At 39.5% G+C, this 55,687-nt stretch overlaps 4 protein-coding genes across 4 annotated transcripts; 1 reads left to right on the top strand and 3 right to left on the bottom strand.

Annotated features, from left to right (window-relative positions):
- Positions 1-19,461: 19,461 nt before the first annotated feature.
- On the bottom strand, positions 19,462-20,609 carry LOC122205339 (olfactory receptor 1N2-like). The gene is given in 2 exon segments (XM_042913652.1): positions 19,462-19,757; positions 19,759-20,609. Coding segments are annotated over 2 exon segments (939 nt in total). The 3' UTR covers positions 19,462-19,669.
- Positions 20,610-21,431: 822 nt separating this feature from the next.
- Positions 21,432-44,242, bottom strand: LOC122205338 (olfactory receptor 1J4-like). Its single transcript, XM_042913651.1, is given in 3 exon segments — positions 21,432-22,059; positions 43,146-43,778; positions 43,781-44,242. Coding segments are annotated over 2 exon segments (939 nt in total). The 5' UTR covers positions 44,115-44,242; the 3' UTR covers positions 21,432-22,059; positions 43,146-43,173.
- On the top strand, positions 35,544-36,480 carry LOC122205340 (olfactory receptor 1N1-like). The gene is given in 4 exon segments (XM_042913653.1): positions 35,544-35,844; positions 35,847-36,013; positions 36,015-36,365; positions 36,367-36,480. Coding segments are annotated over 4 exon segments (933 nt in total).
- A 5,407-nt stretch (positions 44,243-49,649) lies between the features above and the next one.
- Positions 49,650-50,594, bottom strand: LOC122205343 (olfactory receptor 1J2). Its single transcript, XM_042913655.1, has one exon. It carries the CDS (start codon positions 50,589-50,591, stop codon positions 49,650-49,652), a length of 942 nt encoding a protein of 313 aa, XP_042769589.1. The 5' UTR covers positions 50,592-50,594.
- Between the last annotated feature and the right edge of the window lie 5,093 nt (positions 50,595-55,687).

The raw sequence follows: 55,687 nt of genomic DNA, 5'->3' as shown, positions 1-55,687 counted from the left end.
TGCAGAAGAATGAAATTGGACCACTTATTTACACCATACACAAAAGTTAATTCAAAATGGATGAAAGACCTAAATATGAGAGAGGAAACCATCAAAATCCTATGGGAGAAAACAGGTAGCAGCCTCTTTGATCTCGGCCACAGCAACTTCTTCCTTGACATGTCTCCAGAGGCAAGGGAAAAAAAAAGCAAAAATGAACTATCCTCATCAGGATAAAAAGCTTCTGCACAGTGAAGGAAAACAACAAAGCTAAAAGGCAACCAACAGAATGGGAGAAGACATTTGCAAATGACATATCCGATAAAGGGTCAACATCCAAAATCTATAAAGAACTAAGAGACTCTTAAATACAGAGAACAAATTGAGGGCAGGTGGGTGAAGGGATGGGTCAAACGGGTGATGGATATTAAGGAGGGCACTTTTGGGAAGGTGCACTGGCTATCATATGTAAGAGATGAATCACTGGGTACTATTTCTGAAGCCAAGACTACACTGTATTTAAGTAACTTGAATTTAAATTTAAAAATAATAAGAATAAAAATAAATAATAAAAATAAAAATATCATTGCTTCACTGGAAAAAAAAAAGAACTTACCAAACTCAACACTCAAAAACCAAATAATCCACTTAAGAAATGGGCAGAAGACATGAATAGACCCTTTTCCAAAGAAGACATTCAGATGGCTAACAGACACGTGAAAAGATGCTCTACATCACTCATCATCGGGGAAATACAAATCAAAACCACAACGAGATACCACCTTGCACCTGTCAGAATGGCTAAAATTAACAACTCAGGAAAGGACAGATGTTGATGAGGATGTGGAGAAAGGGGAATCCTTTTGCACTGCTGGTGGGAATGCAAACTGGTGTGGCCACTCTAGAAAACAATATGGAGTTTCCTCAAAAAATTTAAAATAAAACTACACTACAACCCAGCAATTACACTGCCAGGAATGTATCCAAAGAATACAAAACTGCTGATTCAAAGGGGCACATGCACCCCAATGTTTGTAGCAGTGCTATCAATAATAGCCAAAATATGGAAAGAGCCCAAAATGTCCCTCGACTGATCAATGGATCCAGAAGATGTGGTATGTGTATATACAATGGAATACTACTAGACGATCAAAAAGAATGAAATCTTGCCATTTGCAACAACATGGATGGAGCTATAGGGTATTATGCTTAGTAAAATAAGTTAGAGAAAGACAGATATCATATAATTTCACTCATATGTGGAATTTGAGAAACACAACAGATGAACATAGGGAAAGAGAAGGGAAAATAACGTAAAAACGGGGAGGGGGGGCCAAACCATAAGAGACTCAATACAGAGAGCAAACTGAGGGTTGCTGGAGGGGAGGTGGGTGATGGGCATTAAATGGGTAATGGGCGGAGAGGAAGATGGCGGCGTAAGAGGACGCTGGGCTCACCGCGCGTCCTGCTGATCACTTACATTCCACCTACACCTGCCTAAATAACCCAGAAAACCGCCAGAAGACTAGCAGGATGGATTCTCCAGAGCCAAGTGCAGACGAGAGGCCCACGGAAGAGGGTAGGAAGGGCAGAGAGGTGGTGCGCGCTACACGGACTGGCGGGAGGGAGCCAGGGTGGAGGGGCAGCCTGCCGGCCAAGCAGAGCCCCTGAGTCTGGCTTGCAAAAGCGGAGGGGACAGTCGGAGTGTGTTCCGACAGCAAGCGCGACTTAGCATCTGGGAGGTCATAAGTTAACAGCTCTGCTCAGAAAGCGGGAGGGCCGGAGGACAAAGGGAGGGAGAGTTGCTGAGTCCGGAGACAACAGAGCTATTTGGCAGGGAACAAAGGTGCTCGCCAGCGCCATCTCCCTCGCCCATCCCCCAGCCAAAATCCCAAAGGGAACCAGTTCCTGCCAGGGAACTTGCTTGCTCCGCACAAATACCCAACGCTGTGCTTCTGCGGAGCCACACCTCCGGCAGCGGGTCTGACTCCCTACCGCTGCCACAGGTTCCCTCCTGAGGTGGATCACCTAAGGAGAAGTGAGCTAAGCCTGCCCCTCCTGCCCCTGTGCACCTTGCCTACCCACCCCAGCTAATATGCCAGATCCACAGCACCACAAGCCTGGCAGTGTACAAGTAGCCCAGACGGGCCACGCCACCCCACAGTGAATCCCACCCCTAGGAGAGGGGAAGAGAAGGCACACACCAGTCTGACTGTGGCCCCAGTGGTGGGCTGGGGGCAGACATCAGGGCTGACTGCTGCCCTGCCCACCAACTCCAGTTATACACCACAGCACAGGGGAAGTGCCCTGCAGGTCCGCACCACTCCAGGGACTATCCAAAATGACCAAACGGAAGAATTCCCCTCAGAAGAATCTCCAGGAAATAACAACAGCCAATGAACTGATCAAAAAGGATTTAAATAATATAACAGAAAGTGAATTTAGAATAATAGTCATAAAATTAATCGCTGGGCTTGAAAACAGTATAGAGGACAGCAGAGAATCTCTTGCTACAGAGATCAAGGGACTCAGGAACAGTCAGGAGGAGCTGAAAAACACTTTCAACGAAATGCAAAACAAAATGGAAATGACCACGGCTCGGATTGAAGAGGCAGAGGAGAGAATAGGTGAACTAGAAGATAAAGTTATGGAAAAAGAGGAAGCTGAGAAAAAGAGAGATAAAAAAATCCAGGAGTATGAGGGGAAAATTAGAGAACTAAGTGATACACTAAAAAGAAATAACATACGCATAATTGGTACCCCAGAGGAGGAAGAGAGAGGGAAAGGTGCTGAAGGGGTACTTGAAGAAATAATAGCTAAGAACTTCCCTGAACTGGGGAAGGAAAAAGGCATTGAAATCCAAGAGGCACAGAGAACTCCCTTCAGACGTAACTTGAATCGATCTTCTGCACAACATATCATAGTGAAACTGGCAAAATACAAGGATAAAGAGAAAATTCTGAAAGCAGCAAGGGGTAAACGTGCCCTCACATATAAAGGGAGACCTATAAGACTCGTGACTGATCTCTCTTTTGAAACTTGGCAGGCCAGAAAGGATTGGCACGAGATCTTTAATGTGCTGAGCAGGAAAAATATGCAGCTGAGAATCCTTTATCCAGCAAGTCTGTCATTTAGAATAGAAGGAGAGATAAAGGTCTTCCCAAACAAACAAAAACTGAAGGAATTTATCACCACTAAACCAGCCCTACAAGAGATCCTAAGGGGGATCCTGTGAGACAAAGTACCAGAGACATCGCTACAAGCATAAAACATACAGACATCACAATGACTCTAAACCCGTATCTTTCTATAATAACACCGAATGTAAATGGATTAAATGCGCCAACCAAAAGACATAGGGTATCAGAATGGATAAAAAAACAAGACCCATCTATTTGCTGTCTACAAGAGACTCATTTTAGATCTGAGGACACCTTTAGATTGAGAGTGAGGGGATGGAGAACTATTTATCATGCTACTGGAAGCCAAAAGAAAGCTGGAGTAGCCATACTTATATCAGACAAACTAGACTTTAAATTAAAGGCTGTAACAAGAGATGAAGAAGGGAATTATATAATAATTACAGGATCTATCCATCAGGAAGAGCTAACAATTATAAATGTCTATGCGCCGAATACCGGAGCCCCCAAATATATAAAACAATTACTCATAAACATAAGCAACCTTATTGATAAGAATGTGGTCATTACAGGGGACTTTAACACTCCGCTTACAGAAATGGATAGATCATCTAGACACATGGTCAATAAACAAACAAGGGCCCTGAATGACACATTGGATCAGATGGACTTGACAGATATATTTAGAACTCTGCATCCCAAAGCAACAGAATATACTTTCTTCTCGAGTGCACATGGAACATTCTCCAAGATAGATCATATACTGGGTCACAAAAGAGCCCTTCATAAGTATACAAGAATTGAAATTATACCATGCATACTTTCAGACCACAATGCTATGAAGCTTGAAATCAACCACAGGAAAAAGTCTGGAAAACCTCCAAAAGCATGGAGGTTAAAGAACACCCTACTAAAGAATGAATGGGTCAACCAGGCAATTAGAGAAGAAATTAAAAAATATATGGAAACAAACGAAAATGAAAATACAACAATCCAAACGCTTTGGGATGCAGCGAAGGCAGTCCTGAGAGGAAAATACATCGCAATCCAGGCCTATCTCAAGAAACAAGAAAAATCCCAAATACAAAATCTAACAGCACACCTAAAGGAAATAGAAGCAGAACAGCAAAGGCAGTCTAAACCCAGCAGAAGAAGAGAAATAATAAAGATCAGAGCAGAAATAAACAATATAGAATCTAAAAAAAACTGTAGAGCAGATCAATGAAACCAAGAGTTGGTTTTTTGAAAAAATTAACAAAAGTGACAAACCTCTAGCCAGGCTTCTCAAAAAGAAAAGGGAGATGACCCAAATAGATAAAATCATGAATGAAAATGGAATTATTACAACCAATCCCTCAGAGATACAAACAATTATCAGGGAATACTATGAAAAATTATATGCCAACAAATTGGACAACCTGGAAGAAATGGACAAATTCCTAAACACCCACACTCTTCCAAAACTCAATCAGGAGGAAATAGAAAGCTTGAACAGACCCATAACCAGCGAAGAAATTGAATCGGTTATCAAAAATCTCCCAACAAATAAGAGTCCAGGACCAGATGGCTTCCCAGGAGAGTTCTACCAGACGTTTAAAGCAGAGATAATACCTATCCTTCTCAAGCTATTCCAAGAAATAGAGAGGGAAGGAAAACTTCCAGACTCATTCAATGAAGCCAGTATTACTTTGGTTCCTAAACCAGACAGAGACCCAGTAAAAAAAAGAGAACTACAGGCCAATATCCCTGATGAATATGGATGCAAAAATTCTCAATAAGATACTAGCAAATCGAATTCAACAGCATATAAAAAGAATTATTCACCATGATCAAGTGGGATTCATTCCTGGGATGCAGAGCTGGTTCAACATTCGCAAATCAATCAACGTGATACATCACATTAATAAAAGATAAGAACCATATGATCCTGTCAATCGATGCAGAAAAGGCCTTTGACAATATCCAGCACCTTTCTTAATAAAAACCCTTGAGAAAGTCGGGATAGAAGGAACATACTTAAACATCATCGAAGCCATTTATGAAAAGCCCACAGCTAACATCATCCTCAATGGGGAAAAACTGAGAGCTTTTTCCCTGAGATCAGGAACATGACAGGGATGCCCACTCTCACCGCTATTGTTTAACATTGTGTTGGAAGTTCTAGCATCTGCAATCAGACAACAAAAGGAAATCAAAGCCATCAAAATTGGCAAAGATGAAGTCAAGCTTTCACTTTTTGCAGATGACATGATATTATACATGGAAAATCCGATAGACTCCACCAAAAGTCTGCTAGAACTGATACATGAATTCAGCAAAGTTGCAGGATACAAAATCAATGTACAGAAATCAGTTGCATTCTTATACACTAACAATGAAGCAACAGAAAGACAAATAAAGAAACTGATCCCATTCACAATTGCACCAAGAAGCATAAAATACCTAGGAATAAATCTAACCAAAGATGTAAAAGATCTGTATGCTCAAAACTATAGAAAGCTTATGAAGGAAATTGAAGAAGATATAAAGAAATGGAAAGACATTCCCTGCTCATGGATTGGAAGAATAAATATTGTCAAAATGTCAATACTACCCAAAGCTATCTACACATTCAATGCAATCCCAATCAAAATTGCACCAGCATTCTTCTCGAAGCTAGAACAAGCAATCCTAAAATTCATATGGAACCACAAAAGGCCCCGAATAGCCAAAGTAATTTTGAAGAAGAAGACCAAAGCAGGAGGCATCACAATCCCAGACTTTAGCCTCTACTACAAAGCTGTCATCATCAAGAGAGCATGGTATTGACAAAAAAACAGACACATAGACCAATGGAATAGAATAGAAACCCCAGAACTAGACCCACAAACGTATGGCCAATTCATCTTTGACAAAGCAGGAAAGAACATCCAATGGAAAAAAGACACTCTCTTTAACAAATGGTGCTGGGAGAACTGGACAGCAACATGCAGAAGGTTGAAACTAGACCACTTTCTCACACCATTCACAAAAATAAACTCAAAATGGATAAAGGACCTGAATGTGAGACAGGAAACCATCAAAACCCTAGAGGAGAAAGTAGGAAAAGAACCTCTCTGACCTCAGCCGTAGCAATCTCTTACTCGACACATCCCCAAAGGCAAGGGAATTAAAAGCAAAAATGAACTACTGGGACCTTATGAAGATAAAAAGCTTCTGCACAGCAAAGGAAACAATCAACAAAACTAAAAGGCAACCAATGGAATGGGAAAAGATATTTGCAAATGACATATCGGACAAAGGGCTAGTATCCAAAATCTATAAGAACCCCCCAAACTCCACACCTGAAAAACAAATAACCCAGTGAAGAAATGGGCAGAAAACATGAATAGACACTTCTCTAAAGAAGACATCCAGATGGCCAACAGGCACATGAAAAGATGCTCAACGTCGCTCCTTATCAGGGAAATACAAATCAAAACCACACTCAGATATCACCTCACGCCAGTCAGAGTGGCTAAAATGAACAAATCAGGAGACTATAGATGCTGGAGAGGATGTGGAGAAACGGGAACCCTCTTGCACTGTTGGTGGGAATGCAAATTGGTACAGCCACTCTGGAAAGCAGTGTGGAGGTTCCTCAGAAAATTAAAAATAGACCTACCCCATGACCCAGGAATAGCACTGCTAGGAATTTACCCAAGGGATACAGGAGTACTGATGCATAGGGGCACTTGTACCCCAATGTTTATAGCAGCACTCTCAACAATAGCCAAATTATGGAAAGAGTCTAAATGTCCATCAACTGATGAATGGATGAAGAAATTGTGGTTACATACACAATGGAGTACTACATGGCAATGAGAAAGAATGAAATATGGCCTTTTGTAGCAACGTGGATGGAACTGGAGAGTGTGATGCTAAGTGAAATAAGCCATACAGAGAAAGACAGATACCATATGTTTTCACTCATATGTGGATCCTGAGAAACTTAACAGAAACCCATGGAGGAGGGGAAGGAATAAAAAAAAGAGGTTAGAGTGGGAGAGAGCCAAAGCATGAGAGACTCTTAAAAACTGAGAACAAACTGAGGGTTGATGGGGGTGGGAGGGAGGGGAGGGTGGGTGATGGATATTGAGGAGGGCACCTTTTGGGATGAGCACTGGGTGTTGTATGGAAACCAATTTGACAATAAATTTCATATATTGAAAAAAAATTAAAAAAATTTAAAAAATGTGTGATGGGCATTAAGGAGAGCACTTTTCCAGATGAACACTGAATGTCATATGTAAGAGATGAATCACTGAGTTCTACTCCTGAAGCCAAGACAACACTGTACGTTAACTAACTTCAATTTAATTTATAAAAAAAACAAACACAAAAAAACCTCTTTACCAGTCTGCCTTTGATAAGGCACCCAGGACTAACTTATTTATTCATTCCACATTCAACAAGTACTTACTGTGTGTCAATCCCTGCTCTCAAGTACCAGAAAAACAATGGTAAGGAATCCAGCAGGGTTCCTGCCCTCTTGTAGTTAGTATTCTAGTCAGAGGAGTCATGTAACAAACACTTAAGTAAACAAGAAAATAGGTGTTGGGGCGCCTGGGTGGCTCAGTCGGTTTAAGCGTCCGTCTTCAGCTCAGGTCATGATCTCGCGGTTTGTGAGTGCGAGCCCCGCGTCAGGCTCTGTGCTGACAGCTCAGAACCTGGAGTCTGCTTAGGATTCTGTGTCTCCCACTCTCTCTGTCCCTCCCCTGCTCATGCTCTGTCTCTCTCTGTCTCTCCATAATAAATAAATGTTAAAAATTTAAAAAAAAAGAAAATAGGTGTTAAAGTGAAAACAAAATGTAGCAATGACTAGCAGATCCCTTTAAATTTCATGTCAACAAAAGGCTCAAGGAGGAATGGATAAGAAAGGCCCGGCCAAGTGAAGAATTGGGGGAAGTGTATTTCCGATAAGAAACAATAAGTGCAAACGTGGGAAGAGCACATGTATTTGGGGAAGCAGGAAGAAGACAAGTGGGGTCAAGTGTAGTGAGCAAAGGCAAGTGGCAGGAGAGGTGGGTGAGGAGGTGGGCACGATCAGGAATGACCAGAGAGTGCAGATTCTCAGAACCATCAGAGAGCCATGGGCATGGGGGGTGTTTAAGCAGCAGAAGCCATAATCTGACCTACAATATGGAAAGAGTATTCCACTGCTGTGCAGAAGATTGTAGGGGCCAGAATGCCAATGGGGAGGCCTGTAAGGAAACACATGAGGGACCCAGAAAAGTAGCTGGGGAAATAGAGTGAAGTGGATGGATTTGGGCTCCACTTTAGAAAGTTTAGGGGACTTTTCTCAAGGAACCACAAGTGATGGATCTGATGTGTAGCAAAAGGCTTTTCACTTCTCTGGCTGCACCTGTACCCTAGAGGTACAAATAGTAAAAGTATCTAAAATGAACAGAAAAGAATGAAGCTGATTTCTTTTACCCTCAGGGGCTATTTAAAAACTGTACAGCCAGAAGAATCAGAGAAATGATCTCTAAAATATTTCTTTTTTTAAAATTTTTATTATTTTTTTAATATATGAAATTTATTGTCAAATTGGTTTCCATACAACACCCAGTGCTCATCCCAAAAGGTGCCCTCCTCAATACCCATCACCCACCCTCCCCTCCCTCCCACCCCCCATCAACCCTCAGTTTGTTCTCAGTTTTTAACAGTCTCTTATGCTTTGGCTCTCTCCCACTCTAACCTCTTTTTTTTTTTTTTTCCTCTAAAATATTTCTTAAATTAGGCAGAATCCCTGTAATGTCCTGGAAACATCAGAAAACTAGGAGGGAGGTGCCAGAGATGTGGCTAACTCTGTTATTCCCAGAAGGGGAGAGAATGAAAAAGGCAAAGGCTTTCAGGGCCCGTTCACAAAATCATAGGTATAAAAGCTATTTATGATATGTTTACTGTGTGCCAATGACTTCTATCATTTAATCTATACCACCCATGTACTAAGTATGTTTACCTTACATTTTCAGATCAGAGAGGCTAACTGACCAGCCTAAGATCATATGGCTACTAAGAGGACAAGTCAGTATTCAAACCAAGATCTCTTTCTGCCAAACCTGGAAGTCAGTCCATTATACAACTCTGCTTCCTAAGATAGGAAGATCTTTACTTTCTCATGGGCACTACAGCTATTGTCAACTTTGGGAGTACTTTGGGTTTTCCCACTACTTTGGGAGTGTAACCATGTGGAGTAGACTCATCCTTTAGAATGCCTCTACAGTGGGTCTAGGGAGCCACGTTTGCAATATTTCATCTATTCAAATACCTACTGGTTGCCTACCTTATGCCAGAAATGCCTGTGGGCACTGGATATTTAAGGTTAATCAGAATAGGCACAGTCCCTGGCCTTGCAGGCTAATTGGAGAGACTGACAATAAATAATTAAACAAGTGAATATGTAGTTAGAAACTCTGATTAGTACTGAAAAGGAGAAGTGTGGTAATATCACTGAGAAAGTATAATTGGAGGACCTAATTTAGATAAGAGGTCAGGGAGAATTTCTTTAAGAAAGTTAAGTATAATTGGGGACCTGAACTAGTAATGAGCTCTATCAGGGGCAGAAGAAAGAACAGGAGGATAGTAAACCTCCTAGCACATGTGAAAGTCCAAAGGTGGTAAAGGGCCTGAGTGTGGGAGAACCCATGTGGCAGGAGAAGAGTGAGCAAGAAGAGTTACATAATACATGTCCCAGGCTCTCTGGCCACAGATGATGGAACCATGGAGTCCCCTGAATCAAGCGGAGTCAATTGAGTTGTCTTTTCAAAAACTTGGAGTTAGTGGTATAGAGTTTAGCCAGTTAGTTTGGGATCTGAAGACATAAATACATACAGAAATTGAAGTTCCTGTAGAATTAGGAAAAGAAGCAGCATCCTGGCCACCACACCGTGTGCAAACAAACCTTTGTTACAGTGGACCAGAAATGGAGATGGATCTGCAGAGGGAACATTGGAACAAACTTGGAGAAAAGAGCAGTCAGGAGGCATAGCATTTCAGAAAGACATAGAGTAGCTGCCTCCCGATTTTCTCGTGCAATTCATTCTCTAGAGTCTTTTTCCCCATAACAGGGGGCAGAATGACTCAGCGCTTAAGAGTATGGATCTGGGTTTAAAAACTACCTGGGTCATCTCTTAGTTATGGGTAAATTACAAAACGTCTCAGTGATCACAACAGCATGAAGAATTAATGAGAATTGGCTTATCTGCGACACACTGTGCTAAAATGACTTTACTTACCTCACTGCGTTTTCACTATCTTACAAGATGAATTCTCTGTTTTTCAGATAAGGAAACTGAGGTGAAGGAATTTGTCCCAAATGAAGCAGCTGGTAAGTAGTAAAACCCAGACTTGAACTCTGGTCTGTCTGATTCATCACTTACCCAAGCGATCTCAACCAATCTCACACGTTATTGAACAGCGGGGTTCTGTGGCCAAAACACTTTCTCCTTGGACAATGCAAGGTCGCATCACAGCCCCATCTGGAGACTCAGCCTGTACCCCTTATGGAGTGGAAAGGAAATCTAGTGTGGTGGGTAACTGCAGGGTAGATTTGTGGAGTCTCAATTAATGGAACTGAGAGGGCCTGAGGGGGCCCATGGTGGGAATATTTATCAGATTCGGAGGCTCCAGCATTCTCATTAGTGGGAACAGAGGACTAATTATCTCTGAATCCCGAAGGGGAGAAGGTGCATCGCTGCTTTCAAGTGGGATTCCTGTTCTACCTGCACACCCTTAGAGGGTGTTCCCCCATCCATCTACTTGAGAGGCACTGCTCTGGGCTTGCTACTGTCACCCCAGTCACTGCAATCTGTAACACAGAAGGAAGCTTGGGTAAAAGGTGCAGGCATCTGGTTTTTCATCCCAACTTGAGATCGTCTTGGCCCAAGTATCATGGCCAGTATTCTGACCCTTCTGTGTCTTATTCTCCTCCTAAAGTGCAACTAAGGTGTCTTTTGTAGAGCAGAAATTGATAAATTGAGAAATTGATAATGTAGACCAATTTTTCAGTTTGCAATGATTTATTTCATTTACCATTTGTGAGCTACATCAACATTTAGTGTGTTTTTGGTTTATTCTGATTTTGTTGAGAATTCCACTATGTGATTATACTGCCATTTTTAATCAATTATAATGTAGATGGGCAATTAGGTTTTTTCTAGTTTGAGACTATTATGAATAGAGCTGCCATGGATATCTTGTAAATATCTTATAAATAAGCATATACATGCAGTTTGCTGGAGTATGTACATAGGAATGGAAATGCTGTGTCATGGGGCATACATTTATAGGTAATACCTAATGGCACTCCAGGGGTTTATACTAATATAAACCTCCATTTGTAGCACAAGGTTTTAGTTGCTCTAGTAAGACCCAGATTGCTAGTCTTCTGAGTGTTAGCAGTGCTGATGGGTGTGTAATAGTACCTTATTGTGGTTTTAATTTGTATTTGATATTAACTTAATTTGAGCATCTTTTAACACTTTTTTAATGTTTATATTTGAGAGAGAGATACAGAGACAGAGAGTAAAGGGGGAGGGCAGAGAGAGGGAGACAAGAATCTGAAACAGTTCCAGGCTCTGAGCTGCCAGCACAGAGCCGGACGCAGGACTCAAACTCACAAACTGAGAAACCGTGACCTGAGCCAAAGCTGGACACTCAACCGACTGAGCCACCCAGGGGCCCCAAACACCTTTTAATATGGGCATTTTTCATTTGGGTATCTTCTTGTGTGAAGTAGCTAGTTAAATCTTGTGCTTATTTTTATACTGCATTTTTTTTCTTTTTTCTTATCGTATTGAAGAAGCTTTCATATATTCTGAATTTGACTTATCTGGTGAAGATAGATGGATATATGGATTGATAGATCGACTGATCGATCGATTGATCAATCGATAATCTCTGCGTTGCCTTTACATTATCTAAATGGTATAAATAATATATTTTGATGAATAACAAATCATAAATTTAATGTAGTTCAGTTAATCTATTTGTTCCTGTATGATGAGTACTTTTTGTGTTTTGTTGTAATCTGGCCAAATATATAGAGATACTCTCCATGTTATTTCCAAACAGCTTTTGTTTGTTTGTTTTATTTTTTTTTTTTTTACCTTTTATAGTTAGATCTATCATCCTTCCGGAAGTAATTTTTTTTTATTACCATGAGTTATACTTCATCTTTCTTCTGTAGAGATGTTCAGTTGCTTTGGCACCATTTGTTGGATGGGCCATCCTTTCTTCACTGCATATCACTGTCACTCACTGTAGGATCACCTTTGCCCCATACATGTGTATACATGGATAGCCATGCATACAGATCCCTGTATGAAGCTTTCCATTCTCTCAGGTAAGTACTTGCAAGTGGAATTGTTGGGTCAAGTGTATGTTTAAACTTTATGAGAAGCTGCCCAACCGTTTCCCCACATGGCTCTGCACTCTGCACTACTACCAACAATGTATGAGAAAATTCTACTTTCTAACATCCTCAGTACCACGAGGTGTGGTCAGTTCTTTGAATTTTAGCCATTTTAGTGAGTTCATCGTAGTATCTTCTTGTGCCTTTCATTTCCTGTTATCTAAAGACTAACGATGTTGAGTTTCTTTACACAAGCTGATTTGCTATGTATCTCCTTTGGTGAAATATCTTTTCAAGTCTTTTGTGTGTGCTTTTTTAAAATAATTGGGTTGCTTGTCCTCTGTATGTATTCTGGATTCAAGTCGTTATTAGAAATATGTTCTGCAAATATTTTCTGCCAGTCTGAGGCTTGTGGGTTTTTAATTATATTTTATAAAGAGTCTCTTTTAAAGAGCAAATACATTTTATTTTTAAGAAATCTAAATTATAAATTTTTCTAGACTTCTGTGTCCCACCTAAGAAACTTTTGCCTACCCCATGTTTACCAGGATTTTGTTCAGTGTTTTCTTCTCAAGGTTTTATAGTTATAGTTCTTACACATTTGACCCATTTCAGGCTCCGTTTTGTATACGGTACAACATAAGAGTCTTTGTTCATTTAATATATATTGAAATACATATAAAGATAGGTAGGTAGGTAGATAGATAGATATTGAATGATGCTGGCACAATTTGTGGAAACAATATCTTTTCTACATTGAGTTATGTTGGCACATTCATAAAATATTAATTGATCATATACATATTGGTCTATTTCAGGATTATTTACTCTGTTCATTGATCTATATTCCTATTTTCATGCAATTATTATTTTCATTGCTATGGATTTATAAAAAGTGTTGAAATTACACAGAGTAAGTCTGCCAGGTTTCTCATTTTTAAATTGTTTTGGCTATTCTAATTTCTTTTTATTTCTATATAAAATTAAGCATTAGCTTCTAAAAGTAGTCTGCTTTAGTAGTCAATGTGCTTTCACCACATTGAATCTATAGATCATTTTGGGAGGAAACCTGGCACCATAACAATACTGAGTTATTCAGTCCATGTGCATGGTACATCTCTATGTATTTGAGTCTGCTTTAATTTTACTCATGAATGTTTTAGAGTTTTTAATGTACTAGTATACATGTATTTTGTTAAGATCATATCTATATATTTCTTAATTTTTGTACAGTTATAAACTGTGTTATTGTATCCCTAGCATTCAGTCCTTATTTCCCCTTTCTCCTAGCCCTTAGAAACCACCAACCTACCTTCTCTCTCTGGATTTTCCTATTCTGGACATTTCATATAAATGGACTGATATAATATGAAGCCCTTTTTGATTGGCTTGAATTTTGCTTAATATTTTCAAGATCTGTTCATTTTGCGGCATGAATTAGTACTTCATTCCTTTTTATTGCTGAATAATATTCCATTATATGGATCTACCACTTTTGTTTATCCACTCATCCGTTGATGGACATTTGAGTTTCCACTTTTTGGCTGTTGTGAATAATGCTGCTATGAACATGAATGTACAAGTTTTTGTGTGGACATGTGTTCGGTTCTTTTGTATATATACTTCAGAGTGGGATTGCTGGATCATACAGCAAAATTATGCTTAATTTCAGAGAAACTGAAAACTAGTTCCCAAGGTGCCTGTGCCATTTCACCTTCCTACTGGCAAAGTTATCCCACCAGTTTATCCCACTAGTTTATCCCACCAGTTTATTCACATTCTCATCAACACTTGCTATTGTCTGTTGTTGTTGTTGCTGTTGTTTTATTTTAGTCATCTTAGTGGATGTAGAGTGAAATCTCTCTGTGGTTTTGAATTGTATTTCTCTAATGACTAACGATGTTGAGCATCTTTTCATATACTTTTATGACATACTTAAATCAGCACACTCAGAGCATGGTCATTAGCTTGGCCATTGAAACATTTACCCTTTTTCTGAGAATTCCTTTTCCATAATTCTTGTGAGTGCTCCTGGCATTCTATGATCTTCAGCATTAATCTATATTCCCTGAAAGATCCAGACCATACTAAATATTTTAGTACTGTTGTTCCTCTGCCTTGACAATATGGGAACTTAAATTACTGTAAATCAGGCATATCAATTTAGGAAAAGAAAAAAGTTATCATTCAATGGTTTTATTAGTAACTGTTTGAGAAATGATCAGTTGGCACTCTCCATCCATTCTGACTTTGTTCTGCTGTACCTTCCTACACTTGAAAAGCTGGAAAGAAGAAAGGAATACTTTCCCCAGACTCCTTTGCGGGTCAGGTCCTGGATATGAATTAGGTTCTATTGAATAGATGTACTTCTGTGAAATGTGGAATAGTGAAATGAGATGGAGGGCATTTGGGGTTTTTGTTTTTGTTTATTTTTGCCTTTTCTACTGTCAGATGTATTAATGGAGCATTTTTTTCCGTAGTAGAATTTCAGCGTCCAATCAGCAGGTACATAGATGCTGACAGGCAGTTGCATTGAGAATGGCAGTTGGATTCCACTTTTCTGGGTCCAGTCATCAGTTTAGGGGGAATAAACATGTATTTTTTATGTTAATCCCTGATATCTGGGTTGTAGCTGCACGGATATGCTCCTGAATTCATAGTTCCAATGGCGACCTTCTGATTCCCCACCTTCCTGATGACATAAGAGGTAGAAGTACTCCATGTTGGTCTCATTACTCTTGTCCTCACATTTATTCCTAGCGACTCACTCTAGAGCCTGTGATTCTATGACACTGTAAATGACTTTGTAAGGACCCAATTCCTTGAATTAACTTAATTTTTGCTTAAAATACCAATGGTGGTTTCTTTTGCCTACCCGGAACGTTGATGAATAAAATAGATAAAGAAATGTAGACTTAACCCTAGGATAATTGTGATGTCAGGCCCCTGATGCTTATGTGGATAGACAGAAAACCCTTTCAGTCTCAAATGAAAAATGACATCATAGCTGATTTTTAAGACAGATGAACCTTTTCTTCTATTTTTTAAAATACTTAATTTTCTTTAAAAAAGCCTCTGTCTCTCTCCCTTGTAGCAGAATACAGATGGTTGATGATTCAACTTAATGAATTTTCAACTGTATAATAGTGCAAAAGTGATATGCATTCAGTACAAACAGTACTTTGAATTTTGATCTTTTCCTGAGCTAACAATATGTGGCACATATCATGATGCTCTCTTGGGATGCCGGCAGCAACAGCAACAGCTTCCAGTCAGCCATGTGATCAGGGGGGTAAAAAACCAATACACTTGCAACCATTCTGTCCCATACACCCATCTCCATTGTCACTTTCCGTATGGTATTCAATAAAGTGCATGAGCTATCCAACAGTTATAAAGTAGACTTTGTGTTAGATGATTTTGTGCACCTGTAGGCTAATGTAAGCATCCTGAGCACATGTAAGGTAGGCTGGGCTATGCTGTGATGTTCAGTAGGTGAGGTGTATGAAATGCATTCTCACTTCAGGATATTGTCAACTTATGGTGGGTTCATCAGGACATATTCCATTGTGAGTCAAGGAAGATCTGTATATAATAACCTCATCTAGCATCTCTTTGCGGAAAACAGAATTTTCTAGAAATTCTCTCTTAAACAAGAGAAATATTAATTTTATTTCCACAGCAAACTCCAGACAACCAGAGTATACATATTGGCCAAAAAGAATTGATATAAAATTTTAAAGATATTTCTATTTATGTTTATCAAAGTAAGATTTTACTATGGAAAATACAAGTGGAAAGTGGATATGGAAGAGAGACAAGAACAATCATACATAACTCCATCACCTTGGGACAGTACCTTTTAATATTTTGGTATATTCAAGTTTTTTTTAGACAAGTATTATGAATAATGAATTCATAATGAGTTCAGTATAGTGATGTGTTATCAAATATTGGAAAGCTCACACACTACTCCATCATATCAACATAGCATAATTAGCCACAATGACTAAAATTTGAGAGCTTTCTGTTTCTCTTATGAGTAATATCTTTATATCAAAGTTATTACTGACAAATGGATAAAGAAGATGTGGTTTATATATACAATGGAGTACTACTTGGCAATGGGAAAGAATGAAATCTGGCCATTTGCAGCAACGTGGATGGAACTGGAAGGTATTATGTTAAGTGAAATAAGTCAGTCAGAGAAAGACAGATACCATATGTTTTCACTCATATGTGGGTCTTCAGAAACTTAACAGAAGACCACAGGGGAGGGGAAGGGGAAAAAAAAGTTACAGAGAGGGAGGGAGGCAAACCATAAGAGACTCTTGAATACTGAGAGCAAAGTTATAAATAATATTGTTTTACTATTTCCTTGATCAAACTCCTGGAAGTGAAAGAGTAGGTCATAAGGTACAAAATTTTTTTTAATGTTTTATTTATTTTTGAGACAGAGAGAGACAGAGCATGAGCAGGGGAGGGGCAGAGAGAGAGGGAGGCACAGAATCCAAAGCAGGCTCCAGGCTCTGAGCTGTTAGCACAGAGCCCGACACGGGGCTTGAACTCACAGACTGTGAGATCATGACCTGAGCTGAAGTCAGATGCTTAACTTACTGAGCCACCCAGGTGCCCTGGTACAAATATTTATTATGCTCTAAATATATATTATCAACTTATTTCCTGGAAGTCTATACCAATTTGTATTCCAATTACCAGTAGCATTTCAGAATATCTCCCTCACCTGCTTTTATACAGCATCAATTATTGTCATTAAAACAACACAATTATAATATCTAACAGTATTTTACAATATAAATTTGGGATGACGTTATTTCTAAAATTTTTACATTGTGATTCTGTACTATGTAAAGGACTATTTCCATTCTCAGAATTTTATTAGTTGTAATTAGCTATCTATATCCCACAGGATATATAGTGGGATTCTTAGATATGATATAAAGTCTCTAAATTTTTGTATACAAAAGAAATACTTTACCTAATTAAAATATATTAAAGTTTGAATATAGGTTTTAAAATGACAAATAAAGCAAATATACCTTCTGAAAAAAAAGTAAAGCACCAGTGACTTTTTAATTTATGGAGTCTTTATTTACAATATTTATGCTGTCCTTTACCAAGTCACTACCCCTGCCTAAACAATATTCTGGTTATTTTCTGAGTCTTATAAGGGGCAAATATAGTTGAGAACATGAGACTAGGAGAAACAGATAAGGTATAACCATATCTATTCACCTATATACCTGCACCTAAAATTTCTGGACTCAGAAATATCTCCAGAAATATCCTATCCATTTGAGTCCATTTGGTTTAAGAAGATCACCTTCAAAAGTGTAAATGGTCCTGTGGAAGAGTGAACCTTACTCGCCAATTGAGTGCATGTCTTTTAAGAGATATAATGATATTTGGTTTAACTCTCCAGGAATGGGAGTTTGATTGCTAGGATAGCCTATTAATACAGGGCAGAGAACAGACTGAATAGATAGTAAACAGTATGGTGTATTTGGGTGCCTGGAGGGCAGAGGTGGTGATATTACAGGTAAGAAATTGGCTCAGAAAAAAAGGGATATTACCGACAAACACAAAGGTTGATTAAAAAAAATTTTTGTTTAATGTTTATTCACTCTTGAGAGAGACAGAGACAGAATGTGAGTGTGTCAGGGGCAGAGAGAGAGAGAGGGAGATACAGAATCAGAAGCAGGCCCCAGGCTCCAAGCTGTCAGCACAGAGCCTGACGCGGGGCTGGAACTCAACAGCTGTGATATCATGACCTGAGCCGAAGTCGGACACTCAACCGACTGAGCCACCCAGGTGCCCCAAAGGTTGATTTTTTAAACCTCTGCTTTCCTACTAGAAATTGCAGTAGTAGATTGCTGTGGTCAGGGCACGTAACCTACTTCAAGGCCAGGATGGTCTGGTCTGGTTTCCCTGGTTGTCATGTTATTTCCACCTCTTCTATCTAAGAAGAAGGGATGGAGAGAAGGGAGGATGGCCAAAGGGAAACGCACACAGGTGCAATCTTCTTGTATAATCGTCTTCCTTTCAAAGCACGATCTGTTGTAGAAGACATCAAAAAGTCACACCCTCCTTTTTAAAAAACTTGATCAAGGATGAACTGGACTTTGAGTCTTTGGAGAGCCCTGTTTTTAGGTGCTTCTTTATCTCTCTGGGGTGACTTTCTAATCATTGTAATATTTTTTTTGCCAACTCTCAAATTTCATTCCTAGTTCTAAAAATACCCTCATTTGAAACGTGGATATAAAAAAAAAATAGTAACCTGTAACCCCACTGCAAAAATATAACCTCTGTTAAGCTTGTGACTTCTCAGGACACCCATTTCCACCAGACTACCTTTCCTCAAATTATTGCTCTAAAATTTCCAGCACACATGATTTATAGTTTTGTGTTTGCATTTTGGATATTTTATTAAAGAACCCAGAAAATAAACTGGATACTTTAGTACAAAGTTGGCACACAGTAGAAATACATAAATATTGACTCTGTTTCATCAGCCATTACAATAACAGAAAGGAGTGTTCTTGAGTTAAAGAAATGAAATATTAAGGAAATACCATAAAATATATATTAATTTAATTCTTCATCTCCTATGACAATCATTCAATATTTATCATGATCTCCACAATGTGGTATAGTAGAAAGAGGACGAGTATTAGAATCAAACTTACCTGGTTTGGGGAAGTTATTTACATTGAGTCATACTTTTCACAACCCTGCCTCAAAGAACTGATGTGAAGAACAATGAAGAAACTTGTAAATACTCAATACATGTTTGTATTCTCATACCTTCACCCTGTGCCATAGTACCCAAGAGTAGGGGTACTTGAATCCAGAGCGTATGTCATATACTTTAGTTCACTCTGGCTAATACTCTGGTTTTAGAGATGAGAAGGGAGAATGGTGTCTTGCCTTCCCTTAGCACTGAGATCCAGAGAGAGCCTGAGACAGAACATCTCATTCTAAAGCCAAATAAATGAGTGAGAATCTCCTTTTTGTTGTGCCCCTAACCCGGAGTTACCTGATAACCTTCCCTTAAAAATCAGTCTGAGAGTGGTGAAATCACCAAAATGATGGAGGGCAGGGTTGCTCAGGATACCAGGACCAGGCATCAACGTCATGGTGAGAGGAATGTTTTTCAATTGCCAAATAGTTTACACAAGGCTTCCTTCATGTCTCTGTTCCTCAAGCTATAGATGAATGGATTTAGCATGGGGATAATCACCATAGAGAATGGCATTCCTGCTTTGACTCTCTGCAGAGTGAGTTGATGGAGGAAATAAATAAATACCCATAAGAGATCCATAGAAGAGCAGAACCACTGTGAGGTGAGAACCACAGGTAGAGAAGGCTTTCTAGCACCCTCCAGGAGATGAGATGCCAAACATAGCCCAGGAAATGCAGACATAGGAGAGGACAATCAGCATGAGGGGAACCGTGAGGAACATCAGGCCCATGGTGATGATCATCAGTTCACTAATGCGGGTATCTGAGCAGGCAAGCTTCAGTAGAGCACTGGGATCACAGTAGAAGTGAGGGATGGCTTTGTGGGCACAGAAGACCACATGGGTCAGCAGCAGTGTGTTCACCAGGGCAGGGCAGTTGGTTAGCACCCAGCACATGGGCAGTTGGTTAGCACCCAGCATTAGTGCACAAAGTTGGGGACTCATAGCTGTGCTGTAATGGAGTAGCTGACAGATGATCACATAGTGGTCATATGCCATCACAGCCAGAAGGCAGTTGTCAAGGCCACCAAACACAAGGAGGAGATACAGCTGTGCAAGGCAACCAGAATGGGAGATGGTCCAACTCTGGGTATGAACGTTGGCCAGCATTTTGGGTATTGAAGCAGAGGTGAAACAGACATCAGTTAATAAGTTTGCCAGGAAGAAGTACATGGGAGTATGAAGGTGTGGGTCAGAGCTGATGACCAGGATGATGAGCAGGTTCCCTGTCATGGTGAACAGGTACACGCCCAGGAAAACGCCAAATAGGAGAGATTGCTCCTCTGGCTGCTCAGAGAGTCCTAGAAGGCAGAAGTCTGAAATAGTTTGGTTCACTCTGCTTGGTTTTCCCATCCCTGTAGTTCTTGTTATCTGTTCAGATATTCCCTGTGTTAGTATTTAATTATTAGATCAACCACAGATGTATCTGTGTAGCCAGAACTATATTGGGGAAAAAAGGGATAATAAATGGACCTTGACAATGAGAATCTTGGATCTCATTGGACATGTAAGAAAATACCCACAGGACATAGAAACAGGCAAGATAATATCCATACAAATGCAGATTGTGCTTTTGGTTTAAATGGGGTCCAGGGAAGAGATCAATTTGACTAGAGAAGTCAGTGTAGGCTATTGGAGGAGGTAAGAATTGAGCATATCCTTGAAGGCATGATTGGAAAAGTCACTAATGTTTGGTGATTGATAATTTCCTTTGATGCCTCTCCCCCAACATACACACACACACACACACACACACACACACACACACTCACCAATTAGACAAAATAGCCTCCTCTCTACTAGCCTCCCCAATCCCTAGAACTTGACTGCACCATTTAGCTCCCTTCCCTATGCCCTTCCCTAACTGGGGCCACAGGGTATGTGGGCTAAGGGCAGTGAGTATCTGTGATGTCCCATCTACCGCCTCTCCTCCTCTCCACAAACAGGAAGGGGGCCACACCCACCCCATGATCACTGTCTCTTCTTTGTCACTGTCCTCTTCCTCTTCTGCTTCTTTGTACCTGTATTCACTCTAGGAACTGATATTTCAGTTCTCCTGGCCTCTCATCATGATCAGCTCCTATTTGTAGAGACTGGTTAAATACCAGACATCTTCATGGCATTCTTTTATTCTTCAAAAGGCCATGACATAGGTGCTACTATCTTTGTAAATGATGACACTGAGCTTCAGAGATATTTGATGTATTCAAGATCAGATAGCTAGTAAATGACATTCAAATGCAGGTGTGCCTGACTCCAGAGCCTGTGCCTTTACCCCTACAATTGTACCATATTTCTCCAATATTTACTTTTCATCAGAGGAAGGAAGATGGAAGGAATCAGGCTCTGGTTCTCTGGGCTTGAAAGTAGCCACTCTGTTCTGCTCCCCTGGGATTTAGAGAGAGCTGGTGTGAGAGCTCATTCCATATTGGCCTTGTAAAAACTACGGCCTTAGACGTTTCTGTGAATAGTTAATCCTCTATTTGTTCTTTGGTTCGTAGAGTGACTTCTGATCTTAAGTGGAGAGTCAGCTCATCTACCCAGGAAACTTCTGCCTAGTTGTTGTGTTGGGAAGTGTGTGTGTGTGTGTGTGTGTGTGTCCTGCCCCTTGTAGATTCTCAACTGTGAGAGCATGGATCAGTGTCCGGCATCTTCAGATTTTCCATTTCTTTCTCCTGGATGGATAATTCACAATGAGGAAGTTTCTGGGATCTTTAAGACTCAGTCAGCAGAGTTTGTGTCTATTGAGTCCAGAGTTCATTAGGAACATGGAGTGTATGATTCCTTTACAGCTTCCCCAAGCCTGAGAAGACAAGAGACTTTCTTAGGGTTTTAAAGGCTTCTTGAAAACATCTCCCAAAGTGCTCATTAGAGCCAACGTCAGTGTCATTGTGCAGGCTTTCCTCCAGCCAACTCTGGCTGGATGCTGGGAGAACTGAGGGCAAATATTTCCCAGAGTTAAGCTCAGATGTCGGTCTCAGGAGTGTGATCCTGAGGCCTCTTGCTGGGATACAGTGCACTTCAGCCTGACCAGCAGGTCCCTAGGAAATTGTACCTATGCACTGGACAGTTGAATTTCTGTCCCATACTCTAAGCAAAATTGCATCGAGGGAAGTGTCAGAAATATAAATTATAATGATTTCTGTTGGTGATTTTCCTAAACAAAGTAATCCTAATGTAGAGCAACCTCCTCAAGTCCTAAACTCTCAACTAAATGAGGCAGCCTATATAGAGCACACCAACCATAATGTCTGATACATAGAAGCTGCTAAAAATGTTTTATCTCCTGTATTTTTATTAATACTATTGAATTGATACTGTTATTAATATTATTGAACACTTTCATTACACAATCTCAAGTAATACAGGAAGCTTAGATACAGGAACTATTATTATTCCCATTTTACAGATGACGAAACAGAGGTCCAGGGAAGATAACGACTTGACCAAGGTCATACAACTACTAAATGAAGGTGGTAGAATTCCAACCTAAGTCTGCATGACCCTAGAATCCATGTTCTTAACCACACTTTGTCCTAGTATCATTACTGGTTTTAATCGTCAACAATTCCACAGATAGAAAATAATCTCATTTTTCTAACTCACATGTCTCTGGTTACTAGTGAGATTGACTATTGGTTTCATCTGCTTTTTAACCATGGTTAATTATTCCCCAAATTATCCTATTAATATGTTTCTCCTTTATCTACTGGGATATTTGTGGGGTTTTAAAATGGATGTTAGAGGCAATAAAACAAATGAAAATATTTTATGGGTGTTGTTTTCTGTCCTTGCCATTCCAAGACGTCTACAACTTTTTAAAAATGTTTTTTATAGTCAAAATTGACAGATATGTGGCTTTGTGATTTTTTCCATTACTTTTATACTGAAAAGTCTTTCCATCTTACATAACAGGAAAATGTCATTTAGTTATTTCTTCTAAATTTTAAACAGTACATTTAAAATTTTTTCTCCTTTTTTCTTGCAATATTTTATTTAAATTCAAGTTACTTAACATACAGTGTAGCATTCCTTTCAGGAGTAGAATTTAGTGATTCATCCCTTAAATATAATACCCAGTGTTAATCATAACAAGTGCCCTCCTTAATGCCCATCAACCCAAATTTTAATTTACTTGCAATTTATGTTGTGGTATAGTGAAATAAAAAGATCTACTTTTAATTACTCACAATAGCTAGTTTTATCAGGACTATTTTTTAATAACTCATGCATTTTCCAGTGCACAGGTCTGTGCACCTGTGCCTGGCCTTTCCAAATCATGTGGGCTGCTCACAGCACTGGCAGCAGGGTTCTGAAAGTGGGCCTCTTGACAGCAAACATTTTAAGAGATCAAGGTGAAAACTGCATGATTTTCATAAAACCTAGCTTTGGAAATCCTAGAATCTCATTTTCACTACCTTCTATAGATCAAAGAAGTCACGAAGGCCAAGCCAGTGACTAAGGGAAAGAAATTAAGATCCATCTGTCCATAAAAAGAATAGCAAATAACTTTTGGCTTTCTGTAATTTACCACCACCTGAAATTATTTAAATTCTTCTCACATTCAAAATCAATTCACTCCTTCCCTCAAAGCTCAGAATTTCATTGCATTGGAACATCAGGTCAGTGTCCAAGATCTTGTGTCGAAACGAGGTCCTGGTGAAAATGTGTTTCCTTAGATTCACTTCCCTGTTCATTGTCCTTCTCAATCTGGAGACCTGGGACGTGAGAGACAAGTTATCTCTCTCCTCCCTCCTCACGCGTACCCACCATGATGCTGATATGGGCATGGGATAACTACAGTAGACACTCCAAATCCTCAGGGGCAAGGATAGGACAGAGAGAGGAGCAGGAGGCAGAGAGTGATGTTGTTGCTTATACTCTACTGATGGATATACCACACTTCATCTGTTCTACTGTTGATAGCCATTTAGATGATGATACAAATATTCTTATACAGCCTCTTAGAGAACATACATACACATTTTGGTTGAATATATATTTAGTAGTAGAATTTGGGGGTTCTAGGTTTTGCATGGTTTCAACTTTAGTTTTTCAGAATGATTTTCATGTATACATGACAAATATCTCCTCTGGGTGTTGACTTTTCACTTTCTTATTGGTGTCTTTTGAGAAATAGAAGTTACTAATTTTAATATAGTCCAATTTATTTTTTTCTTTATGATTATGTTGTTTGTGTCCTAAGAGATATTTGCATACTTCTTCATTATGAAGATATTCTCCCGTGTTTCCATCTAAAGTCTCCATTATTTTTTATTTCTATATGAATCTCTTTGGACTTGATTTTTATATACAGCATGAGGTCAGAGTCAAATTATATTTTCTCCCATTTGGGTATCCGATTATCTCAGATGATTTATTGAAAAGGTCATCATCCTGGAAAGTTTATTCTGCTATGTTGAAGAGTCACATTCATAATTCAGGTGAACATTTATCTATGAATCTGTTTATAGACTCTTCTGTTTCATCAGTTTTTCTGTCCTTGGTAAATACCACAGTTTCAATTATTATAGTTTTATAATATCTTGATATATGGTTGTATAAGTCTTCTAAATTTGTTTCCTTGGCTATCCTTGGTACTTGTGTTTTTATGTGAACTTTAGAATTAGCTTTACACACACAGACACACACACAACCTGCTGGAACTATGAATGTAATATCACTGATAGGCTAATTTGGGAAGAGTGTATACCATAGTATGCTGAATTTTTCAATCTATGAATATAGTATATCTCTTCATTTTTGCCTACTTTATTTCAATAACGTTTTAATAATATTTTGTAAATTTTAGTAAGGAGGTCTTGCACATTACCTTAAATGTATTCCTAGGTATCTGTGCTTTTATAGTCTAAAGTAAATAACATGTTTAGAATGTTTGTTTCTGTTTGTTCATGGCTAGGGTGAAGAAATGCAGTTGGTTTTGTATGTTAACTTTTGTATTGAGTGACCTTGCTATATCATTTTATTAGTCATTTTATTAGTCATAGATTTGGAGTGAATTTTTAGGTGTATAATCAGATTGTCTGATAATTATCTGATAATAATACCAGTATTTCCAATTCCTATTTTTCAATATTTTACTTAAATTCTAGTTAGTTAACATATTGTGTAACATTGGCTTCAGGAGCACAATTTATCACTTATATATAACACCCAGTGGTCACCACAAGTGCCCTCCTTAGTACCCATCACCCATTTAGCCCATCCCCCTGCCCACCTACCCTCCATCAACCCTCAGTTTGTTCTCTATAGTTAAGAGTCTCTTATGGTTTGCCTCCCTATCTCTTGTTTTTCCCCTTTGCCCTATGTTTATCTGTTTTGGTTCTTAAATTCCATGTAGGAGTGAGATCACGTAGTATTTGTCTTTCTCTGGCTGACTTGTTTCACTTAGCATAATACATTCTAGCTCCTTCCATATCATTGTAAATGGCAAGATTTCATTACTTAATAGCTGAGTAATACACACACATGCACACACACACACACACACACATACATACATACATACATACCACATCTTCTCCATCCATTTATCAATCAATGGGCATTTGGGCTGTTTCCACAATTTGGCTATTGTTGATAATGCTGCTATAAACATTATCCCTTCAGATCAGTACTTTGTGTCCTTTGGATAAATACCTAGTAGTGCAATTACTGAATCATAGGGTAGTTCTGTTTTTAACTCTCTGAGGAACCTCCTTACTATCTTCCACAGTGCCTGCACCAGTTTGCATTCCCACCAACAATGTAAGAGGATTCCCCTTTCTCTGCATCCTTGGCATCACATCTTGTTTCCTGCGTTGTTAATTTTAGCCATTCTGACTGTTATAAGGTGGTATCTCATTGTAGTTTTGATATGTATTTCCCTGATGATGAGTGATATTGAGCATCTTTTCATGTGTCTATTAGCCATCTGTATGTCTTCTTTGGAGCAAATGTCTATTCATGTCTTCTGCCCATTTTTAATTGGGTTATTTGTTTTTTGGGTGTTGATTTTTATAAGTTCTTTATATATTTTGGATACTAACCCTTTATCAGATATGTCATTTGCAAATATCATCTTCCATTCCAAAGGTTGCCTTTTAGTTTTGTTGATAATTTCCTCCTCTGTGCAGAAGCTTTTTATTTTGGTGTAGTTTCAATAGGTTTTTTTTGCTTTTGTTTCCCCTGCCTCTGGAAATAAGAAGTTGCTATGACTGGTGTCAAAGAGGTAACTGCCTGTGTTCTCCTCTAGGACATTGATGGTTTCCTGTCTCACATTTAGTTCTGTCATCCATTTTGAATTTATTTTTTTATATGGTGTAAGAAAGTGGTCCAGTTTCATTCTTTTGCGTGTTGCTCTCCAGTTTTCACAGTACCATTTGTTGAAGAGACTGTCTTCCATCAATAGTCTTTCCTTCTTTCTTAAAGATTAGTTAACCATAGAGCTGTGGGCCCATTTCTGGGTTTTCTATTCTGTTCCATGGATCTATGTGTCTGTTTTTGTGCCACTACCATACTGTCTTGATGGCTACAGCTTCATAATATAAGTTGAAGTCTGGAATGATAATATGCCTCCAGCTTTGCTCTTCTTTTTCAAGATAGCTTTGGCTATTCCAGGTCTTTTCTGGCTCCATGCAAATTTTAGGATTATTCATTGTAGTCCTGTGAAAAATGCTGTTGGTACTTTAATATGGATTGCATTAACTGTGTGCATTCTTTGGGGTAGTATAGACAGTTTAACATATTTGTTCTGTAATGAAATGGCACTAAATTCCTATCTGTCAGTAATTACTCCAACTGTAAATGAGCTACATACTCCAATCAAAACACACAGAGTATCAGAATAGATTTTAAAAAAAACAAGACCCATCTATTTGCTGCCAGCAAGAGACTCATTTTAGACTGAAAGACATCTGTAGATTGAAAGTGAGGGGATGAAGAAATATTTACCATGCAAATGGATATCAGAAGAAAGCCAGAGTAGCAATACTTATATCAGGCAAACTAGATTTTAAACTAAAGGCTGTAACAAGAGATGAAGAAGGGCATTCATTACATCATACTAAGGGGGTCTATCCAACAAGAACATCTAATAATTGTACATATTTATGCCCCTAACTCAGAACACCCAAATATATAAAACAATAACAAACAGAAAGGAAATCATTGATAATAATACGATAATAGTAGGGGACTTTAACACCTCACTTACAGCAAAGGACAGATCATGTAAGCAGAAAATCAACAAAGAAACAATGGCTTTGAATGACACACTATACCAGATGGACTTAACAGGTATATTTGCAACATTTCATCCAAAAGCAGCAGAATATGCATTTTTTTTTCAAATGCACATGGAACATTCTCCAGATTAGATCACATACTGGGTCAGAAATCAGCCCTCAACAAGTACAAAAAAATTGAAGTCATACCGTGAAAAATTTCTGATCACAACACTATGAAATTTGAAGTCAGTCAGAAGAAGAAATTCGGAAAGATCACAAATTCATGGAGGCTAAAGAACATCCTACTAAAGAAATAATGGTCAACCAGGAAATTAAAGAAGAAATTAACAAGTACCTGGAAACAAATTAAAATGAAAACATGACCATCCAAAACCTTTGGGATGCAGCAAAAGTGGTCATAAGAGGGAAGTTTATAGCAATACAGGTCTACATCAAGAATCCAGAAAAGTGTCAAATATACAACCTAACCTTACACCTAAAGGAGCTAGAAAAAGAAAACAAATGAAGTATAAAGCCAGCAGAAGAAGGGAAATATTCCTAGTTTCCTATAGGTTTTATTGCAAATGGGTGTTGAAGTTTATCAAATACTTTTGTTTCATCTATTGAATTTTTGAAATGATTATTCTCCTTTACGTGTTAGTGGAATGATTTTCATTGATTGGTTTTCAAATGTTAAACTAACCTATCATCACGAATAAATCCTTTGGCTCAGTGTAGTATGCTTTCTGTGTAACTCTGATTTTAATTTTGTAATTTTTCATTTAGAGTTTTGAAACATCAAAGATCATTCTTTGATTTTCCTTTCTTTTTATTTACCTCTCAAATTTTAGTATTAGTGCCATGCTTGCCTCACAAAAAGAGTCACAGACTTTTCCTTCTTCTACTATTCTGGTGAAGAGTTCAGTGATGAGTTCATGTAAGACTGATTATTTCTTCCTTAAATGTTTGGAAGAACCCAACAGTGAAATCACTGGGGACTTGATATTTTTATTATGGGAACTTTTGATAATGCATGCCATTTCTCTAGTAGATAGGAAACTATTCAGATTTTCTTTTCCTTTGTCGGCTTTTATGTATTTTATCTTTGAAGTATTTGTCCATTTTACTCAAATTGGCATTCATCAGCTTAAAGTTGCTCATAATAGCCTTACATTAAAAAAATTGTCCTTACATTAAAAAAAGTACAGGGAGTAAAAAACACAAATAATACCTGTAAAAATTAATGAATGTTTATATATGTATATATCCATGTAGCCACTATAGATGGAGCTAGAGAGTATTATGCTAAGCGAAGTAAGTCAGAGAAATCAAATACCATATGATTTCACTCATATGTGGAATTTAAGAAACAAAACATAGAGAAAAAAGAGTGAGAGAGGCAAACCAAGAAACTGACTCTTAACTATAGAGAACAAACTGATGGTTAGCAGAGGGGAGGTGGCTGGGATGATGGGTTAAACAGGTGATAGGGATTAAGGGATGCACTTGTGATGAGCACCAGGTGTTCCATGGAAGTGTTGAATCACCTATTGTACACCTGAAAATAATATTACACTGTATGTTAACTGGAATTTAAATAAATACTTAAAATATATACATTTTAAAAATGTATTATGACATTTTAAAATGTATTAACGACATTTTCATCTCCCCAGTTTTCCTCAACATTACCCCAGAGATAAAAAGACTGACACTGATACTTTTTTGAGACTATTTAGCAACTAGAACTCTCAATTATTTTGGATGGGAATGTAAATTTGTATAAGCATTTGGAACATTGTTTGCCTACATATACTAAAGTTAAATATTGCTTACCCTGACTCAGACATATCACCTCTGCATATACACCTGAGAGAAATAAGTACATATGGCCCACAAAAGACATACTTAAGGATGTTCCTGTCACCTTTACTCATAATAGTCAAAAATTGGAAATGACCATATATGTTCATCAACAGAAAAAATGAATAAAGTATTATTTGTGTAATGAAATATTATATAGCAATACAATACAAATCATGTCACAACATGATTGAATGTGACAGATGTCATGTTGAGCTAAAGAAGCCAGATGTAAGAGTTCTACCATGTGATTCCTTTTACTTGAACTTTAATGATAGACAAAACTAATCTTCTGGTAATATGTATCACAAGAGTAGTTACCTCCAAGAGGATAATGGCTCAGAAGGGAAAAGAGGGAGCCTTCTAACTTGGAGGAGATATTATATATCTTGATTAGCGGGGTGTTACACAGGTGTAAACATGAAAAATTCATTGAGTTGTGCACTTTAGATTTATGTGCTGTGTTGACTTATGCCATAACCCAGTACATTTTTGGAAACTGGCTGGTAGCTCTATGCTTATAGATGGAGCTGTTGACTTTGAGTTCCACTGAAGCATGATCTGGCTTGGAAATGCGTTTTGAGGAGGGGTCTCCAATGCCAGTAGGAGAAGAAAATTATTCTAATATTCTATATTCAAGATAGAGGTCTAGAAGAAAAATCTGGATAAAGGGCTGTGGGTCTCAGCATTCAACATTTGGTGTGCATGTATAGTCATATATTTTCCTTGTTTTTCACATGATTCACTAATAATATAATTCTGATCTATTTGTGGCAACCCCCATTCCCAAGCTTCTCCAGAAAGTAAACCTCCCAGTTTCTAGCTGGGATAAGACAGGGATAGCATTCCCACAGGGTGGGGTGTAAAGAGTAATCTAAGGGACCTGGGTTTTCCTGAAATAACTGTCACCTCTTAGACTACCCTTTCACTCCTGGGTCCCACGGTATCAAGGGCTTCCAGTTTGTGGGCCTTTTTGAGGATTCTTTGGTGTGACAAGATTGATTCTTATATTTCACCTACTGCCAGTTTAGAATTCCACTTTTCCATATCTGTTCACTCATTTAATGCCACATGGAGATAAAGAAAAATTGCAGCATATGGAGCTAAACATGCAAAGAAGACCTTGTTCAATACTATTGGCAGGTGAAGATATGGAGAAAAGAGAACTCTTGTTCACAGTTGGAGGAATTCTAAGTCGGTGCAGGCACTATAGGAAACAGTATGGAGGTACTTCAAAAAATTAAAAATAGAACTACCATACAGTCCAACAATTCCACATCTGGTAATATACTTGAAGTAAATAAAACACTATGTCCAAGAGATATCCGCACTCCGTGTTTATTGCAGCATTATTGGCCACAGCCAAGACACGGAAACAATGGAAGTGTCCATCGGGAGATGAGTGATATAGAAGCTGTGAGACACACACACATACAGACACACACACAATGGAATACTCTTCAGCAATAAAAAAAAAAGAATGAAATCCTTCCGTTTGCAAGAATACGAATGGACCTTAAGGATATTATGCTAAGTGAAGTAAGTCAGATGGAGAAAGACAAATACTGTATCTGTGGCTCTCACTTATATGTGGAATTAAAAAAATGCCAAAAAACCAAAAATCCCATACTTATAGACAAAGGAATCAGATTTATGGTTTCCAAAGGTAGGGGTTAGGAGTTTGGGGAGTTTGAATAAGGTGGTTAAAAGGTAGAAACTTTCAGTTATAAGATAAATAAGTACTGGGGTATAACTTATAAGATAAATATAAGATATACTTATAAGATAAATATAAATATAAATATACTTATACTTATAAGATATACTTATAAGATAAATAAGTACTGTTGTACAAGTAATATACAACATGATGCCTATAGTTAACACTACTGTGCAGTATATTTGAAAGCCGTTAAAAGAGTAGATCCTAAGAGTTCTCATCACAAGAAGAAAAAGCAATTTTTTCCTTTTTTTTTTTTTTTTTGGTATCTATATGAGATGATGGATAAGTAAACTTACTGTGGTAATCATTTTACAATATATGCAAGTCAAGTCACTATGCTGTACACCTTAAACTTATACAGTGTTGCATGTAAATTATATTTCAGTAAAACTGGGGGAAGAGATGATTACAGGAGGGGGAAAATACTGAACTCAATTCCACTGGAAAAATAAAAAAGGTAGGAGGACTTTTTTTTTTTTTTTTAAAGTAAGCTCTACACCAAATGTGGGGCTTGGACTCATGACCCTGAGATCAAGGGTCACATGTCCTACTGACTGAGCCAGCAGGAGGATTTTTAACTGCTGGGGTGAGCTAGTGGAAAAGCACTGGAGGCTGTTATAAGGTTGGTTACTGTGATTAGACTGTGTTTGCTGACTGGCATCCACTAAAGTAGGGCTCCTACCCTTCCACAGAGACTGGGAGATAAGTATGTTCTTTCTTCACGATTGCATTTTAAAGAGATGGCTCCCAGGCCCTTAAAAAAGACATTCCCAGGTTGTACAACTGTCAAGAACATGAGAGAAGACTTATATCTCAAAGGGGCAGAGAAAAAAATTAACTCTGTAAGTCTTCTAAAGTAAAGCTCTAAGAAAGTGGAGGTCAGGGGCCCACAGCCAGGAGAAACTGCCTACAGCTTTGTCAAGTTGAGGGCAATGTTAAGACCATCTTGATCACCACTCTCTCACTTCTCCCCTCACCACTCCCTTTCTACTTTTATCTGTCCTTGTGGGGTTTATGACTTTTTTAAAAAATCACTTTACTTTTAGCAGAATTTTAGGAGAGTGTAAAATTAGATACATGACTTTTTAAAAAAAATTTTAACGTTTACTCATTTTTGAGAGACAGAGGCAGAGCACAATTGGGGGTGGGGCAGAGAGAGACAGGGAGACACAGAATGTAAAGCAGGGTCCAGGCTCTGAGCTGTCAGCACAGAGCCTGATATGGGGCTAGAACTGTGAGATCATGACCTGAGCCTAAGTTGGACACTTAACCGACTGAGCCACCCTGGCGCCCCAGGATACATGACTTTAATATAACATCTTTAACTGGAATCCCGAGAATTCTTTCAGAAATATATATCATATGCCTCTAAACTCTTTGTAGCAGCTTCCAGATTTCTTTATAGGAAGAAATTAGGAACGGGAATTTTGTTGCAAGTGAGAGAGCTAGGATATTTATTTACAGAGAAAGTGCATTTTTGCATGGACTGTTTACAAATCAATACAAACAGCATAACTCCTTAATGCTACCACTTAACAGAGAAAAAGTAACAGCTTCCAAAATTTTTTAATGAAGCCAGTACTATACTAATTTGGTCTATTATGACAGATTCAGACAGTAAATTGGGCAATTATGAATGTTAGCTCTAACAAGGCTCTAGGGAACTCTGTCCCATGTCTCCCTGTCTGCAGGTGCCCAAAGTGGAACCCTCTTCAGCTTTCTCCTGTTATTAGCCTGATGAGCCAGCTCCCTGTTTCTGAGTTTCTCAGTTCAGGTTTCAAAAGACAAACATAAAATACCTCAAAACTCCTGAATACCTGTGTTGAAGGGGATCAGAGTACCACATGTCCCAGAGCATCTTAAAAATCCAGTACAGAACTTCTTTGTTCCAGCTGATGAATGTAACTAAGATAACTCTGGCCTTCCCTTCAGATTTATCCTTGGCTTCGTTTTGCAATCCTTTGTTGATCTCTTAGGCTTCTTGTCTAGAATCCTTCTCTCTCTTGCTCTTGCTCTCATTCTCCCTTTTCCCCTCTAAACTTATTTTTAACCTCAGTTTAGCAAGCTCTTTTTTGCTTCTGTATTTATTATTCTTGATCCTAAATTCTGATTCCAGTAAATCCCATTATAAACGTTGTCAAGAAGAATCTGAGCTCTTCCTACCTTCCTCCCAAATTAAGGACATCTGCAATGCCTTCTTCTTAGCAACCAGAGTAGCAGTAAGAAGAGAAACTTGAGACAAACTACAGGCTAGTACTTGTTGCCTTTGTAATATCCTCTCCATCATGTCCAAGCCAGCTCTTACTTGTTGGCAGACACAGTAGATGAGGAAGCAGTGGAGGTAAGTAAAGGGATCTTACTACCCTGTGATGACAGAGACACAGGTTGCCCTAAGGTTCAGGAAGCACCTCATTGTTGTCTCTAGGATCTACAAAGTTTTCTGAGACTTTAGACAGGATTAAGGATGAGAAACCCTTTTAGGGAAAGGAAGAACCAAAAGATAGAACAAGAGATATTAGCACAAGGCCCTTGAGTACAGCTTTGGACACTTTTAGAGGATTTCTGATATTAGCTGGTTGGTAGTATAGACTGAGGGACCTCTATAGGAATAGTCTGATCAAGGGATTGTATGCCAACAGAGATAATTAAAGAGATACAGGTCTTCCCTAAAATAAATTGCAATCTCTTTGAGGTCTCCAATGGAAATGAATGGACTCATTCACTAAAGGTAGGATCTGGATGCCAGGACCAGCATGTCTGCTGGTCTGCATCACCTTCCTCTTGAGAAGATACACATCAGTTGGGTCTTAAGAGAGTCTCCTGCCTCCAGGACATGGTTATTAGAATGTGCCCAGTTACAGAGCCTAACCTTTGTGAGGCATTACATTTGCCATTGAGAAATAGAGTAGGGGAGAAAATAGCTTGTGGCACCTGGTCTCTCAGGGTAAGTAATATAGCTCTGAGATGTGTTCCCCAATTAGTGTAGGGTTCAGCAGTAGATAAATATGTGATGGTTCTCAGTTATTGCTCTTGCTACTGTTTGAAATATTAACTTCAAAATAGAAAAAACCCTTCGATATATCTTGTATTGGTTTGGAGGTGGTTTTTTTCTTTAGGTGTGGACTCTGAATAGAGATTGGGAGTAGGGATGTATTTAGATCTGTAAGATATTGATAAGAAAAATCATGAAAAATGGAAAGGTAGCTGACTGAACAGAAACAGTTCTAGTCTGAGAGCCTGGATACTCTGAATCCTATGCTATCTCCCCCTAAGAAGTAGTGTTAACTTTTACAGTCACTTCACTTTTCCAAAACTTTGCTTAATCATCTATGAAGCATATGGAGCAGTTGAACTAAATGAAGTTTTCTTAATCCCTATTGAGCATCAAAATACCTGAGGAGGGTTTAGTTTTAGTTTTAGTTTTTTAAATACAGGTACCCAGACTATCTCATAGGTAACTTAACTCAATAGGTCTGAGGATTCTGTACTTTTAAAAATCATCTCACAGACCAATGTTTGAGGACCTCTGGACCAGATGATTATATAGGGTCTATCTCATTCCTAAACTTCATTGTTTTTCTATAAAAGACTAGTATCCAAGATAGAAAGGGCAAGCGAGGCTAAAGCTATGAAAGTAGAAATTTTGAGAGACTAAATGTTTGAAGGTATCTAGGTATTCTATCTATATTGACTGATGATGCTGTCTCTGGTGTCCAATGCTATGGGTTGAAATTCTGTCCCTAATATTTATAAGCTGTGAGTCCCTCTGTATGTTAGTCAATTCTCTTCCCTATACAATTGTAGGAATAATAATATCTGCTTCCTAGTGCTATTTAAGGAGTAAAGGAGATGAACTGTATGAAGTGCTTAGTACAGTGGCTGATAAGTGTAGTAAGTGGCTGGTAAATGTCAGCTATGGGATGATGATGATGCCAATGACAAAAAACTCAAATACAAGAGGGAAAAAATACAGAACTCCATATTTCCTATTTAAGAAGAAATGATATAGAAATAAAGGAACATGAGTTCTTTATATGCCCTTCCCTGTAAAATGAGATATTGTGGTAGTTTAAAAAAATTATATGAATTTTGGGGCTACCAAGAGAATGTAAAATTCAACTCATCTCAGTCTACTCATGTACTGGGCAAAGCAACGGTGAAGCTGATATGGGATGGTAGACTTCGTTCAAGGCTTGGTAATGCCAGGACTGAAAAGTACCCAGAGCCTCCTTAGAAGAGCATAAAATATTGACCAGAGGGAAAGAGAAAAGAAAGGAAGAATCTATGAGATTCCTAAAAAAGAGGAAAAATAAGGAAGTAGAGTCAGATTAGAAGCGAAGTCAGATTAGGGAAGATAATGAATATAAAGAGAGATTTGGAAGTTAGAAGATTTGAGAGTCATCATCACATGTAGAGTTCTAGAAGAAATCTAGCATCTAACTCTCCTCCCTAGCTTCCAGATGCTGCAGAGTCATGGAAAACCAATCCAGCATCTCTGAGTTTTTCCTCCAAGGAATATCCAAGTTACCAGAGCAAAAGCAGTTCCTCTTTGGAATTTTCCTGTGTATGTATCTTGTTACCTTAACTGGGAACATGCTCATCTTCCTGGCCATCAGATCAGACCCACACCCCCACACCTCCACGTACTTCTTTCTGACCAACCTGTCTTTTGTTGACATAGGTTTAACATCTTCCACAGTTACCAAGATGCTGGTAAATGTGCAGACTCAACATCACACCATTTCCTATGCTGGTTGCCTCACACAAATGTATTTCTGATGTTTGGTGATCTGGAGAGCTTCTTCCTGGCTGTAATGGTGTATGGCCATTATGTGGCCATTTGCCGCCCTCTCCACTACTCCACAGTCATGAGCCCCCAAGTCTGTGCCCTGCTGCTTGCATTGTGCTGGGTCCTCACCCACACTGTTGCCCTGACTCACTGTTGCCCTCCTCATAGCTTGGCTGTCCTTCTCTGTTGCTGGGGAAATAGCTCACTTTTTCTGTGACATAACTCCTATCCTGAAGCTGTCATGTTCCGACACTCACATCAGCATGGTGATGGTTTTTGCCATAGGAGGCACAGTACTCATTGTCCCCTTTATCTGCATTGTCATCTCCTACATCCACATTATATTGGCCTTCCTGAGGGTCCAAACTCCTGGTGCAGAAGGCAAGGCCTTTTCCACCTGTAGTTCCCATCTCTGTGTTGTCTGTGTGTTCTATGGGACGCTCTTCAGTGCCTACTTGTGCCCTGCCTCTGTTGCCTCTGAAGAGAAGGACATGGCAGCAGCTGCAAGTGTACACTGTGGTGACCCCCATGTTGAACCCCTTTATCTATAGACTGAGGAACAAGGACATGAAGGGTGCCCTTAAGAGGCTCCTCAGTCACAGGAGAATTTTATCCTCTTAGATGCAGTGATGGTGGCTTTTCATTAAAGCCACAAACTTGGCTTCAGTTTTGGGTCTGCCACATACTAGCCATAAGATTGTAGTCCCATTACCTATCCACTCTGAGCCTTAGTCTTCTCATCTATAAAATGGAGATAGTTAACCTCTATCCAGTAAGGTGACTGGAGGACTAGATGAACTGAGATAAACTCTGAAGTGCATTTTGTATAGTGACAAATAATAGTAGGTTTTCAATAAGTGAAAGCTATTTTTATTACTGCTGTAAGTTTTCATCCTTGCCCCCACTCAAAAAGTCAAAACAATCCTTTCTCTGAGATTCACTCATTCAACAAATATCTACCAGACCCCTGCTAGGTGCTGGGAGCTAAGTGCTAAGAGCTAAGGAACTTAAGTTCCTTAAGCGCATGGGATAAGACCAAGTCCCTGCTTTCATAACACTTCCATTTCCAGATTATTAATTTGCCAATCATAAAAAAAATTGGGGGCTGTGTTGGTGGTAGCATTAAATGGAGTTAAAGATGAAATAAATAAAGGACAGAGGTTACTTTCCAGGCAATGCAGACTAGATAAAGGGTTCCACATCAGAAGACTGAAGTTCAGAGTTGAGATTTCTGTACTGGTTGCCCCACTTCACACAGTTTGCCAAGATTTTACCAGAAAGGATGAATTCTTTGTGCTGTCTCATCCCTTTGATGGTCAGAAATGCTCAATGCCAGCACCCTTTAATGACTTAAAAGGTGTGAACACTGTAACCATCTTTGTTTGCTTCCAGGTTTGCCTTTAGATCTAAAAAAGAGGCATCCGCCACATAACTTAGTTGCAGAGTTGGAAAAAGTTTATAAGCAAATAAGTTTTCTTCTGCCTCTAAGAATCCAGAAATATTTGAAATATGATTTTTTTTTAGAGAAAGAGTGCAAGCAGTGAAGGGGCAGAGGGAGAGAGAGAGAAAGAGAGAAAGAGAGAAAGAGAGAGAATCCCAAGCAGCCCCATGCTCAGTGCAGAGCCTGACCTGGAGCTTGATCTCATGACCATGAGGTCATGACCTGAGCCAAAATCAAGAGTTGTATGCTTAACCAACCCAGGCACCCCTAAAATATTATTATTTAAAAATAAGAGCCATACAAATATCATATGACTTCACTCATATGAGGACTTTAAGAGACAAAACAGCTTAACATAAGGGAAGGGAAACAAAAATAATATAAAAACAGGGAAGGAAACAAAACATGAGACTCATAAATATAGAGAACAAACAGAGGGTTACTGGAGGGGGTGTGGGAGGGGGGATGGACTAAATGGGTAAGGGGCATTAAGGAATCTACTCCTGAAATCTCCGTTGCACTATATGCTAACTAATTTGGATGTAAATTTTAAAAAATTAAATTAAAAAAAATAAGAGCCACATAATTTAAATTCCTTACATTTCTCTGGTATGACGAAGTATCTACTAGCTACCCAAATCCCATTCCCCATTGCACTTTGTTTCTCAGACTGAACCTATCTTAAAATGTTCCATGATTCCTCTATTTATTTAAACAAATAATTTTTGAGCATTGCCCACACAATCAAACTGTTCCAGACTTCCACAGTTGGTGAGCACAAATGCAAATTGTGTCAAGCCACATGCCACATCTTAGTACTTGAGTTTTCCATTTGTTTGATAACCTGAATCAGGACTTGACTTTTTTCTCTAGATCTCCTTTCCAGATAATTCTCTGTAGGAGTCCTTGGTAGGGCCAGGGGAGGGGGGCATTCTTACAGTCAGGGCTGGAGCTGGTGGCCACCCAGGAGTCCTTCTCTTTTGATTTCCTTAGTTTGCACCTCTTCTTTCAGTCTATTGACATCTAATGTTCTAGATTGTGGGCCACAGAAGGCCTAGCTTTATTCTGTCCTTTGAACTGGCAAGAAAAATACCTTCTACTTCTCATGATCAGTTATTTCAAGAGAGGGTCCCTTGGAAGAGTTCTAAGGCCTGATGACATAACCCCTGGATACGAGGAAGGCTAAGGTGTAAGATTACTGGATACAGCTCCACACTATCCCTGCCATCAGTGTCCCCTTGATGTCCTGAACCTGCTGCTCAAACTGGCCCAATTAGCCCTACCTTCTGGTTTCTCTAGATGGTGGTTTCTCTAGATGGTCTTCTAGTTTCTTTCTCCATTCTGAGCCTCACGGAATCTTAATCCAGTGGCAGTACAGACATGTTTTAACCCTGTTTGGGGCTTTCCCACAGGCCCCAAGCAGACTAAGAGATGAGACTACATGTCTGTTTTGGTTTCCCCAATATCATTGTGTCAGTTAGCAATTAAGTCAGCATAGAGTGTACAAAGATCCACCTGGGGACTCTATTACCTGTCACTGTTGAGTAGTCTAACATTCTTAGGTCCTACACAGTCAAAATAGTTACCACTGTATTCAAAGTTCCAAATTTATTCTTCTTTTGATACATCCTAGTATACCCACCCCAATCCCTATGTTCACACTTCTGTTCCTTTAAGGTCACCTGTTTTAAGTAGAGTTAATATGATGTTGACAATAAAATAATTCACCCTGAATTATTTGTAAATACAAATTATTTATAAGTCTTTTCATGTAGGTAGTGTCATGTGAGTAGGATGTGCTTTCAATTGGGATTGAGTTGGGGGTGATAATGAAGAGCTTTCAAATTTGCCTATTTATGGTATTTGCCTGCCTTTTGCTTGGAATCTTAATTTTTTTTTAAATGTTTATTCATTTTTTGAGAGAGAGAGAGAGAGAGAGCATGAGTGGGGAGGGGTAGAGAGAAGGAGACACAGAATCTGAAGCAGGCTCCAGGCTCTGAGCTGTCAGCACAGAACCCAACACAGGGCTCAAACTCATGAACCTCTAGATCATGACCTGAGCCAAAGTTAGATGCTTAACTGACTGAGCCACCCAGGATCCCCTGGAACCTTTTTTTTAAAAAGCAGGTGGTGGGGTACCTGGTGGCTCAGTTGGTTAAGTGTTCAGCTTTGGCTCAGATTATGATCTCACGATTCATGGGTTCAAGCCCTGCATCGGGCTGTCGGGCTCTGTGCTGACAGTTCAGAGCCTGGAGCCTGCTTCAGATTCTGTGTCTCCCTCTCTCTCTGTCCCTCCCCTGCTCACACTCTGTCTCTGTCTCTCAAAAAATAAATAAACATTAAAAAAATTTTTTAAATAAATAAAAAATTAAAAAAACAGGTGGTTAGAAACTTGTTTCCTCCAATCAACAAAACTAAAAGGTAACCAATGTAATGGGAAAAAATATTTGCAAATAACATATTGAATGAAGGGTTAGTATCCAAAATCTATAAAGAATTTGTGAAATTCACCTAAAAAACCAAATAATCCAGTGAAGAAATGGGCAGAAGACATGAATAGACACTTTTCCAAAGAAGACATCCAGATGGCCAACAGACACATGAAAAGATGCTCAACATCACTCATCATCAGGGAAATACAAATCAAAACCACATTGAGATACCACCTCACACCAGTCAGAGTGACTAAAATTAACAACTCAGGAAACGACAGATGCTGGCAAGGATGTGGAGAAACGGGAACCATCCTGCACTGTTGGTGAGAATGCAAATTGGTGCAGCTGCTCTGGAAAACAGTGTTGAGATTCCTCAAAAAATTAAAAATAGAACTACACTACAACTCAGCAATAGCACTACTAGGGAATTTATCCAAAGGATACAGGAGTAGTGATTCATAGGGGCACATGTATCCCAAAGTTTATAGCAGCGCTTTCAACAATAGCCAAATTATAGAAAGTGCCCAAACGCCCATCAAGTGATGAATAGATAAAGCAAATGTGGTTTATGTATACAATGGAATACTACTTGGCAATGAGAAAGAATGAAATCCTCTTCATTTGCAGCAACATGGATGGAACTGGAGGATATTGTGCTAAGTGAAAGAAGTCAGTCAGAGAAAGACAGATATCATATGTTTTCACTCATATGTGGAACTTGAGAAACTTAACAGAAGACCTGGAGGAAGGGAAGGGGAAAAAAGTAGTTACAAACAGAGAGGGAGGGAGGCAAACCATAAGAGACTCTTAGATACAGAGAACAAACTAAGGGTTGATGGGGCGGGGAGGGGAAAATGTGGGATGCTCATTGAGGAAGGGCACTTGTTGGGATTAGCATTGGGTATTGTATGTAAGCGATGAACCACGGGAATCTACCCCCAACACCAAGAGCACACTGTATGTTACCCAATTTGGCAATAAATATATTTGATAAAAATCTTGTTTCCTCACTTCTAAAAGACTTTTTTAATGTTTACTTATTTATTTTGAGAGAGAGAGTCAGAAGTGAGTGGGAGAGGGGCAGAGAAAAAGTGAGAGAATTACAAGCAGGCTCTGTGCACTGTCAACTCAGAGCCCAATGTGGGGCTCAATCTCATGGACTGCAAGATCAGGACCTGAGCTGAAATCAAGAGTTGGATGCTCAACTGACTAAACTACCCAAGTGCCACTCACTTTTAAAAGATTTTAAAGCCTGATCAAAATTATTCAAAGTGCCTAGCCTTCATTATGTTCTTAAATATCAGTTTACAGAACCAGAAATCCAGAACAATCCTATTCTACCACCTACTTCCCATTAATTACCAAGACCACTCTAGTCTACCTTCTAAGATATTCTTTTGTCTGTCCCCATGCCATTGTCTTCATTCAGGCCTTCATCATCTGTGACCTGGATGTACAATAACCTTCTGATTGAGCTCTCTGTCTCTAGGCTCTCCAATTCATTGCCAACCCATGTGGTACATTTGTTACCTGAATAGTCTTCTAGGATACAAATGTAACCTTCCCCAGGTTTAATCCCTACTGGACCCCATCCCCAGCAAATGGCACCCAGTCACTTGAAAGGCAATGTCTTAAGTCCCCAACAGAACATCCTAACCCCTTCACCATATAGTCCTTATCTGACTGTCTAGACTCATCTCTTGCCCCCCTCAACTCATACACACATATGCTTTAGCAACACCCACTTTTTACATTTTCCTCAACTATGCTATTTCAGTGCCCTCATTCACTCTGTTCTCTCTGCCAAGACTGCCATTTCTCTCATTAGGCATCATCATCCTGAACATCTTTCAAAAACCAGCTACAGGACTACCTCCTCTGTAAAGCTTTTGGTGATATCCAGGCAGCGTTAACTATATCCTCCCTATGCTACTGCCATTTATTATATTTAGGCCATTGTCTTTAAGTTCATTTTCCTCAACTGAAAAATGCAGATAATAATGTACATGCTTCATAGGATTATTATGAGCACTAAAAAAGATAACAGATAAAGCTTTTAATTGCATGCCCAACACAGTAACATGCTCAATAAGCACAACTATTATTAATGGTATTATATTAAAGCACTTTTTAATATTCCTGTATATTTTTAGCTCACCTGTCTCTACACCACTAGACTGTTCCCTTCTTTTGCATGGAGGTTAGGTCTTTATCCAGCTGTGTACGACAAGGTCTAGACACACTGACATAGAGTAGGTAACTTGCTAAATAGCTAATGAATGACAGAATCTATATGATAGGCAAACTATAAAAGACTCTTAAAAACTGAGAATAAACTGAGGGTTGATGAGGGGTAGGAGGGACGGGAGGATGGGTGATGGGCATTGAGGAGGGCACCTGTTGGGGATGAGCACTGGATGTTGCATGGAAACCAATTTGACAATAAATTTCATATTAAAAAATAAAAAAATAAAAGGTTTAGGAGATACCTACTTTAAAAGTATTTACAGTTCTATATCATGAAGGAAAAGCATATAAAATGTCCCTGATAACTTCTAACCACTGATTTTTTTTTAAATACAAGTTTTGGTTCATAGAAAAAAAAAAGTCTCACTATTTTTCTGGTATTTACTCTATCCTAAATGACAAATAAATTAAAATGTATTGAGTCTCTCCTGATTTCATTTATAGCTTCTTTCTCAAAGAATAACTTCCCAATATCACCCAATTTCTCCTTCCCCCTAGCTCCCAGCAATCACCATTCTATATCTGCTTCTCTAAATAGGACTATTTTAGATTCCACATAAAAGTGAGATCATGCAGGATTTGTCTTTCTGTGTCTGACTTATTTCACCTAGTATATTGTACAAAGTTCAGTTATGCATGATGAAAAAGTTTTTGAGAACTAATGTACAGCAAGATGACCACAGATATCAATACTGTATTGTATACTTGACATTTGCTAGGTGAATGTATCTTAAATTCCCTCACCACACACACAAAAATAAAACAAAATATTAACTATGTGGAGGTGATATGTATATCAATTAGCATGAAATGGCAATCATTTCACAACATATACATATCAAAACATAAAGGTGTACACTTTAAATACATATAACATTTATATGTCAATTATACCTCAATAAACTGTTTTTTGAAAAGAACTAATAAATTCCCAGGAAATAAGGGGAGAAACATACATTGTATTAGCTACGTGATATCACAATCTAAAAGACAAGAGTGGTAATCAATAATATCAACTAAGAATTCACAGCCTCTACTAAAGAGTTGGTAGGAAAAGAGTGAATAACTGTAACAATGTAATTGAAGTTGTCAAATATATACTGAGCACCTATTCCATGCTAGGCTTAAGATTAGGGGTCTAGCATCTGGGGATATGTGATTACCTATGTCTGTTATAAAGATGAGCAGATGTCACTGACATAAGACTATTGGCCTGTTGAGGAGTTTCTCCAGGGACACTTTCATGTCTCTGTTCCTTAGGCTATAAATGAAAGGGTTAAGCAATGGAGTGACCACTGTGTACATCACAGAGGCAATAATGTTCTTGTCACTGGAACTGCTGGATGAAGGGAAAAAATACAGCCCAATGATTGTTCCGTAATACAAAGATACCACAGAGAGGTGGGAGCCACACGTGGACAAGGCTTTGCAGATCCCCCTGGTAGAGGGAACCTTCAAGATGGTGGCCCCAATGTGGCCATAAGAGATCAAGATGCAAATTAGTGGGATAGTAATGACTGCCACACCTGCTGTGAAAATGACCAGCTCATTAAGGGAGGTGTCTGAGCAGGAGAGCTTGAGCAGGACACCAAGGTCACAGAAGAAATGGGGGATGGCATTGTCGGCACAAAAGGACAGCTGGGCCAAGAGGAGAGTGTGAGACAGGGCATTGGCACAGGACAGGATCCAAGATACAGCTACTAGTAAGATACACACCCCCTCTCTCATGATGGTGGTATAGTGGAGTGGGTGACAGATAGCCACATACCGATCATATGCCATTGATGTGAGAAGAAATTGTCCAGATCAGTAAAAAATATGAAAAAATACATCTGTGTTACACAGCCTGTGTAGGGGATGGATTGATCCTGAAAGTGCATGTTTATCAGCATCTTGGGGACAGTGACAGATGAGAAGGAGACATCTGTGAGGGCCAAGTGGCTGAGGAAGAAGTACATAGGGGTGTGGAGGCGAGAGTCCAGCCTGATGAGCAGGATGATGAGCAGGTTCCCCAGCACCGTGGTCAGGTACATGCCCAGGAATAGGGTGAAGAACATGCCCTGCTGCTCTGGCCGGATGGGGAGCCCCAGGAGGAGGAACTCAGATGTGTTGCTCTGGTTCTCAGGCCTCATGTTCACCTTCTTCTGCCTGGGGTAAAAGGACAGTGAAAAAGCAGAAATCAACAGATGTTAATTTAACCTCAGGCAGATAAAAATGAGATCCTTTTTACTGGTGAATATGCCAGTGTCTGTCTGCATTGCCATGTCTCAACAAATTTTTAAAAACTGGATGGTGTTTATCATGTAAAATGAGAGAATTTGCCAACAGAGAAGACAGTTTGCTATAGAAGAAAAAGTGGCTCAACTGGCATTTTTCACCATCCAGGGGACAGGCAGCCCAGGCCACAACATATTTTCATAGCTATGTCTAGTCAGTAAAGAGAAAGCCTTGCACTGTCTTAGCAGGAACTATTAAGCTAAAATCTCCCTAATTTCTCTTCCATTTCTGTATATTTAAAGACAATTGTCAGGTTAGACTTAACTTTCAAGTTGTAAGGTTTTGAAATCTGACTCCAAATCCATTAATAAGTAAAATATAAAGAGAAGGTTTCAACAAATTGGGATTCCATCTTCCCAAAGGTAAGTGGATCAAAAGTAAATATCCAAAATTTCCATAATGTATAAAGGTCAAAGAAAAAGAAACATATCTGTCGATTGAACTCAGAAATTCTCAGAGCTCAGTCTTGCAAGAGCACTGTTTAAAAATGCAAAAATATTGCTGACAGTTATATATTTATTTCTAGGAATTACATTTATCAGGACTTCTTTAGATCATTTTCCAATTTCTTCATGATTCAATGAGCTTGCATGACACGATGAAAATCCACAATTCATAATAGAAACAGCTGTTATTGGGCACCTGGGTGGCTCAGTCAGTTGAGCTCTGACTTCAGCTCAGGTCATTACCTCGCGGTTCATGAGTTAGAGCCCCACATCGAGCTCCCTGCTGTCAGCCTGTCAGTGCAGAGCCTGCTTTGGATCCTCTGTCCCCCTCTCTTTGCCCCTCCCCCACTTGCACTCTCCCCCCCGAATAAATAAATAAATATTTTTTTAAAAAGAGAAAGAGCTGTTATCAAGAGAGGTCAAAGAGGCGCCATGATATGCCCCCTGCTCCTTTTTTTAGCTTCCTCATTTGGGCTCTTGGCATCTTGAACTACAGCTCTGGATAATCAGCCCTGTAAAAATTCTACACATGTCCAGGAGGTTTTGTTTCTTACAAAATCTATTTGTGTTCTCCCTCAACCACTGCTATTTACCCATTAAAATAGTCTAAAGCCTAAATTACCAAATCCTGCAAAGTAAGTAGGAAAAGATATTTATGATCTCACTGTGTCTTAATTAAAAGTTCCTTTAAGACAAAAATCAGTGTCAAATGCCTATATCTGCCTACATACAGTATGTAAATGCAGGATGTTAGGATTGCATTATAGTAGTTGTTAACTGAAAGAAAAATTCAGAAGAGCTTTATACAGGTGGGTTTAAAATCCCTTGCTTCTTTAGGCTGATGAATTGAGCATACTCCTACTCCATCTGGGTATACTATCTTCTTTTTTCAACTTACTGAAAAGCTGCCAACACAAGAGAGTTCTAGGTGGGCCAGTAGAGAAGAGTGCCTGGCCCAGGTTCCTAATCTGTGTCTGCTCACTCCAGCATTTTGGACTTTTGGCTATGATGTTAAAGATAGAGCCCCATGTCTGAGTGCAGTGTGGTGTATCAGACAAGCAATGCAACTAGAAATAGATTCACATTCTGGCAATACTATTTAATGTTTGTGAGTTCTGGGCAAGTGACCCATTTTGAGTCTCAATTTTCTTATCTCTAAATTGGCGATTTGATGGGGCGCCTGGGTGGCTCAGTTGGTTAAGCGTCCAGCTTTCAGTTCAGGTCGTGATCTCACAGTCTGTGAGTTTAAGGCCCACATAGGGTGGGCTCTGTTTTGACAGCTCAGAGCCTGAAGCCTACTTTGGATTCTGTGTCTCCCTCTCTCTCTGCCCTTCCCCTGCTCATGCGCGCTCTCTCTCACTCTCTCTCTCTCTGTCTCAAAAATAAATAAACATTAAAAAAATTTTTTTAATTGGAGATATGACTATGAGCCTCAGTCATGAGAAAATTGTGAATATTAATAAGATAATATTGGTGAAACACCATGCACATTGTTGGCACAAATCAATGTTAGTTTCCTGCCTTCCATGTCATGAGACCCCTTTATTTCTCCCTCCTGACTGCTCCCTCCCCTCAACAGGCAGATATTAAGCAGAGTTCAGGTGCCACAAAGCCACTTCATTGTGGGATTATGACCTGATGCAGGCAAAGGCCATAGACGCAATGATGAAGTTGGGAATACAGGCAAGGGGCCAACTACATCTGCCTGGTAGAAAATGAAACCTCCACTATCCCACACTTCTGGACTTCTTCAACCTTCCCTCCATTCTCTCTGCTTTCCCTCATGCCTTATAAATAGGGCTACTCCTTTCTGAACTAGTAAATTTATCTAGTCTATGAGATTTGGTATTTTAATAAAAATTCCTTGGATACAATTTGATAATATCTCTTTTTTTTCTGCATAAACCTTTTATAAAGATCATATATGGACACTTACTCCACCGCACTCAGCCTTCTGGTCAATAATACCTCAACCACCACATACTGAGAACTGATATTTCTTTGACAGTGAGGCTGTGTGCTGTTGAAGGCAAAGCATGGGCTTTGGAACCAGACAGAGTGGATTAAACTCACCTTTCCGCCGTTTGTCAGATCTATGTCTTTGGACAAGGCATTGTACCTGTTGGAGTCTCAGGTTTTCCTTCCTAAAATTGGGATACTAGTCCCTGAGTCAAAAAGAATTAAACAAGGGGTCCTACATGTGGCTATGTTGTTCCTGTTCCATATAAAATGCAAAGAACTCTAGTGAAGAAACTCAGGGTCTTATCTTCAGTGGAACACAGTAAATGTAATTGAGGTAGAAAATCTTTCCTGGGCCCAAGGTTTGACACATTCAATGAATGTATGAGACTATACTAGGGATTTCAAGGAGGAAATCATCAACTTCTAACAAAGAGCTGTAATACAGGTGCTGTGTGAATGAAAAGAGGAACCAAAGCTCTCTAGGTAAAAGTTGCCTTTCAAATATACTTCTAGGTGGAAACAGCAGTGCTGTCTAAAGGGGAGGTGGTGATCAGGAACTTTGGAGAGAAGCATTGGGAAGGGCTGGTTGGCACTGCATGCACTAAGAACAACTATGAACTAAGCACCATTAACACTAAGCAAATAAGAACTAAGATTCTGACAGCTAGAACTTGAATGATGAGATGGGGCCCCCAGCTTGAATCTGGGGATGTGCCCACTAATCTTACACAGCCAGCTGATTCTGTTCCTCATTTCCCCAAGGTTCAGGGTTAAAGGTCCAAGAGTCAGTGGCCAGTGGTGATTGTGGTATCCCTCTCTTTAGGAACTAGTAATAAAAAGTGGGTTCAGTGAGAGCACTGAGAAGTGATGAGCACCTGTGTCTATGTGCATGCATGCATACACACACACACACACACACACACACACACACACACACACACACCTGCTCCTGATGACAGATACCCAGTTCTGCTCTGAACTTTATGCTCAAGTCCTCTGGCTCCTGGGAGTGTGGACTTGGTTTCTCAGCTTCTCTGCAGGACACCCAGAGACTAGATTTAGCCTACAACTTCTGTGGTCCTAACCCTCTCACTGACACAAAGCAAAATCATAAGCCTGGAGCTTACTCTGCTCAATTCACCAGCTTCAGAAGTGGAGATGTGAAGACTCCACTGTACTCACCAGGGAAAGAGCCCAAGGGGACAGGGCACAAAGCTCTTGATTAGAGACATGCATTAAACATGTATTAATTGCTCAGTACTCTTCTTACTCCCTCCTGGACAGAAGCCCTAGTCAGTGTCCCTAAACTTTGATGTTCAGCAGAATCACCTGGGAGTTTTTAAAGAGGCAGATCCCAGCTCCATCCCCAGAGAAGCTCATCCATGAGATCTGGGGCCAGGTTATTCTAACACAGATGGTTCTAAGGGCAGACTTTGAAGAAAAATACCAGGAAAAATATCAGGATGTAAGCCCAAAAGGAGATGTGGAGAGACCTCGTCACTGACCCTTGCCTGCCAGATTTGTTTCCCCTAGTTAGGTCATAGCTTGGGATGTTGTAGACTACCACAACTTTCATGATTTAAGTCTTTACAGCACTTGTCTTCAAATTGTAGTTTACAGATCTGCAGCATCCACGTAATATGGAAACTTATGAGAAATGAAAACTTGGCGGTCCCATCCCAGAACTACTGAATTGGAACTCATGGTGGTAGATTCCAGGAACCTGTGTTTTAACAACCCTTCAGGACTTTTTTTAATATGAGTACAGTTGACACACAATGTCACATTAGTTTCAGGTATACAAAAGTGATTCAACTTCCCTATACGTCATGCTGTGCTTACCACAAGTGTAGATACCACCTATCAGCATATAACACTCTTACAGTACAATTGACTGTATTCCTTATGCTGTGCCTTTTATTCCCGTGACAGGAATGCATGCTCAAGTTTGACAAGCTTTACTTTTATTCTTCACCTGGGAAGGTAGAATGTCCATGGATAGTCAGTGCTAAATCTGGAGTGGCATTTGTAGGAAAGCAATAACACTTTCAGAGTCTATGCACTTTAATTTGGTTATATTTACACAGGAGGCCAGCATGAAGCATGCTTTCATTAATGATTGTATATGGGGGCTAAGCAGCAACTATCACACAGTACTGGCAAAGGGGAGCTGGCAAGTCTTGGTTTACAACAGGGCCCTCCATCTGCAGAGTGGTTACTGTAACATTTTATACCATGGGCAGAGAGTAATACACTTCCTCTTATTCAAGTGACAAGCAGTTTGGATACTTTGATTTCAATAGATCCATAAAGATGGAAATAAAACCTGTTTAGGATACATAAGACAGTATAGTGAAATGATATATCTAATTCTTTAGATTCTAGGGTGTGTTAAAGCCTGAGATTATAGGCCCAAAATATAAGGCTTCCAAAATCTCCTAAACAAGGGATAGTGCAACTGTATGTCATTGTATTATGAATCCCCCCAAGTTGCAGAAATAAGTAGTAAAACTAACAGTATTTGCTGATCAAAAGTTATTTACAAAGGAGAGCATTGTTAATAAGGGAATGAAATTCTGGTCAATAAATATTTACCAAGTATATCAACATGTTACCATTTGTCTTAGGGTTTGAAACATTCAAGTTTTGAGAAATATTCTAATGGAAAATCAAATACACAAGATCAACCAAAAGGAGGTTCCGATTTAAATAAATGTCACACTGGGGCGCCTGGGTGACTCAATTGGTTGGGCGTCTGAGTTCAGCTCAGGTCACGACCTCGCTGTTTGTGGGTTTGAGCCCCAAGTCGGGCTCTGTGCTGACAGCTCAGAGCCTGGATCCCGCTTTGGATTCTGTGTTTCCCTCTCTCTCTGCCCCTCCCCTGCTCATGCGCTCTCTCTCTCTCTCTCTCTCTGTCTCTCAGTAATAAATAGATGTTAAAAAATTTTTTAATAAATAAATAAATAAATAAATTTCGCAAAATCACCGTGATAAAGATGTTGCCCTACCGAAGAGTTTCCCCAGGGCTTCTTTCATGTCCCTGTTCCTAAGGCTGTAGATAAAGGGGTTCAACATGGGTGTGACCACTGTGTACATGAGAGCCACAATGATGTCGTTGTCAATGAAATTGCTTAATTTGGGGAAAAGATACTGCCCAAATATTGCCCCATAATACAGAGACACTACAGAAAGGTGGGAGCCACATGTGGACAGTGCTTTGCAGATCCCCTTGGTGGAAGGACCTTTCATGATGGTGGCCCCAATGTAACCATAAGATACCAGAATACATATGAATGGCAGGGTAATGACCACCACCCCTACTGTGAACATGACCAACTCATTGAGGAAGATGCCTGAACAGGGTATCTTAAGCAGAGCACCAAGGTCACAGAAGAAATGGGGGATGGCATTGTCAGCACAGAAGGATAACTGGGTGAGGAGAAGGGTGTGGGAAAGAGAGCTGGCACAGGACAGGATCCAAGATATAGCCACTAGTAAGGCACACAGCTCTTCCCTCATGATGGTGGTATAATGAAGAGGGTGACATATAGCCGCATAGCGATCATATGCCATTGATGTAATAAGGAAGCTGTCCAGGTCAGTAAAAAATATAAAAAAATACATTTGTGAAACACACCCTTCATAGGGGATGGATTTGTACTTAGCATGCATGTCCATCAACATTTTTGGGACAGTGACAGATGAGAAGGAGACATCAGTGAAGGCCAAGTGGCTGAGGAAGAAGTACATAGGGGTATGGAGGCGAGAGTCCAGCCTGATGAGCAGGATGACGAGCAGGTTCCCCAGCACTGTGGTCAGGTACATGCCCAGGAACAGGGCGAAGAACATGGCCTGCTGCTCTGGCCGGATGGGGAGCCCCAGGAGGAGAAACTCGGACACGCTGCTCTGGTTCTCCCTCCTCATGATACTCTTTCCTCTGCTGGGAATGAAGCATGGTTGAAAATATTAAGGACTCTGAAATAATCATAGTAGTCATATGAAAAATATGTGTGTTTTGGAAAGTGGGAATCTTAACCTGTTTCTGACATATTTTCTTGTATGTTGGCACATAAAGGAATTAGTAAAATTGTTGAAGAACTGTTATTGGGAGCCAGTTTTTCTTGGTTCACCTACAAACCAGAATTCTTGCATCTGTGACACTGAGGACCAGACCATGGAATATGATGTGTCAGCCATGTTATTGCCCCAAGAATGCTCTGTGCTGAGTATTCCAAATCCTCAACCACAGCACAGCAAACTTCAGAAGATTTGACTTCACCACCTGTTGTTAAATTTCAGATGGGAGGTGAACTTTTCAAATAAATGGACACAAAGATTAGCATTGTTTTAATTAAAGAACATTCATCAGTATACGTATATTTTGTTTATATCAATTCAGTAGAGGGTTCTTAAGAGACTCTGAATTATGTTGATGCATTTCCCTTCTGCACTGAAGAGAAATTTTTTTCTTAAAAACCTGTAGTTCTTCTTTAAAACTTAAATGACTTCTTCCCCTGTTTAAAAATTTGAAGTGTAACAACTTTAATATGGCTTAAAGATCCTGAAAAATCTGTGTCTCTCCCACATTTCCAACTTCTCCCTTACTCCCATCTCTCTCACTTTTGCTGACTTCTCTGTTCCAACTTCCTTGGAAAGACACATTTTCAGGGTCACCTGCATGGCTCAGTTGGTTGAATGTCTGACTTCAGCTCAGGTTACGATCTCATAGTTCGGTTCATGAGTTTGAGATCACATCAGGCTCTCTGCTGTCAGCACAGAGCCCACTTTGGACGCTCTGTGTCCCTCTCTCTCTCTCTCTCTCTCTCTCTCTGCCCCTTTTCTCTGCCTCTGTCTCTGTCAAAAATAAATAAACATTTAAAAAAATACACATTTTCATTTACGTCACTTAGGCTTCTTCTCCTTGGTGATTGTGGGTTTCCTGGGATTTCATGTCATGTTGAGAAAGCAAAGATCAGGCTGACTCCCAGCAAGTATTTCATGCAAATTTATTTATAGTTTATTTTCTACTGTCAACACATAGAGGGTTGTGTTGATGCAACAGCATTTTAAATTATATACACAGTATATATTTTTGAATATGCTTCCTTTCCTCCCTATGCAACATAATAACATCCTGTAATGAAAAATTAGGACTATTGTCAAAAGATGCCAAAAAAGTAAGTTTTTAGTTCATATCCCAAGTATTTATATCCCTCTTGGTTGTTCCTGTCATCTTACAAGCCCTGCTAGTCAGTTGTGGTAAGCATAAATAATAACCCCCAGAGATGTCCACATCCTAATGCCTAGAACTTGGGGACATGGTATGGTACATGATAAGGGAGAATTAGGTGTGCATGGAATTAAGGTTTCTAATCAACTAACTCTGAAATGAGATTATCCTGGGTTATCTGAGTGGGCCCAATGTAATCACATATCCTTAAACGTAGAAGAGGGAAGCAGAAGAATCAGTCAGGGAGTGATTTTATAATGTTACGCCACTGGCATAGAAAATGGGGAATGGGGTCATGAGCCAAGGAATGAAAATGGCCTCTAAAAACTGGACAAAAATACATAAACACATAAATAAACAAAACACGCAAACTGGACAAGGCAAGGAAACAAATTCTCCCCTAGAGGCTCACTAAGGAATGCCAGCATTTCAGACTTCTGACCTCCAGAACTGTAGGATAATAAATGTGTGGGTTTTTGAAGCCACTGCATTTGTGGTAATCTGTTAGAGCAGTAATAGGAAACTGATACACCAATATTGCAGTAATATCAAATACTCTGGTTGTCTGGGTACCGGTATGTAACAAAATTCATGTGTCCTTCCCAGCTTCCACCTGGTATTCAACAAAATGAAGCAATAGCTTCACAAAGCTAATGCCTACCTAACATGTAAGGATATGAGGTTATTATCTCATTAGAGGCATTTGTCATTAATCACAAAGATGACTCTAAAACACCCTCTCCCACATTCATCAACTGGACTATGTCAGGATCTAAAGCAAGTGGAAATTTCTCCAAAGACTTCTTCCCCATATCTCTTTATCTCTTGGTTCATTTTTGGCTTTTTTATTTACTTTCTCTTCCTGTATGACCCTTCACTTTATCTTTCTCTGTCATTTTCTCCTTCCTTCTCTATCACTTCTCATTCTCTTTGTTTCTGTCTCTCTGTTCTTCTGTCACTCCATGTCTCCCCACCCTCTCTCATTTTCTCCTTTTTATTCTCTCTTCTCCATGCCAGAATCAGCTTCCTGATGTTTCCTCTTACACACACACATATAAACTCATATATGCTGAGAAAACATACCCATTGTATCCCCAGTACTGACCTTGCCTGCAGTTATGATCCAGAGTTTGGTAAGTAAATGTGTCCTGAGATTCTCTCTTTAGGGTACCTAAATATCAGCTTCCAAGGTCCTAGAAATTTCTTGGGCATCAAAAAGAAAAGCTACATGCTCAGACTGTCACTCCCATCTACCAGCCCTGAATCTATGAATTTAGTAGTATAACTAGCCAAGGAGAGAACCTGAAGGGATTGGAAGAAGATGTTATAATTTCCAGTTCAAAACATCCATCAGACTTGCTTAACTGCCCAATTTTTCCCTTGTTTCCCCTAGGAAAGATGTCCTGTAACAAGGATGTTAGTGCTGGGAAACTTGGAGAATGAGCCCACAGGGAAAGGCTCTCAAGGCACCTTCAGTCTCCCTTCTGTTACATCCTCTGCTTTAATCACATTTTGACATAAGGTAAACACCAGAGAGGTTCAAAAGAGAGAGAGAGAAATTACTAGATCCAACCAGGTCCAAACAGAAAGCCAAATAACACGATGGCCTCTGAGAATTTAGGTAGAACTATCTCCTACACAAAGAGATCTTGTGCTATGCCTACCAAGTAACCCAAAGAAACTGTCTGTGTGTTTCTTCTTTCTGGTGATTACTATGAAATACAAAGTGGGGAGAGACAGCAATAATCACCTTTTTTTGTGGAGATTTTAGTACTTCCTTGAAAACTTAGGGTTGGTTACATCAAATAGAAATAGTTTTCAAGGAAGAAAGAAAAGAAAGGAAGGAGAGAGGAAGGGAGGGAGGGAGGGAGGAAGGGAGGAAATATAACCCACAAAGGAAATGAACTTGCAAATAGGAAAAAATGTTGACACACACACAACCCAGAAAAATTGATTCGAGGTTTAAAAGTTTCAGGTTCTTTGAAACTGACCTTTGAAGATAATAATCATTTATTGTGGCATTAGTGATTCTTGGGAATAAGGTAAATGACACACAAATAGTATTTATACCTTGAGATAATAATCTTTGAGGGTTTATTTTGGCCTTTTTGATACCTGGGTTTAGGACATGGTAGATACAGCAGAGCTTTTATCTGGGCAAGTTTCTTTCTAGCTCTGATGATCTTATATCACTGCTGCATATGGTATGGTACATGATAAGGGAGAATTAGGTGTGCATGGAATTAAGGTTGCTAATCAGCTGACTTTAAAATGAGATTATCCTGGATTATCTGGGTGGGCCCCATGTAATCACTCTGATGATCTTATATTACTGCCACAACTTCGTGTACCCTGGAGCAGAGGGACTCAGGAGAATGTTAACTCAGAATTGTTGAAGACCAACAGCATTCTAGGCAAAATTCAGAGAAAAAAAGTGACCAGAATATTGGCAGTAGCAGCTTAAGAGCTGCTTAAGCTTAAGCTTTGAGCTTTTAGCAAACTCAAAGTGGACCATAAGATAGATTGGCTATAGGCACTGGACTCCCTGGGAGGGACACAGCAGACACCTGGTGCACTGGAGAGGGAAAATCTATGGTGGGGCAAGTTGGTAGATCCAACAGACAACAGTACTTGGGTACAGGATTTAGGGAGCTCAGGTACTGGAACAGGAAGCTATGTAAGCATCGGTACCAACCAGAGTGATGGCAAGACACAGACAAAGCTATGTGAGGTAGTTTGGGACAGATTGAAATATGGTGAGCAGAATGAAGATACCTTAGATTGGTGTCCAATGTGCTATAGACAGAAAGACCTGTGGCAGGTAGCATAGCATAGAAGACAACAGAATAGCTTACACTTGGGTGGATGAAAGACAAAACTAACTAGAAAGCAAAGGACGAGTTATTGTACTTCTCTCAGGACATTGTAGAGCTCTTCAGATTTTGGGGACAACACATACCATACCTGGAATACTGCTTTGACTGATTTGTCAAATGACTTGTTAGACTGCCAATTTCAAGTGGGATCTAAAGCAATAGAAGGCTCTGAAGCTGATTCAGGCTATGGTACAGGGGACTCTACTAATTGGATCATCTAAGTTGGCAGAACCCATGGTGCTAGAGGTATCCATGGTAGATAATGGCACCACATGGAGCCTCTGGCAAGCGCCACTAGAAGAATTGCAATGCAATGTTTCTAGAGCCAGGAGCTGCTGGGCAAGCTGCTGGGCTTGCATAAAGACTGAGTGTTTAACCATAGGCCATGATATGACTAGAGCTAATTATTGCCAGGCACAAAAAGTCGTAATGTCAGATAGATACAACAGCAAATTTGGCATTAGAAAACAAAAGTAAATTTCAGAAACAGATGGCCCAGATCCTCATATCATCTATGTTTTATTGATGTCTCTCCCTCAGTTCACGCCTATGGCCACCATCTTGAAACATCTGTAGCAAGACAGGAGTGGATCTGAGCAGTGCAGGAGGTGAATGTACTCTGCCAAGTTCCTACTCATAACCGTTTATCTTACCATTTCAGTTTACTCTGACTAGAATGTAAACCACCAGTATTTTTATTTCTTTGGGGACTTTTTCTGGACTCGAGCTCAGCTGGTCTATAAATGCAGCAGGCTGGAAATGCCAGAAAATGAACACTCTCTCTCCTCCACAACTACACCCCAGAGCCCCAAGATAAATACTGATAGGAGTTGGTACACAAATACCCCAGCTCACTCTCCTTTAGGGTGAGAAAATCCAAGGTGTGTTGGAGCCCAATATTTCTCCAATGGAAT

The sequence above is a fragment of the Panthera leo genome, chromosome D4 (genome assembly GCF_018350215.1).
Source record: "Panthera leo isolate Ple1 chromosome D4, P.leo_Ple1_pat1.1, whole genome shotgun sequence".
NCBI classification, from domain to species: domain Eukaryota; kingdom Metazoa; phylum Chordata; class Mammalia; order Carnivora; family Felidae; genus Panthera; species Panthera leo.
The sequence above is the reverse complement of the archived record's forward strand: the minus strand, read 5'-3'. Positions and strand labels throughout refer to the sequence as shown.

What these genes read in the sequence shown, in the direction of transcription:
- LOC122205343 (XM_042913655.1), bottom strand. Translation starts at nt 50,591, where the DNA reads ATGAGGAGGGAGAACCAGAGCAGCGTGTCCGAGTTTCTCCTCCTGGGG.